Below are 72,089 nucleotides of genomic sequence, written 5' to 3' on the forward strand. Positions count from 1 at the left end.
GTTATAGCAGAAGCATCACCCGGATCAACAAACCAAGCACAAGATCAATGCACAAGGCATGATGTTTTTTTAATGAAGTTCGGCCAACTTGCCTACATCCTCAGGGTATGACTATGAGCACTCCTCCCAAACCATTTCTATCAATATATGATTACAACGGTGGTGCCTTCTATTTAAAGGCTCGGGATTAGGAATCTGACTATAGCTCTATTCCTAGCCCTACCCAATTACAACTCAAGTCTATCTATAACCAACCATGTATATATATTCGGCATATCCCAACAAACTCCACCTTGGGTGAATATGCACGCCAACTTGAAGTTGTCATGTGCGAAACTCCATGTACCCAGGCTTGAATCATCCATCTCCACTGCTCACCTCAAATAGCCTAACTAGAATTCCTCGCCGCAACGAATTCCAAAATTTTGTACCTCCCACCTCCATGACTTCACCTTTCAACTTGTATTGATGAGCTCCATCTTTTCACCTACCATAACAATCTTGTCATCCTGCATCACCTTCAAGGTCTTCTTATCTGGCACCGCTTGATACAACCAACATTCTTCATGCAGAATTCCAAGCGAGATTAGATTCCTCCTAAGTCCCAGCACATGCACACACCCTCAAATAGCACTTTTTATCCATCATACATCTTCAACTTGATGTTGCCAACTCCCACAACATGGTAACTCATATCATCTCCCAAGTGAGCAAAACCAAAGTCACCTTTAGAGTATGAAAATAGCCACTCTTTTTTAATGTGTAACCATGTTAGCCAACATGATTTTTTTTATTTTAGCCTTTTTAATTAATATTTTGATAACAACACGTGGGAAAATGAAATTCCAGGAAGTAGCCCCTTTAGTCACACCAAAGTGAATGGTGTGACTCCCCAACTTAGTCACACCAAATTCATTGGCGTGACCAAGGTGGCCACGCTGGCGACAGCCCCGACGCCTTTACACATGGGGCCGATGTGGCAGCCCTGAGACGCATCATAAGGGTTGGCGCAACCGCCTATCATGCCAACCCCTTTGGCGTGACTCAGTTGCATACAGAGGGCCGCACCGGCCCTTCTCTCCCGCACCTCTTCTTCCTCCTCCAACCGCACGTGAGCAGAGGTGACAGTCTGCAGTGGTGTCGACAACCCCTTCCCCCATGTCTCCACCAATCAGGCCCGATTCGAAGGGGATTTCGTGGGAACATGTCCTAGGAAGGTAGCTCCTCCATTCCCTCCAAGTTTTTTTTGGCTTTTTGGCTTGCATTGTTAGTTCAAGTTTGTTGATGATGATCTATGAAATTTGTACATTTCAGGTTAGACCGGAGGTCAAATATCGTGCTATTGATGATGTATGATTAGGCTTAATGTATATGAGAAAAGCATGTTCTTATATACATATATACAAGTAATTGTAACACCTTGATTTTCAGAATTTACAACTTTTTTAAAAAATTCAAGATTATTGAATAGCTTCACCAGTAGAATATGTTAAAACCTATTTTCTTAATCAATCAACCAAGATAAGTTATTACTTTTTGTGCATTGCATGCTGAGTTTTGTTAGGAGCCAGGTAAATGCATTAGAGTTCTTTTTGTCTTTCTTTCTCATTGGTGTTTTGAGTGAAAATGAATTCAAAAAGGTTTATGTAAAATTCAATAGTGAATAAATAAGGATCTTAACGGTTGAAATTCAAAATTCTTGAATTCATCATCTATTAAATCCTTGGTCATACCTGATTATTCTCTAGTTCAATTCAAATCTTATCCAAATCCTTGTTTAAAGTTAATATTTTCTTTTCCTCAAATCCTATCTAAATCTAAATTCAATTCAAATCCTATTCAAATTTCTCTAAAAGTTTATTTTTCTAAAACCCTAGATATGTCTAAAGTGAAATTGAGCCCAATCCTATCCATGCCCAAGCTCTTGGTCGACACACAAGTCTTCTAGAAGCCCCAAACACAAAGGATCCACAAAATCTGCAAATTTTTGCAGAGTCCTGTATAGGCTCATCTTCCTATGAAGTTTCGGAGTTCAAAACAGCCTCACATAAAAATCTTGACAATACCAAAGTTGTAGGTCTCGTCGAGAGCTTCGATTTGAACCTATGTAAGTCCCCTTTTGGATAATGGAGCTAAGAGTTATGGCCCCCGAAATCAGTGCTACGCAGATAAGTCTGAGTACAAACAGTTTATTTTGTGATGCATTTTTGAAAATCAATATGGCCCTTTTAGAAGTTCCAATGAATTCAAAAGTTGTAGATTGTTTTGAGTACTATAATTTAGAGTCTAGAAACATCTAATTTGGAGTCCGTATGATGGAGATATCATCATCGGAATAGAGAGCTGAGAAAAAGAAAATCCTAACTGACTCGAACTCGAACCCAATTCGTGTCCGGCTTGGACTCCACCTCAACCAGCCGCCCCTAGCCCCATAAATAGGAGTTGCACGCCCTCTCCTACCCCTATTCTATGACCCTAAGCCCTAGACACCGCTGCTACCCTATCCATGCGCTGCCGTTCATCGGAGTCGCTGCCACCGCTCGTGATGCGTTACGTCATCGTCTCCGCGAATCCTCCTTCCCTGACCATCGAAGCAAGGTGAGGACCCCTTCTTCTCCTTCATTACCCCTAGTCTACCATCATACTAAGTCCCTAGCCAAGCCCTAGCCCCGAGCAAAACCCGATCTATACCATCACGGTCATCGCCATTGCGAACAGCTGCGTCGTAGCCAATTGGCATCGACTTTCCTGACCAACTAGTGCACCGTTCACCGTGCCCTTTCACAACCGCATGACCCATGATGTTCCCCACGCCCTCACCAACCAAGTCGGCCAGTAGAGCAGCCAAACCACCAGAATCAAGGTCGACATGTCCACTGTCCAGTTTCTGGACGCGTTCTGCATGCACACCAGATTTGTATTCGCGTTCTCCGTCAATCCAAAAGCCGTATCGATGCACCAAACACGTCACGGCATGTCCCATCAAGTCTTCTACGTGACCCTAGGAGCCCATCCCTGTTTGTGCAGCGACACGACCGAAACATGATTGCCAACCACAGCATGTTGCAACTGTCACCCACCTCATCTCTGCTGATTGTTCTTCCTCTTAGGGGATGATCTACCCAAACCCGTGCTATAGCATTGTGTTCCTGGGAAATATGAACATCTCTATTTAGATGGTTCCTCAAAACTCATAGACAATCTACAGGAACGCGAGCATCTTCGTTGCTGCGTCTGTCGCGATCACCACCAAACCTAGCAGCAGTCATCGCTATTTTGCCGCTACCTCGGATGACCCCTTCTAAAACCAACAATATTGCTGAGTTACACTTTCTGCGTTCTAAGCCATACTTCCCTCGTTTCACTAAAATGCCATCGAAGCCTGACATCGATGTCAGTGGCTATGCGCCTTATCGCCATCTCCGATAAACCCAAACCACCGCCGCTACACAAAGTCACCAGTAATATCCTTAACCTAGAAGCGCAACCTCTGCCCATTTGATCTATCATGGGTGGTCAAGACTAGATCTCAGTGTATCCCTTCTTTAATCCAAGACGGTACTTGCATAGCATACCAAGTCAGCACCACATCATTCTGCTTAGCCTAGTCAAGAAATCTGGTCTGCCCTACACTTCTTGAATCTTGCGCAATGATGTTGTCAAGCCTGATGCATTGATTGTACAATAAAGCCTTTTCCCAATGGAAGATAGTTCCAGTAAATCAGCATTTACTTTTTAGTCTAATCCTTCTCCCGAAAGCTGCTCTCTTTTCATCTTAACTCCAATTTAGAAGATTCTTGCGTCTAAATGTTTCTAAAATCATACCTATCCAACCATAGTGTTTTAAAGTTTTTTTTAATGATGTTTGGTATGTTGTTATTAGTGTTTTCCTTTGTGTTGTTTTTCTCGGTAGTTCTCGCGATTAGTCAATAACATTCCGGAGAAGTTCAAGGGACTTCAAGACCAAGATTTTGACAAGCTAATTGATGGACAATTGTGAGGAACCGTCCAAACAATATTCTAATTAATCATCAGGAGGATCATTATTTATAATCCAACCTCAACGATTAACCAGAATCCTGTTCTGTTAGTCCCGACACATGTTTTGTGCCTGAGGATCGGAACATATGTCTCCAACACAGTACACCACAACATAGCTTAATAAAGAGCAAGTAATAAGCATTTATATTACAAAAATTAAGCATGCAACCGATTCCAATAATTTATAACAAAAGCGAGCTAGGAGGAGACAAAAACTCTCAACTCCTAACTACCCAGAGATCTACACAGTGGGAAGAATAATCTAGACAACAAAAGAGAGTGGAGCCACATGCCCTTAGGCTCCACTCCAAAAGCTCGAGCTTCGGAGTAGGATGCACTACTCCTGCCCGCCACCCTGATTGGCAGGCACAAAGTAGCCGAACACTGCCCCTTCCTCAGTAGCCGAAGTACCTGCATCAACTTAAGGGCAGCACCCTGAGTACGAAGGTACTCGCAAGACTTACACAATATGGGTTTATAATATCCTGACTCCAAGGATTATGCATTGAGCTGTTAGCAAGAATATAAACATGTAAACCTATACAGTTGGTGTAGAAGAATGCAATTGGCGTAGGTTCTACCCATTTGTTCCTGACATCGACTCCCTATGCAGGCAAACCTATACATAAGAATAATTTATCAATATTTAGACTTCATTCATTTCAACTGACAGGCTTCAATATGATAGATGCTTGCCTTGCTGTTCAGGTGGCTGTCCAAAGTTTCCCTCGCTCTCCTGCATCATCAGCTCGATGTTCTCTAAAAAGAATAACGTGTGCAATGCCATGAGTATGAATAAAGTGCAACCATGCATGCCATAAGAATCAACGCAATACTAAATGATCTAAACAAAAATCAGAAAATAACAACCATCCGGATTATCCAAACTGGTTTGGAGTATCCGGGCTCGGACCCTTTGGGTGACCCTCCGGGAGAGGCGCTCTGTTACTACTTTTTATTTGTTTGACTGGCCCGGAGTATCCGGGCCATCCTCCGGGAAAGACTTTCGGTTAGCTTTATTTTAATTTGACTCGGAACCTCCAGGTTGGTCCGAACTATCCGGGATATGCTGGACACTCTGAGTGAGGTTCCGAATGGAGCTCTCGGCTATGCGATCACATAACTACCCGGAGTCTCCGGGCTTGACCGGATAATCCGGGCTATACAGACTTGGTTTCTTCACGATTTTTCCACTTGGGTGTTTTGACTCATTTTACAAATCTGTACTACACAAACGTGTACATGCCCTATCCAAAGGATCCTAACCAAACTCGCACCCTAAACCCTAACCAATTTTGAACACAATTTATCAGACAAAATCTGCTGAACCCGGAGTATCCGGGTGAGTCCAGAGTATCCGAGCTATACAGAAAAGTTTTTCTCGAGTGGATTTTTGGTCGATTCGAGTTGTGATCTTTTCCAAGCCTAAAGGGAACATGTTAGGGATAGTCTAAGGATACTAGAACTTATTCATCAACTACCAACACTACTCTGGAGCTCAGATTCGACCAAAACTCCATTTTTGCTCCAAAAAGTTCAAGAATACCAAGAACTTCAAGAACTTCTCGATTCCTCCATGAAAATGAAAATGGATTGGATGGATGAGTAGCTTATGAGCTAGAGAATGCAATGGTACCACATGCATACCTTGAATCCTCCACTTGAGCTCGGATTTTGGAGGAAAAGAGAGAGAGAGTGCTTGAGCTTGAGTGAGAGGGGAAGGGGGGAGGAGCTGCTGCTGCAACAGCTGGAGAAAAATGTGGGGGGTGAGTAGAGGAGAGAGAGAGGCAAGTGGGCTGCTGCCCACTTGAGAGGGAGTGGGGCCACATGTGGAGCCCACATGTTAGAGAGAATAGGTATTTTCAATGCATTTTTCATTATTTTCTCCCCCAACTTTCTCTCTTATTCTAATGATTATTAATGAAGTGCATTAGCGCTCCGGATTACCATTACGCCAATTTTAAGCATAATGCTTAAGAAGCATAATTTTGCTTAAATGCGTGATTAAGAAATTGGGACCTGACAACAATGCTTCTTAGTGACCTCCTGGCGGCACACCACCGGCGTGTGTTAAGTGTCTAGCTAACACAGCAACATGGATATCATGACTCGTGGCTAAAAGTTGGACAACCTCTGCAGAGTGTAAAACTGTTATAACAGTCGTGCCCTCGGTTATGGGAGACTTGGACCCTCACTTGGTTAGATGGTTATGGTATGGAACAGGGGTACGAGATGGTTATGGTTTGTGGGACGGTTAACCTTGGATGATTTGTTATCGGGTTGTTGGGGTATATTCACTTAACAACTGCTTAATGCTTTTGAATTACAATATTGTTTTCTTTGCTCATATTTACGCAAATATACCATGTGTTAGCCTATTCTTATTGTAAGCCTACATCTCATTATCTTTCCCACACTTGTTGAGCACGTCATGTGCTCACACTTGCTATTTTCCTTATGCCATGCGACATGTGTGATGCTGCTCAGTGAGTGAAGATGTTGAAGACTATCAAGACGAGGTTGTGACGTTCTAGGCACGTATCCCCCGGTTAGTTGACTGCAGTGTTGTTGGGCACTAGTGCTTCTGTTCCACTATAGATTTCTTCATAGAAGACAATATATGTTAATTGATGTAAGAGTTTAACGTTTATTCTATAAAAGTATTATTTTTGTTACTTCACTTGTGACGTGTTTATGTGTGTTGAACATCCAAGGCACACATAAGCCGCATCTGGTTTTGTCCATTAAAACTGGATGTGACAGAGGTGGTATCAGAGCCATACTAACCATAGGACGCAAGCCTAGATAGAATGGTCGTGTCATAAGGTCATATTTTAAAAGCCTATTTTGAAAAACCCCATCCCCGTGCTATTCCAACCCTTTAGTTTCTCTCTCTACTTACCTACTCCAATCTATTGAGAAAAATGAATTTCCAACACTCCTCCTTTCAAACTATTAGTTGTTGAACCATCCCGGTTACTCTCTTCGAGAAGGATGCACTTGAAGATCTCTCTTGGCGCTCCTACCTTGTCTGAAGATTTATATGATAAAGATGAAGATCTATCACAACAAGGAAGATTCATCTACCACAACACTGAAGGCATGAAGATCTACCTCTATGCTACTTCTAATTTTAGTTCTTTGAGTTATAGGAGGATTTTCCCTAATCTTCGGAAACGTTAGAGTGATATTAGTAGTGTGTGCTTGTGTTGTGTGCCTTGTCTGATTTGTATTTTCTGTTTGAGTGCTGGTATGCGTTGTGGGATGCTTTAGCATATGGTAACAATGGTATTCCTTATATATCTCTATAGTTAATAGTATAGCTGGGTTTTCTCCTTCTAGTCCCTTATCTTCTTGCCCCAACCTTCTGCCTCAATCCTGATCAGATGGTGAACACAAAGAAAGATCAGCTTGGTAAAGGTACCAACAACAATAACAATAATATCCAGTAGATGCTACCTCAATTCAACAAGGAACAATTTTCGGAGGCGCAGACTCAGATCCTTCAAGGCATCACTCAGAATATAGAAAGTCTACTATAGATCATCGAAGCTCTGTGTGCAGAAGATGAGCGTGGAAAGCAAGGCAACCACAAAAAGAGGAAGAAAGCCTTTGAAGACCATCAAGCAAACAATAGTTCTCGGCTACGTTCCACTCCTGAACAAGCACTTTGTTTTGTCAACCAGGAAGTTTCATAGGTCAAGAGAAAAATTGTAGAGTACCCGTATAAGGAAGGTGTGTTTTTGCTGTGAAGAAAAAAAACTCTATGTCAATCAATGTCCCCTGAGGATCCTTGTACCTGACGATAAGAAGGTGTGTGTCCACTGTGGAGAACCTACGTGCTGGGTCAAAAGATGTCCCATGAAGCACCCCGTATAGAACTGGAACAACCCCAAATCTCATATGAAGATCTCAGATCAACATTCAGATTGTCACGACTTTCAAGTTGTAACTCAAGATAGCCAAGACGACGAGATCCCATCAAGATCATGGAAGCTCAGTAGACAAAAAAAAGAGTGATATATTCCATGTCAAAGGCTACATGTTTGTCAACTTCTCAAGAATTGGAAATGTAAGTCAGAGAAGTCCGCTCCTTTTTAAGGGGGTAGTCTTCCTAGCTAATCTCTTGGTTTTGGAACTTAAAGACAGATATTAGAAACGGCTTGTCAGCAAAGGTAATGCTGTAATAAAGTGTGCTAAAGGAAGGATAGTACCCAAAAGCTGCACTCTGGCCACAGAAGAGATTGCTAAGAACAAGTACTCTTTCCTCGGAATTAGGATATGCCTTACTAAATATTCAAGGATAAGAAGGTCCGCTAAGGTCAATCAACAGACGAGAAGATCATTAGAAAATAAGGGAAATTTATCAGGAGTGCTAAAGCTATGGAATTTCTCAGGAATCAAAAAGCACTAAGATGTATCATGATCTCAAGGATTGTTATTGGTATTATGGAAACAAGAGTGGTGTAGCAAAGTATATGGTCCTATGTGACACATGTCAAAAAAGTTAGAATAGTACATCAGAGACAACTACAACCGTTGAAGATACCAGGAATAGAATATTCGAGAAAATCCAACATACTCAGGGTAATCAATCAAGATTTATCGAGACAGTTGCGAAAGCCATCAAAAGCAAAGTGAGCAAAGTATGTCAGGGCAATGAGGTTAACACTGAGAAGAAAAATTAATTTGGAAAGCGAGAAGAAAACTTGAAGATCAAGATCCCTTATCTCGTTTTCGATCTGCCGAATCTCGAGGGTCAGATTCCTTTAAGGGGGTAGATTTGTAACACCCTGATTTTTAGAATTTACAACTTTTTAAAATTTTTCAAGATTATTGAATAGCTTCGCCAATAGAATAGGTTTAAAACCCATTTTCTCAATCAAAATAGGTTATTATTTTTTATGAATTGCATTCTAAGTTTTGTTAGGAGCCAGGTAAATACATTAGAGTTCTTTTTCTCTTTCTTTCTCTTTGGTGTTTCGAGTGAAAATGGATTCAAAAATGTTTTTGTAAAACTTAATAGTGAATAAGTTAAGCATCTTAACGATTGGAATTCAAAATTCTTGAATTCATCATCTATTCAATCCTTGGTCATACTTGATCATTCTCTAGTTCAATTCAAATCTTATCAAAATCCTTGTTTAAAGTCAATATTTTCTTTTCCTCAAATCCTATCCAAATATAATTCAAATTTAAACCCAATTCAAATTTCTCTGCAAAAGGTTCTTTTTCTAAAACCCTAGATATGTCTAAAGTGCCATTGGGCCCAATCATATTCATGCCCAAGCTCTTGGTCGGCACACAAGTCTTCTAGAAGCCCCAAACACAAAGGATTCACAAAATCTGTAAATTTTTTAGGAGTCCTAGACAACCTCATATTCCCATGAAGTTTCGGAGTTCAAAACGGCCTCAAATGCAAATCTTGACAATACCAAAGTTGTAGTTCTCGTCGAGAGCTTCGATTTAAACCTATAGAAGTACCCTTTTGGATAATAGAGCTAGGAGTTATGACCCCCGAAATTAGTGCTACGCAGATAAGTCTGAGTTCAAACAGTTTATCTTGTGATGTATTTTTGAAAATCAATATGGTATTTTTAGAAGTTCCAATGAATACCAAAGTTGTATATCTTTTCGATTCCTACAATTTAGAGTCTAGAAATGTCGAATTTGGTGTCCGAACAATGGAGATACAATCCTTAGAATAGAGAGTTGCAAAATAGAAAATACTAACCGACTCGAACTCGAACCCGATTCGTGTCTGGCTTAGACTCCACCTCAACCAGCCGCCCCTATCCCTATAAATAGGAGTTACACACCCTCTCTTACCCCTATTCCACACCCCCAATCCCTAGACGCTACTGCTACCTTGTCCATGTGCTGCCATTCGCCAGAGCCGCCGTCGCTACCGCTCGTGATGCGTACATCGTCATTTCCGCGAATCATCCTTCCACGACCATCGAAGCAAGGTGAGAACCCCTTCTTCTCCTTCGTTGCCCCTATTTTACCATCATACTAAGTCCCTAGCCAAGCCTTAGCCTCGGCCAAAGCCCAATCACACCGCCACGGTCGTCGCCGTTGCGGATAGCTGCAGCATAGCCGATTGGCATCGACGTTCCTGGCTAACTAGTGCACCGTTTACCATGCCAACTAGTGCATTGACATTCGTTGCTGCATCTGTTTGCGGTCACCACCAAACCTAGTAGCAGTCATCGTTGTTTTGCGGCTACCTCAGATGACCCCTTCCAAAACCAACCATACTGCTGAGTTAGTCTTTCCACGTTCTACGCCATGCTTCCCTCATTTCACTGAAATGACATCTTAGCCCGACATCGATGTCAGTGGCTACGCGCCCGATCACCATCTCCGACGAAACCCGAACCACCGCCGCTACACAGAGTCACCTGTAGTATCCTTAACCTAGAAGCGCAACCTCTGGCCATTTGATGCATCATGGGTGTTCGAGATTAGATCTTAGCGTATCACTTCTTTCATCCAAGACGGTACTTGCATAGCATGCCAAGTCAGGACCATATCATTCTTCTTAGCCTTGTCAGCGAAGTCTGGTCTGCCCTACACTTCTTGAATCTTGCACAATAATATTGTCAAGCTTGACACAGTGATTGTGCAATAAAGCCTTTTCCCTTAGGAAGATAGTTCCAGTAAATCAGTATTTCCTTTTCAGTCTAATCCATCTCCCAAAATCTGTTCTCTTTTCATCTTAACTCATATTTAAGTGATTCTTGCGTATAAATATTTCTAAAATAATACCTATCCAACCATAATATTTTTAAAGTGTTATAATGATGTTTGGTATGGTGTTCTTAGTGTTTTCCTTTGTGTTATTTGTCGATAGTTCTCGCGATTAGTCGATAACATTCTAGAGCAGTTCGATGGACTTTAAGACCAAGATTTTGAGAACACTAAGCAGCATTGGGTAAAAGGCAAGTGTCCTTGATCATCTTGAACCTATATTTTAAATATTTTATTTTACAAAATTGCATGCAATGTCTGTTAACTTGATGGGTAGTCACCTATGTTAGGGTTTACCTAGTTCTTCCTTTACATTCCTTGAAGTCTAAGTGGTAGTTAATATGAGTCTCTTGGGTAGAATTGCTTAGCTATGCCTTTGGGATGTTGGGAAGTGTCATATACATGTTTAGTGGATATATGCAATGGTGATGATGAACTTGTTTTAGTAACATGGAACCCTAGGGCTTGGGCAAGGGATTGGTTTGATAATGGTGGTTCATGTGGTGGGCTTGTGAATATGTTCCAAGAAACTTGTTGGTTATTTCCCTGTTGGTTTGATAATGGTGGTTCATGTGGTGGGCTTGTGGATATGTTCCAAGAAAAGGTGTTAGGTTTTGTTGGTTATTTCCCTATTGGATGTCTTTGCCCAAGTGTCGCATATAAGGACCGGTTCGATGAGCGACAACCCAAGAAATACCGTTCAAACACAAGACTGATATGGGTAAGGCTTAGCATATCAATTAGACACCTGGCTGGCATTCGTTGGGGTAACAGGACCTAATTGATGGACAATACTTCATAGTGATCCCTAAGTTCCGCGATCATGTTTCCCCAAATTGTCCTGATTATCGTACGTGTTTTTTTATTTTATGTCTAGTTTGCAATTATATTACTAGCTAGTAGATATAATCATGATGGTTAGATCTATTAGTCGAGATTAGCACGATAGTTAAGGTGCGAGATTAGAGCTAGGTTTTCAGGCCACACACTGATCATTCTCTACTTGTATTCGACGAACATCTGCGTAGTTAGATTATTCTTAATCTAGAGCCTATTAGGAGATAACAAGAGGGGAATAAGGGATTTAAATTTGCTGATTGTACAATTTGCATTAGTGTCTTTTATGCTTGAACTATAACAATTTGCTACCAAGATCTACCTATATGTAATGTAGAATAAGATTAATCTGTTAATAATTAGATAGAATTCCCTATAACAGTTTGCTTGCTGATCCTTGTGGATACGATAACCTTAGAATACTCCGGGTGAAATGCTAGAATTGACCCGTGCACTTGCGGTATTTATATTGTGAGTGTAACTAGCGTTAACACATGCCAATCTTGTGTAGAAGATCATCCTCTGAAACATCCTCATCGATCAAAACCTTTAAGTGTGCCTTCTCATTAAGATCTTCCTTGGATGGCTTCACACCACGCCTCCTCTTGTGTCCATCCTCAATTGCAGTTGCGCACATTCCAAAATCTGAGGACAAAGAGATACAAGAGCTAGTTCTTGTCAGCATGGCTCAAGAATCGGTTAGGGTTAGCAAAAGAAGGTCAATACGTGATCCTTAGTGGGCTCTGATACCAATTGAACAACCGAACAAGGTGACTAGAGGAGGGGGTTGAATATGAGGCTCAATCGATTTTCACAAAACAGATGGTCTTTCCTAATTTTCACCCAACGCACCTCTCTCCTAAGTGACCAATATCACATACTCACAACAGAGTTACTGATCTTAGGAATCAATTTACGAAAGCCTTAAGATTATGCGGAAGCAATACAAAAGACAAAGGTAAAAAGCAGCAGCAAACTACTGATAGAGAACTACTGAAGGAAAGCTGTAAACTACTAACAGAGTACTACTGAATCAAGAGTAGAGATGTACTGAACTGGTTCAGTAGTGCTATGAATATCTTAATAGTTGCTCTCAAAAAGATATAAATCTTCAGTAGAAGATATCACAAATAGCAGAGATACTGAAAGAACACTTGCGATCTACTAAATGAAGAGTTCAGACCTGAATTAAATTCAGTAATGCCATGGATGTCTTCACTAGTTGATATCAGAGTTCAGTCAGTAACTCAGATTCGTGTTTAGTAAGTCAGAGTAGACAACAGAACAAAACTACTAAACACAATCAGATAGACTACTAAACAGAGTCTGAAACCTGAACGCAGACTACTCAACAAAGTATGTAGCCTAAAAACTGAGAGTTGAAACCAACCCGATCCTCTTCGAAAATTGGTTTCGTGCCATTGAAAGATGCACATTTTAGAAATTTACCATCGAACTGTAATGGTTCACTTTAATACCACCGAAGTTCCCTCCGTTTAGATTTTTACCACTCTATCCACTTCTGACCATAGTGAACCTATTGCACTAGAAATCAAGCCAAGAGCTCAAGAAATCATCATGAATTACATGGTTTTTGAAAAACTCTAGGTGAGGAATGAACAAGTGCAAAATCTCCAAATTTGGGGTGCTCATGAGATGGATCGATTCAAGATCATTCAAGGGACTTTCTCACATGTCCTAGCACCTTAGAGACTCACAAGAACTCATCCAAAATCGCAGCTCAAAGGGGAAAACGAAAATCACCAAAAAGAAGGAAAAAACATGGATCTTCATCCAACACATAGAGAGGAGATGGGAGATGGGGAGGAGCATGAAATTACTTCAACAAATCTCATATCATTGATAAGGAAGTTGAATACATAGGGACTTTGGTAGGATACCGCCATAATTCTTCCTCTCATGTGAAGAACAAGAAAGATTAGATCTAAACATATATCTCTTCCTCTCCTTTCCTCTCTAAGCACTCCCTAGCATTAAACCAAACCCTAGATGTAAACAAATGACCTCTCTAAAGAACAAGAGGTTGCAGCCACCACCAGCCTCCCTCTCTATATATAGACATTTTGACATCCCCAAAATATCCTCCACTCATAACACACCCTCACCTGCCACTAGGGGCAAAATTGTTCAACCTTTTCTCCTTTCATCGGACGCTCCCAACATCTTCACCATTTTGCTTCGCCTTGACGCAAGTTTTGTGATGATGCCACATGCACCTCCATCCTTCCATGGTTTTAAGGCTTCACCGCGAAACCGCCTTGCACGCCTGACAAAGCGTACCTCACCACCACTTGCTTACACCTCAAGTAAGCCTTCCGATGTCGACACGTGTCATCTCATCCCGCGATCCTGACTGTCGGCAAGCCTCTCCCAGTCCCGCTCCTTAGGCCCCTTTGTCCCTTGCACTGGCATTTCGCTCGTCTTGACTTCGTCAACACGCCATCTTCATCAACATCCATGCGCTTCTTGCTCTCTCCACGTATACGGTGTGGATCATACTTGACTTCACCCAACATCCTGGCCATCCAGCCCTAAGCCTCCCGCGTAGTCCATGTCCCCTCGTTGTTGACCGCCAAGTTGACTCCATTGACCTACATATCATGAGACAAGAAACCACATGTCCTTCTCCTCCAATAATTTCATCACCTTCACCAACTCCGGTTAATCACAAATCATAATCATGCATTGCAAAACATAGACATGCTCATGCAATTCACAATCCCGCAATTTCAAACTCCAAATCCAAACCAGCTACTGAGCACAACACAACAGAATATTGAACAACATAGTAAGTTACTAAACATAGCAAAAGTTGATTACTCATCATAGGTACTAAACCATGGCACACTACTGAACATATCGGATAATGAATACTAAGCAGTTGCCACATGGTTCATCACAAGGAAAGTGTTAACTAGAAAGATCTAATCAACGTTAACTAGATAGCAAAGTCCGTTCCCATTGAGTCGCACACATAATCGCGCAGAGAAAGGGACGATGTAGCGAACATGGCCATTTTAGGGTATGTATGTGATTTTGGTGATTAATAACAATATAGTCAATGGGACTAACATGTTTATCAAGTATATGCTTTAGTAGGTCTCATGGATGCAACATATGAATAAGCTACTGAAGCCGGGACAAAAATTGGATTGAATTGGACAAGTTCCAAGAAAAATGTACAAGCCAGATGATCTGGCGATAGATGAATTGTACACGCCGGAGTGTTTATCTCCAAGCGTTTGTACACATCGGATAATCCGGTGATGGAAGAAGTTTGCACGACGAAGCATTCTAGAAGTTGAAGTTCAAGGTTTTACACGTCGGATGGTCTGGCGTACATATCGGAGGCTTCACCAGAGCAATGTTTAGAGGGATTTACTTTGATTCAGTGGAAGAATGAGGTATACACGTTGAATGGTCCGGTGCATGTATCAGAGTATTCACTAGAGGATTCAGTAATTGCAACTCCTAGTTTTGGCATGGTTGTACACGGTGGATGTTCTGGCGCATTGAAGATCTACATGCCGAACAAATGCATAATGAAGAGAAGTGGCTCGGTTAGCTCAAGTCTACACACTGGATGGTCCGATGATGGAGTTCAAGGTAACACCGAAACATCTAGTGTTCACAATGAGATTGGAGGTCCAACGGCTAGTTGTTGCTGCTGTACACACCGGATGTTCCAGTGATTGTACTACTGTTAACACTCGAACATCCGGTGTTCAGAGTTTTTTTTAGCCTTTGGAGCAACAACTAGTTCGCAGGGTTGAGATTATAAATACCCCCCTCACTCGGTCATTTGAGTGTGCTGCAGTCTAGAGAAACTCACATACACTTGAGAAGATACCCAAGCCACCAAAGTACTAAAAGTAATCATCCAAGGCAATTAGCACATGATTTGGGAGTGATTAGTGCTATTAGGCCTAGAGAGAGAGTTATTGCTAGGTGTTGCTGTCTAGAGAGGGGATCAAGGAATGATCCTACGTTGTACCAAGTGGTATGTTGACACCTTGGAGTCTTGGTGACTCATCAGCACCGCGAGCCTTGGTGGCTCAAGCTTGTTGACCTTCGATTTCGTGTGGAGCGACGACAAGAAGCTTGTACGAGGACACGGATACTTTTGCCTTGGTGGCTCAAACTTCAAAGTGAAAAGACGGCAAGTGATCGGAAGAGAGGCTTGTGGAGAGTCTTGCTTTAGTGGCTCAACCTACTTGAGACCTAATTGGTTCAAGGGTCGTGATCAGGTGCCATTCGGGAGCAATAGGCTAAGTGACTGCTTCAACGTGGACTAGATGTGACGCTTATAATATTGATACCACAGGATAAAAATCATTTATACCGAGTTTACTCTCTCTACCTTCTTTACATTTTCGCATTTACATACTTGTTTTACGTGTTTAACTTTCTAAGTAGTTTGCTAGGATTAGTTATAGGTTGCAAAACTTTTAAATGATAAAGTAGACATACTAGATAAATCTATAGCACATTTAGATAGAATTTAATATAAATTTATCTTGTAAAGTTTCAAAAACCGATTACTTTTATATGTCATAATTTATTCCCTCTTAAAACATCACCGATCAATGAACTACCTCATAATAGTAGAGGGAACCTGGGGAGTGATCCACCAGCATGCATGGGTTTCCTTTCGTCGTTCCAGTTCACCAGGCCAGGCCACCATTCGGCTAGTTGATGCATCCATGTCCTCGCCTGAGAAGATTAATTTCCACCGTCGATGAGAGAGTTGTGCCAGGTACATGTCATCTCCTTCAGATCCAATTTCACCATGCATGAGCTCCTCCACATCGACTCTCAGTTCACCGCCACATTAGCAAATTGGCCGCACTGTATGTTTCGACTACATGCAAAATAAAAGGGGAAAAAAGGAAACCATACATGTCAATGCATGCCACCTGTGCATATACTGCTCAATTCACTGAAGCTGCATTCCGAACAAGCCATGTCAAGTGCTCAACACCTCAGGCAAAAATATACTGCTACTGGTGCTACAAAGTCACCCCCAAGGCCTTGCCATATCTTTTTTTTTTTTGGCCTCGACCCCATGACATAAGAGAGTACCAGTTGAGTCCTCTCCATTATCACATAAAACTGTTCATCTCTGCATTAAAAGAAAACTGTTCCATTTGAGTTTGGATCTAGAATTGCACTCTTGCACTATATTTGTTCCATGACAGGTGGGTGATCTTGAAAATTGACCGCCTTCATAAGCTTGTACCTGTATGTATCATCACTCACCAGGTGTGTCAAGGGCCTTATGATCTCTGGTAGGCGGCCCTCGACTACGGAGTTCGTAATCTCCGGCCGTGATCTTCCGATGCGGGGGGTTATTCCCCTCACTGCCGATCGGGCTTGAGAGCGAGAGGTAGGAGAGCAGGTAATTGATCTTGCCTTCCCTCAATCTTTCGGTTTACAGGAAATATATAGCCATCGGCCCTAACCAACGGAGGAAACAAACTCCTCAATTCAAGGAACTAATCAAAGATAGCAAATAATATCTTAACAACTAAAAATAGAAATAGCTTTCCAACTTCAGCCACTTGCGCTGATCGCCTCCTCCTCAGTTGCATGCACCGAGCCCGCGACCATCGCGCGTTCTGCGTCCCTGCGTGCGCCCGCACGTTCTGCTGCCCGGCGCACATCTCTGGCTCGGCGTCTCCTGGTGTAGGTCTTCCCCCACATGACATCTCCCCCCCCCCCTCGAGACTCAGCTCGTCCTCGAGCTGAAAGGCAGGGTACTTGGCACGGAGAACATCGATGTCCTCCCAAGTTGCCGAAGCCGGAGACTCGCCCTTCCACTGAACAAGGGCCTGGCGCACGCCTCGCGCCAAACGAAATCGAACAGCACGTTCCGGCTCCGGGGCGATGGCACCGTGATGGAGAGGAGGCAGCGCCGGTGGTGCACATGGTGGCGGCCCGTGGAACATCTTGAGCAGGCCAATGTGGAACACGTCATGGAGACGAGCGCCGGCCGGTAGCTCCAGGCGGACGGCCACGTCGTTGATGAGCTCGGTGACGCGGTACGGCCCATAGAAGCGGGGCTTCAGCTTGCCCGTGCCGGACTGGGGGAGCGACGCGGCGGGCCGCTGGCGCAGGCGGAGGAGCGCCCAGTCGCCCACCTGGTATGCAACGTGGCGGTGGTGCTTGTCATAGTGCAGCTTCTGGACCGCCTGAGCTTGCTCGAGCCGGTAGCGGATGTCGGAGAGGAACTCAGCCCGCTCCTCCATGCTCTTGGCGACGGCGGCGACCCGCGTGTCCCCCGGTTCGTAGGAGCGGATGGAGGGTGGATCCCTGCCATAGACGACCCGGAACGGGGTGTCCCGAAGGGAGGACTGGTACGCCGTGTTGAAGATGAACTCCGCCCATGGGAGCCAGCGCAGCCATTGCCGTGGGCGGTCCCCTGTAAAGCAACGCAAGTACATAATAATCACCCGGTTAGCCGCCTCGGACTGCCCATCCGACTGCGGGTGGAATGCCGTCGTCATGTGCAGCTTGGTGCCCATCAGCCGCATGAGTTCGCGCCAAAACGTCGAGGTGAAGATGGGGTCGCGGTCCGATACCATGGACTGCGGAACGCCATGTAGACGAACGATCTCGGCGAAAAAGGCTTGAGCGACGGACTCGGCGGAGAACGGGTGCGCCAGCGGGATGAAGTGGCAGTATTTGCTGAACCTGTCCACCACCGTCAGGATGACGGACTTGCCGCGCACTCGTGGCAGCGCCTCGACGAAATCTAGAGCGATGTCGGTCCAGACGCCCTGGGGCACCGGCAGGGGCAGCAGGAGGCCGGCCGGGCTCAAGTGCTCGGACTTGTAACGTTGGCACACTACGCAGGAGCGTACCCAGTCCTGGACGAGCTGCTTCATGTTGGGGATGTGGAAGTCGCGCCGGAGGCGGTGCAGGGTACGCTGGACACCCTCGTGCCCGTCCCCATGTGTAGCCTCGATGATCTCCCGAGCTAAGGGCGATGCCGGGGGAATGTACAGCCGGCTGTTGTACTGCAGCAGGTCGTCGGCGAGCGCCCAGGGGCCCGTGCGCGTGCCGGCGGTGACCTCGTCGCGGAGGGCAGTGAGCGCCGGGTCCTGGCGCTGCGCGTCAAGCAGCCTGCCGATGAAGTCAAAGCGAGGCGCAGACAGTGCCAAGATGGCGCCCTCCTCCGTGTCGCGCCGTGACAGGGCGTCCGCAACAGCGTTCGCAGCGCCCGGCTTGTATTCCACGGCGAAGTCGAACCCCAGCAGCTTGCCCACCCAATGATGCTGAGGGATGGTGGCGAGGCGCTGGTCCAGCAGGTACTTGAGGGAGTAGTGGTCGGTCTTGACGATGAAGCGCCGGCCCCAGAGGTACGGCCGCCAGTGACGGACGGCGTGCACCAGGCCGATCAGCTCCCTTTCGTATGCAGCGAGGGCACGATGACGCGGCGCGACGGGCCGGCTGAAGAACGCCACGGGGTGGCCGTCCTGGACGAGCACAGCGCCGAACCCGTGGGTGGACGCGTCGCACTCGACGGTGAACGGCTTGGCGAAGTCCGGCATGGCGAGGACGGGCGCCGATGTCACTGCTGCCTTAAGAGCGTCGAAGGCAGCGGCGGTGTCCTCTGTCCAGGAGAACCCGTCTTTCTTGGTGAGGGCCGTCAGCGGGGCGGCGATGGTGCCATAGTTGTGGACGAACTTCCGGTAGTAACCGGCGAGGCCGAGGAAGCTGCGCACCGCCCGTGCCGAACGGGGAACCGGCCACTCGTGGATAGCCTGAACCTTGGCCGGATCCATGGCGACGCCCGCCTCGGATATGACGTGGCCGAGGTAGGACACTGAGGGGGAGCCGAAGGTGCACTTGCTGCGCTTGACGAAGAGCCGGTGCTGACGGAGCACGGAGAGCACGGTACGCAGGTGCCGAAGGTGGTCGGTCCAAGTCGCACTGTAAATCAAAATGTCATCAAAGAAGACAAGCACGAAGCATCGCAGAAACGGTCGGAGCACGTCGTTCATCAGCGCCTGGAACGTTGCCGGGGCGTTGCACAGCCCAAACGGCATGACGAGGAACTCGTAGAGGCCGTCGTGTGTACGGAAGGCGGTCTTGTGGACGTCCTCGGGCCGCATCCGCACTTGGTGATACCCCGACCGCAGATCGAGTTTGGTGAAGAAGCGGGCGTCGTGGAGCTCGTCGAGGAGCTCGTCGACGACGGGAATCGGGAACGCGTCCTTGACGGTGAGGGCGTTGAGGGCGCGGTAATCGACGCAGAAACGCCACGATCCGTCGGCCTTCTTGACGAGCAGGACCGGCGAGGAGAAGGGCGAGTCGCTGCGGCGGACGACGCCCTGCTCGATCATTGCGGCGCACTGGCGTTCCAGCTCGTCCTTGTGCGCCGCTGGGTAGCGGTACGGACGGACCGCCACGGGAGCGGAGCCAGGCTTGAGGACGATGGCGTGGTCGCGGCCACGTGGCGGTGGGAGGCCCGTCGGTTCACCGAAGACGTCCTCATATGCGACCAGGAGCTCATCCAGGAGCGTCCCACTGGCCGCGGCGAGGGTGCGCAGTTGCGCTGTCGCGGTTGAGGCCACGCCCGTCCAGGCGAAGCGTTGCCCGTCTCGCTGGAACGCCATCGACCGGGAGGCGAAATCCCACACGATGGGACCCAACGTGCCGAGCCACCGAGTGCCAAGCACCACATCGAAACCTGCGAGGGGCATCACAAAGAGATCGGTGTGGAATGTGGAGCCGTTGATGGTGAACGCCGCGTCCCGGATGACACCAGGGCAGGCCACGCGTTCGCCGTTGGCGACGATGGCCGTCATGCGCGGGCTGGACTGGATCGGGAGGCCGGCGCGCCTCGCCGCCTCCTCACCGATGAAGCTGTGCGTCGAGCCTCCATCCAGCAAGGCGAGGAGGGATGCGTCACCGACGGTCACCTGGAGCTGGATCGTGTCCGCGATGGGCACGCCGGCGACGGCATGCAGGGAGAACACGGGCGCCTCCGTATCCCCGGCGGCGGCCGCCGCGTCACCCCCAACCGCGACGTCGTCGATCTCCACCCCGTCGACGAAGAAGAGGCGACGGCAGAACCTGTTGTGGCCACGGGTGAATTTCTCGTCGCAATTGAAGCACAGACCTTGGCGGCGGCGTTCGGCCATCTCTTCCGGCGTCAGGCGCCGTTGGTGGGCCGCGTCGCGACCCTGTGGGGCGGCCGCTGGTGGGGCAGGCAGCGCCAACTGCTACGCGGGCGCGGGTAGCGCGAGCCGTGGCGCAGGCGCAGGTAGCAGCCCACGCGGCGGGGCTCGTGGTGGAGGTGGCGCCGGCCGATCGCGCTCCATCAACTCCACCTGGCCTGCCAGGCTCATGGCGGCGGCGAGCGTCTCCGGATGATGGATGCGGACGGCGTGGCTGAGAGGCGGCAGAAGACCGCCGGTGAAGAGCTGGACGCGCTGGGACTCGTCGAGCCGACCCGCGCGCGGCAGGAGCGCCTGGAAGCGGTTGGAGTATTCCTCCACTGTTCCCGTGCGCCGGCACTCGGAGAGTTCGAAGAGCGGGGCCGAACGCAGGGGTGGGCCGAAACGCAGGTTCACGAGTTCCTTGAAGCGCCCCCACGTCGGGGCTCCCTCATCCTCGAGCAGCTGGGTGTACCAAGTCTGCGCGACGTCGTCCAGGTGGTAGGACGCCATGCCCACGCGCTCTTCGGCCATGGTACGGTGGTGACGGAAGTACGCCTCGAATTTGTTGAGGAAGAGCAGCGGATCCGTGGTGCCGTCGTAGCGGGGAAAATCCCACTTCTTGGGCCGGGGGGGCAGGTCGAGGTCGCGCGGCCCATCAGGGTGGCGAGTCTCGCTGCCGTCGGCTGTCGAGGCCTTGGCCTTCATGGTCGCCATATCGGCCTTCAGGGAGGTGAGGTCGGCGGACATGTGCCTGATCTCCTGCAAGAGGTCGGCGATGGTGGGCTCGGCCATGTCGGCGGCTGGGTTGGCTGCGGAGGCGGGTGGTGGGGCTGGGGATGGCGGCGCTGGTGGTGGGCTAGGGGCGGCGGCTGGTGTGGAAGATGAAGGTGCGGCGGCTGCTGGGGCTGAGGATCGAGTGGATCGTGATACCAGGTTGTCAAGGGCCTTATGATCTCTGGTAGGCGGCCCTCGACTACGGAGTTCGTAATCTCCGGCCGTGATCTTCCGATGCGGGGGGTTATTCCCCTCACTGCCGATCGGGCTTGAGAGCGAGAGGTAGGAGAGCAGGTAATTGATCTTGCCTTCCCTCAATCTTTCGGTTTACAGGAAATATATAGCCATCGGCCCTAACCAACGGAGGAAACAAACTCCTCAATTCAAGGAACTAATCAAAGATAGCAAATAATATCTTAACAACTAAAAATAGAAATAGCTTTCCAACTTCAGCCACTTGCGCTGATCGCCTCCTCCTCAGTTTCATGCACCGAGCCCGCGACCATCGCGCGTTCTGCGTCCCTGCGTGCGCCCGCACGTTCTGCTGCCCGGCGCACATCTCTGGCTCGGCGTCTCCTGGTGTAGGTCTTCCCCCACATGACAAGGTGGGGCTAACTTGACTTCTGGAGATTTGATCAGCTAGCTACAGACAACAGATGACCATGCTAGCTCTAGTGCACAGTGCCGAGATCAAAGTACAGAAACAACCAAAACCTTATATACACTTTCAAAATCGCAAAATTCCTGTTATTTTGCCACAACGTTTACTTTATTCCCAACATGTGCCCATCTGCCCTCGCCCCTGGGCGTCACTGCTTAGCACCTCCTTCTGATTCTTCTGAGTGTTAAGTAATAACTGGCATCCATCGTCAGCCACAGCCACTACGCCTGATTTCACGACAATGCGGGTTTGCACCCAACCATTGAAAATGACAAGGAAGGTCAAGGTCTGACGATATTGAAATGAAATGAGACATTTTAGCAAGGTTCAACTGGCCAGGCATCAAAGGCAATACAGGATACTCGTCCACCTGATTGCACAACTTGGAGATTAGTCAACTATTCTTACAATTGACTACAAGCATGACAGCTTTATTTACCCAACAGACACACTTGTAATATGAAACAGGTAAATCACTCGTAAAACAGATTGTAACAAGAACAAATCCAGCTTAGCATTGTGTGAGCTTTACACTGAAGTAGCATCCGCAAAGAAAAATGTGTAAGAATTAGCTTACTCTCGATAACAAAAAGTACTAAGAATTGGTGCCATGTCACTTACCGTTGATACATTGTGTACCAGTAAGTTTCCTCCCAGAAGACAATTCCCAAGTATACATCAGACCTTCAGATGTTCCAGCAAATCCATAGTTACCAGAGGCATGGACAGCAGTAGCTCTGAAAAAGATAGGTGTATATCAACTGAGAAACTGAAGATCATTCATGATATGCCGTTGAACATAAAGTTCTAGAAAGAGTATTGTCGTGGTGGAATGATCCCTGAGATCTAAGATTTAATAGGGTAATGGTTCAACAACATTGGGTTATTCTTGTTTTCAACCTTTTCTCTTTCTTGATGAGGGGCTTTAAATTAGCAACTAGTCAATAACTTTATCCACTAGTTTCCTCAAATAAAACTATAGATGTAACTTGGTTACAAGAATCACATGCTATATTACTACGTTGACGATAACCCCAGCACGACAAGTTCCATTTTCAGATTCCTTGAAGATGGAACCGTGATCAATCAAGGATTGCCAGCAGGTACAATTAAGTCACAGGCCAGTACATAATGATTGTGAAGAATCAGGCTGTCCATCATGGACTAGTGCCTGGTCAGATGGTCGGGACATGCTCTGCTTGAACAAGGCGACCTCCTAATGATGCAAGTTGTTGAAGAGGATTAGCTGGTGGGATCAGAAGACCTACTGAAACCCAAACTCATTGCCATTTCTACATTGAACTTGACATTCTTGCACTTTGCCAAGTGGGTTTCCTTTACCTGCTGTAGTTCTATCACCAACAGGCCACGCTGCAATGGTGTTTACTCTTTTTGACCCATCATTAGAATACTTGCCTTTGCCTGATGACTCAAAAGCAACAAATTTGTCAACAAATTCAGCAGCATCAGAATTGCAACTAATCATACTCTTTGCAAGAGGATCATCAAATTTTCTACATTTATCATTTACATCATAGAACCTATTTTCCTTCTGATTAACAGCTGGGACTTCAGTATGATGTTGTTCATCCCTCATGAGCAACAAAGATGATTCTGTCTCGCTTGGAGTTGGCACAATCAAAGTTGAACACACAGGAAACTTACTCCACTTTCCAGTATCATTATGTTCATGTTCATCAGAATGAACTGGAGCCTGAAAGACATTTGGTAAACACTCTCCAATACTAGAAACTACTGGACCATGCCTAGCAGAAGCTTGTGCACAGACATCAACCAATCCATTGTCAATGTTCTTGTTGTATGGCAAATCCATGGAAACTGATGAGCCATCTTTCATACAATTTGTAGGGTCCTTAAATTGCTGCTCAACTTGCATTTGTGCAACATCGCTGTTACACTGATTGTAGTTTGCCGGGTAGGAACTATCTTCCCCACCGAACTCTTCCTCTAGACAAGCAAGGAGTGAATCAGACAAAATATACTGGCCTTTTTCATGATCGTATATCACATCAGGTGTTATTGTGCTATTGTGTACACCAACCTGACACTCAAAATGTTCAGCATAACCTGCAATTTTGCCATCTAGCACCTTTGAGTTCTCAGACTCATGATCGTGAACACCCGTGGGTTTGGATGTATTAGCACCCCAAATCTGTGCATCATCCTCAAAACTATCTGCAACAACATCTTTCATCTCATCTAATTTAAACACTGACTCGTCATTTGTGAAGTCATCATGAGCAGAGCCATGTTTAACCATGTCACAAAGAGATCCCCCATGGACATACATTTCAGAACTATTTCTATTTGTACCTCCAACAATAGTTGTAGGGACACTTACACCTGTTCAAGAGAAGAAATTGTTCAGGACCATAACTCTCTTACACAGAGGAATAAAATCATCTGTCAAATGTTGTAAAACTGCAAAATTTGCTTTCTGTAGGCTGCTTGATTGGCTATAGCAAGTTTCCCTTTCCAGGGACACCATTTTATTATGATGATAGTCAAATTTTTCATGAAAAATATAATTCGAGAAGAACTAAAAATAGTTACCTTGGCAACCATGATCAGAGGGATTGTGAGCTGAGGCTATTCTCACCGAAGCAGTAAATTTGTTGTTCTTTTTTTGCTTGGACTTCTTCTTTTTGTTACTTTTCTTGAGAAGGGGAATAGCTTGGGGAAGCAAAATAGACATCATAGACTTTGCTACTTCCTTCTCAGCTGATCCTAGATCAGAGTTTTCGGAGATTAAATAAGAATAACCAGAAGAGAAACCAACTTGTAGAGATGAACTTGGGGGAGGCTCTCCCAAATTATCATCAACCAAAGTGTGTTTTGAATTGTCAGGGATTTCTTCCAGCAATGGAAGCAGGCATCTTGACTCAGAGACATCTTGCAACCGTGCTTTACTTGCAGGACCTCCCTTGAACATTGCAAAACAATAATTATTATCAAATAATGGTCTTTCAACTTAGAAGTAGCAGTGTAGAACTAAAATTCAAAAGTCGCACAGGTGAGGGTGGTTGACCAGCAAATAAAACATTATTGAGTTTTAAAAACTTGCATGATAATCAATGTTCTTTAACATCCTGACTGTGGTGTAGATTCATTTGTTAAATAGTGATAAAAGGACATTTTGTGCACAACCATGGCATTAGCAAACAGAAATATGCACGCAATAAGAAGGTGCACGTTCTCACGGTTTAGGAACTTCTAAGGTGCAAGTTCTCACCTAAGAATGTTGAAGTATATTGCCCACCTTTCCTCAAAAGCTTAAGCTTTTGGGTGAGTTGGTGCATGTAACTCAATAAAGGGTATAACAGCTATCATCCAAAAAATTGTACGTATTCATTAATGAAAGAAAAATGCCAGATGTGCATTCAGTTAAAAAAAGCTATGCAACTCATGAAGGAAATAAAGCAAAGCAACACTATACAATTGGTGGTTTATACAACAAAAAAAAACTATGGATTCTTACAGCACGATATTTGTTGGATATGTGTCGAATAATTGTACGGAGTTGGTTACGTGTAGGACTTAGAGTTGTATTAGCGATACATGGTGGAATCCTAGTAGGACTCCTGTCTCCAGGCCTCCTCATAAATATGAGAGGAGGGTCGCTGTTTGTAACCATGACGGCATAGCGACAGGTTCGCAGGGGGCAGCAAGTCTGCGGGAACCCCGGGAAGCGGCCGGTGTTGCTAGTTGGGGAGGAGCGCCCGTAGTCATGCCCCGGGGATGTAGGCTTCGGCTGAACCTCGTTAACAAATATTGTGCCTCTGGTGTCGTCTGTGATCGTGCGCATCATCTCGGTAGATCCATCCGTTGCTTTCGCTGATGGTTTATTTCCTAACAAGTGGTACCAGAGCCATGGTTGGATTGGATCTAGAGACGGTGCGTGAAAGATCACGTGGAGGTACGAGGATTATTCATCTACAAGGCATCGTGCAACGCACGGATGGTGCGGACGGATATGACACAAGGTAGAGCATGGCGGCGTCGGTGCACGCAGGAGGCACGTGTGGCCGTGGCGGTACGGAATCATCGAGGAGTCGATGGGGCGCGAAGTGGTTTGCAGAAGGGCTCGATTGGTGGCACTGAGCAGAGGAGATTTGCGATGTGAGCCGGGCGGTCGCACGATCTGCGGTGTCGAGGACAACGGGCGCGGAGTCTGCGGATCATCGGGTGCCACATCATGAGACCATGGTTGGTGTGGCTGCGTGGCACGAGCATCACACAGAGGTTGATGGGCTCGGGCGTGAGGTGGACGAGCCAGACACGGCAGCAGAGTTCTACTCGGACGGACGCGTGGAGTCCTGTTCGGTCTTTGCCTTTGCCTTGGTCAATATGTGCGTCACGAAGGCAGACCAGCGGAGGCGAGGCGTGCGTGTGCAGAACAAAGGCTCGGGAGGCCAAGCAGCCTGGGGCGCAGCTGGACCAGCACGAGCGTGGTGCGGACGACCCAGGGAGTGGGCGCGGCCGGTAGGCGTGCCTGGGCCGTAGCGGGTGCGCGGCCAGGCGGCTCGGTGGGCTAGCACAGCACATGGCGTGGCAAGCGGCTCTGGGGGCGTGCAGCACAGCCGGACACACATGATGTCCATGCGAGAGGTCCACTGGAGGTTGCATGTTTTTGAATAAAAAAATTAGATTCAAGGCATGGCTCGGGTGGTGCATGGCTCGGGTGGTTTGGTGATGTTCGATCTTGTGGGCACGTGGAGCTGTGGAGGTCAACGGCTTGCAGACAGTTTGGCGCATGGGACATGTGCGTGAAGCACGGGAAGTCACACGGGCTGCTGGTGCAGAGGCCTTGTGGGCACTCGACAGTGGGCCAAGGTGGCAGGCGGGGTCAAGTGCAGCCAGGCGGGGCACTGTGCAGAGGCTAGTGCAGCTCTGGACGTGGACCGGTGGGTTCAAGGAGGATGTATCAACGACGATATGCGGGTTTAGTGACGAATCTAGGGAGGCAATTCGCAACGAGGGCGAATAATCTGGTATTCGGTGAGGTGAGACTGAGGTTTCGGTCAGGCATCGAATGGATTTTCGTACAGGTGACAAGACGTGTCGCGTAGACGTGCATGAGGTCCGCATATGTTGGAGTGCGATAGGATGTCGCAAACACGAGGTGCGTAGGTGTTGGAGCGTGACAGGAGGTCATAAAGACGCTGATGAATATTGCAACAGGCGAAGGAGGAGAGGCAATCGACTGGTTGGCCAAACTTTAGGCTGGTGTTGTGGTGCTCGGTGATGAGCATGGGCTGTCGATGGTGTTTGGTTGTGGTGCACAAAGCGACTGATAAGAGTTCAACAGTGGTGTCCAGACAGTTTGCGGGCACATGGCAAACGGTCCAGGAAAGGCTGGCGGACAGTTCACTTGGAGGGTGAACATACCGTGGTGCAGGACGGACAGGCTGGTGGCGACAGGCCAGTCATACCGCGGGTAGCAGAAATGATGAGACTGGCAACAACAACATAGAAGCGTGAGGGCCGGTGGTGGTTGGCCGGTGGTGGTTATTTTTGTGGCGTGGCAATACATGGCATGAGCTCAGGATGCAGGATGGCATTGGAGAGGGCTTGCGTGTTTCCAAATCAGCAAGGGCATGGATCGATTCGAGTTGTACGCGTACGGATTTCTGAAGTGTGGATCGATGGGTGTGAAGAAGCTTCAAGGGCTGAATTGGAAAGAAGTATAGATTGTGGAGATCTTTACTTGCAACTGGAGTAATCTGGTTGGTCTGGGACTGCAGGAGGCTACGGTGTAAGACGTCAGATAATCGTAACCTAAACAGTCAGGGAGCAGTTTTCTTCATGAAGTCTGGTGATTCTGGTTGTATCTACTTATGTGACGACGCGGGCTACCATGTTGTTGGAGTAGGTGCTATCAAAATCAAGATCTATAATGAAATTGTGTGCTTCGGGGAGTCAGGCATGTGTCAAGGCTAAAGAGGAATCTGATTTCGCTCAAGGAGACTGTGTTGATAGAAGAGAAAGGTGCTCAGTTGCAGGTGGAGTCATGGAGTCTGAAGTTGCAGGGATAGCAGAGTCTCTGGAAGGCGGTGAGTCTGAGTAAAACTCATCGGGCAGCTCTCGTTGAGCGGCAAAGGTGACAACTAAAGTCCGGTGTACATGGAGGTTCACGCATGACGGCTTCAAGATGGCAAATTATTCGCCAAGGTGGAGTTTGTTGGATATGTGTCGAATAATTGTACGGAGTTGGTTACGTGTAAGACTTAGAGTTGTATTAGCGATACATGGTGGAATCCTAGTAGGACTCTAGTGGAATCCTAGTAGGACTCCTGTCTCCAGGCCTCCTCATAAATATGAGAGGAGGGTCGCTGTTTGTAACCATGACGGCATAGCGACAGGTTCGCAGGGGGCAGCAAGTCTGCGGGAACCCCGGGAAGCGGCCAGTGTTGCTAGTTGGGGAGGAGCACCCGTAGTCATGCCCCGGGGATGTAGGCTTCGGCTAAACCTCGTTAACAAATATCGTGCCTCTGGTGTTGTCTGTGATCGTGCGCATCATCTCGGTAGATCCATCCGTTGCTTTCGCTGATGGTTTATTTTCTAACAATATTGATTACCGAAGCTATAAAGAAGTACCTAAAAGTTGTCTCACTCGATGATTTTTTCAACACATACACATGAAATAAAGTCTGTTAGAGCAGAAAAGATTCAAATACACAGATGGCAACTTCGTTCATTGATATCAAATCACCCATATGAAGTTCTGATATGAAATGAAGTCTGTTAGAGCACGAATACATTATATGGCAATTACCAACAGGCCAAAGGAAGTTGTGATAGTTGACTGACAAAAATATTGTGTGATACATAAGTAATCAAACACCAACCACACTTCAAGGGGAAGGGGGATTTATGAAAGAAGAGCTCAGCTTACTTCATTTGCACTTGCTTGAGCAGATTCACTGCAGTTATCAACAGAAGCAAAATTGTCCTGGTAGTGGACCCTCTTAGACGCACCTTCCATCTGGCTTGGCTTCATACTTCTTTTAGCAGTTCCACCTGTCTTGTCCAAGCAACCAGGCAGATCTTCAGCATCAGAAACATCAGCTGCATCTTTATTTGTTGGTGGTGAAGCAGCATCAGTAGTGACTGGACAATGCAAGTTTAGTACAACTGCTCCAGTTTAATCTATTACTAGCCATTGATGCCCGCGCTTCGCTGCGGGTGAGTGTACTGGTATAGCAGCAAAATATAATATTCTAATTTTGTTTGTATCATGTCACAGAAAAGCATAAAGCTATAGTATGATAGGACATCGTCGCAGATGCTATTGTAAAGGCTGACATAAGCTGGCACTCTAAGGCCATAGTAAAAAGGTGGGAAGGTTGAATCTAGACCATAGAAAACATATCAAATGAAGCAACTAAAGGAGAGTAATGTGACTATGCTCGGAGGCCGCCGGGAGTATTTAATTTCATATGAATTTCGGAGAAATTTTACTAGAACAAAATCCCGTGGAAAATGTTCCTATGCATCTATTTCGAACAAATGATCGGATTATCGGATTTTCTATGAAATCACTATGAAATAGTTATGTCAACATACATTTTGGAGGAAACCAAATACGAGGTCTGAACTTATCGCGTGGAAATTTCTTCTACACAGGCCAAAGTTTCCAGCAGCTTGCAGAAATTGATGCCCTCACTGTGATTTCTCATGGGCCTCTAAATCCCATAGATATCCAGTTAACAAGGTCCACTTGTATGGTAGCATGAAACATCCCGTTCTCTCTTTCCTCAGATGTTATTTTTATTTCTGCGGTCCAAGTTGTTCCACAATTTGATGGGGAACATCAACTTAGAGTGATGTTTGTTGGTTTAGTTTCTTTTTTTGTAAAAGTGCCAGGTTTAGGTCTTGAAACACAATAGATATCACAACAGATTACATTATAGGTAGAAAGAACATGCACTACAATACGGATACATCCCCTGTATGCGAGGGTATACATAAAGTGAAGTAGCCTTCACTTCCCTTGGGCGTAAGGGAGAGCTGGCTAGAACTACTTCTAGACTTTTTAATTCGGACCGGAGCGGCTTCATTCCTTGAGGTGTCTCAGTGGCTGATTAGATCATTCTTCTGAGGTCAAAGGGTCTTCTAAGGGGATGAGAGGGAAAGCATCATCTTTTGGCGGTGGATGAGTGAGAGGGAGAATTTCTTCTTCCTCGGTGGACTCCGTGTCAGAAGTTCCATGGGAGACTTCTGTAAGCGGGGGTGCTGGAGGGGCGTCCAAGAACTTCCTTTTGCCTTTTTCCATCGTTGCAACTGGGATTCCATCTAGTATCAGGCACTCTGTGTTCTCCAAGGCAAGGGTCCTTCTCTTGGCCCTAGTGACAAGGTAGGCATCTTTTAGCTGCTGAGTGTGGCGGTCTTGTGCCTCTTGCAAGGCTTCAATTGTGGTGGCCTCACGGCTCTAGGCTTCAGTGGCTTGGGCTTTAGCCTCCGCAAGTTGCACGCCGAGTTTCCTGATGTACGTCTCAGCTTTTTTTGCCCTATGGATGCACTTTCTCAGCTTGGTTGCCTGTTTGTCGTATTGCTCGTCTAGGGTAAGCAAGTACCCAGACATGAACACCACAGCCAGGTCATCTTCTCGTAATTCGGGTCCTTCCAGGGTCTTCATTCGGGCCATCCACTGGCGGTTCCTTAGCAAGGGTGGAAAGAACCTCATGGGTGTACTGCAGATGACCTTCTCGTATATCTGGCATAGGTACCTCAAAGCCTTGCGGGCGATAGCCTGGTAGGTGTCCTTGAATCGGAACCCTGTCGTGGACACCCTCCACGGCTTTATGTCAGGGAAATCCTTACTTGCTCTAACATGGATGATCACTTCGCACCGTTTTGTGCCATACTCTTCGTACTCTCTGCCCACGTATTATGGGTGGTCCAGAATACCAAGTCTTACCATAGCGGCGTACAGGAGCTTGGGAAAACCTTCCTTGTTCAAGCAGTAACTGGTGGTCCATCCTTCTTCTACCATCTGTGAGAAAAAGGATGGGTAAACAAGATTTCAATAGAGAGGAGAGGGTAAGAGTTTTTGGAGGCTCTCACCGGCTGCTCACCTTGCCTAGGGTGTGGCCGGAGAGGGAGATCGCCCTGGCGGCCGATTTTTTGTAAGAGAGGTAAGGGAGAGAAACTGGAGGGCTGAGGCTCGATGGAAAGGTAGTGGAGTTGGGTGAGCTTTTGGATGGCTGGCGAGCTCCCTGGCGTTGCATTTTATAGGCAGGAGGAGGGAGCAGGGGCCTCGCATATGGGTCGTCGCTGCTGTGGCGCATGCGGTGACCGGCGGTCTGCTTGAGTAAAGGAGGGTGGTGGAGCATATTGACATGGGTGGTGGTGAGGTGACGGTGTGGCAGCGGTGGTCGGATGCGGAAACGGCATGCTCCGTGCTTCACGATCACACATGAGTATGTGTAAGATGACGTGCACAGGCGAGAGGAGGTAGAAGATAAGGAGAGGGAGGTGGAGCTAGGATTGGCTGGAGCGAGCTGGGCTAGTCTAAGAGAGAAGAAGTTTGAACATTTTTTTGAAATTAGGTTTTAGATTTGGGTGACTGTTGGAAAGAAAACATTGTACTTGTTTTTAAATTAATGAGAATACAATAAACCATGTACAATCTCATACAAAAAGTAAGTAAACTACTTTAATTTTTTTTTTTTTTGCAAATTATGCACATACAATACCTAACTGATGCCCGCGCTTTGTTGCGAGGGCACCAGTTGGTTAAGTTAGATTTATTTGCCATCTCAAGTAAAAGGGCATGGTTAAACAATATTTACCTCATACAAAAATTAATGTGAACAAGTTGTTTATAAACGATTATAATGGAAATTTATCTAAGTTTTTAGTTTTATGTTGCAAATACAGCATTATGAGTTAAATATCAACTACCTCACACATAAATGGACAAGGTGTTTATTTATTTCTAACCTCATGTTAGTCGTTGCACCTATAGAAAACATAAAGAAATTAGCTGATACATCTGCAGATATCAGGTCAATAAGTGTACCCACTCACTATATATGAGGTTATCAGTAGCAGTCTTGGTGCACATCCATTAGATGCACAGATACAGCATGAAGATGTCGATTGTGTACCTAGCTAAAAGGCCATTGGTTGATATCCTAGATGACCCTTGTTACACGGAGACAACATTGACTGGTATAACATGGGCCGATAGACCTAGGGTTCACAGCGATCGAAGCACTTTCCCCTTCCTCTTCCCAGTTCACCCTACACTCTCTTTCCCCTGACTACATCCCCCAGATGTTGACGATTAAACCAGTGGTGATCATGGGTGCTACGGGCACGGGTAAGACAAAGCTATCAATTGATGTATGCAAGCTGATTAGTGGTGAAGTGGTGAATGCTGACAAGATGCAAATCTATCCTGGGCTTGACATCGCAACCAACAAGGTCCATCTGAAGGATGGATGTGGTATTCCTCATCACCTTATTGGGGCTATTTTAGCAATTACCGATGATTTTTCTGTATCTTTCTTCCGATCTATTGCAACCATTACTACAAAGTCTATTGTAAGGCGTGGTCATGTACCGGTTCTGGTAGGTGGCTCAAACTCACTGATCCATGGATTCCTTGTTGTAAGACCCGCGTTGCCGGGATCTCCTGTGCCTCCTGTATCAGTCCCTGGATTACGTAGCTGATACGCACAGTACAACAGTTGTAGTATCACAGTCAAACTTCGTACAATACATTAACGTACAGTGTACTTTAAGTTACAAACCATATTGTCTCTTACAAATATGGCCTAGCGGCCTTCATGAAAAGCACAGCGGAAAAAGGACCCAAGCCACAAGCAGCGAGGGTGCGAACACGACGCTTAGACTACTCTTCGTCTCCGGCTTCGCCCCCGGCAAAGCCGGCATTATCTTCTTCATCTGAATGACAGCAAGAGTGAGTACAAAAGGTACTCAACAAGCCCTATACTACTTTCAAGAGTTTCATAGATGCATAATGAAGTATTTCAAGGATAAGGCTTTACGGAATAGTTTTAGCGTAAAGCAATCTATGCAGGTATTAGTTGTATCATCAATGATTATCTTTAAAACTGTTTTAATAGTTCAAAACCAGTAACAAGCTTTATCTGGGGGTTTTCGGTCCTGGGAGGGGCTATACCTCACTCCGCAGTCCCTTTTATCACAACTGGTGTACCTCTAGTACCACACAGCTTCTGGCGGAATCGAGCCAGGAACATTAACATACGGACATCTAGTCCACACACTCACTCATCAAGACACACGCACCCTGAGTCTAGTCAACGCGATTGCTGCTTTCGCATGTCCATGACCGTGGACATGGCTATTCGAATAGTTTTACACTCTGCAGAGGTTGTACAACTTTACCCATGCGATATGCTCAGCCTCCCACTGTTGCATGCAGGGGAGCGAATCATACCGAGACCCTCCATAACACCTTTCCTGCCGGGCTTTTCCACGAGACACGCCCAAGTACCAGAGCTGCATGCTTCCGAAGGCCAGCATCCCTTTTTAAGCCTTGGCCGGTACTAGAAACCCCCAAGCATGCGGGACAGGATAGTACTTGCCTGCTCGTTGCTCTCAGCCTCCTGGTATGATGTCCGACCCAGTCCAGTGAAAGGAAAGTCAAGTCCTGTCCATACAGGACGCATGGTTGTACGTAGTGGCTAGGCTAGACGGGCCGCAATGACTCGGTCCTTAAGCGGCCGGGGTGGGCATCTCCCAGCACGAGTATTCCTACAATACCACATGCCCCCAAGAGCATCCCCTCCCACAGAGGACTACTCTACCTGCCCCCGCCAAAACAGTTTTCACCAGTTTTCACACATCTCCCACCATATCCCACACACTATCAAGGATCTCACATCTGTCACAGAATTCATATCCATCAAGATTCATGGCATATGACTTTAATACTGGATAATGGTAATTTGTCACCTCCGAGGAGATGCAGTTTAAAAGCAACGCCTCTGAGGAGACGTATTCAATCCTAAGCATGCTAGATGTCAAGACATTTTCCATCGTTAATATAGATAACAATAGGTAATCCTAGGGTGATATGTATTCTGGGTGAAGTTAGTTATGGCATGGCAAGTGTTGATAGGATTAACTACTACAACATTTGCAAAAGCGTAATACATAGCACATGCAGTAGTATTCCCAGTTTTAGTTGAGCATGTAGATTATCGGTAAACATAGGTTCAATATGATCAAGGAAAATAGGACTTGCCTTCTCCGGAGTTCTCCTCTTGATTTTGGTCAAAGTCAGGATCCTCCTCAGCCCGAATAATCCCAGCACAGATCTCGCAAAACAAATGTCCTTGTTCTTGCTCTTGCTCCTCTGTAATTCACAACTACTATCAATACGGCTAAACTAAAGAAAAACCGATCAACACCCATTGAAAAGCCAAACAAGTCTTAACGAACACCACGAGGTGACCAATGAGTAGATCTTGATTTTTGATGAATTTCGGCGAAAGAATCGCCGAAATCGGAGCCAGAACGGAGAAGTTACGGTTCTGAGAATATTTAAATCGAAAAAATATGAAAATACACTATTCATGGGTGGGGCCCACCGAACAGTGAAAGGGGCCCATATGAACAGTGACCAGGTGGGGCCCACTTGGGCTCCACCTGGGCCTGGATGGGTCGGGCCTGGATCTACAGTAATGGGCTTGCACTGTGTGGCCTACAGAGTATTTGGGCTGGCTGCTAAATGGGCTACTGGAGCTGGGCCGGCCTGCTGAGGCCTGGCCCACTGGCGGTTGGCTGCTTGGGCCGAGCTAGCGATGCACGGGCCGAGACGGCCGTTGGGCCGAGCCGAGGCCGGTCTGGCCAAGCCAGGCCACGGCCCGTTGGCCAGTTTGGTGGGCACGCGGGCGTGCGCACGTGCCTACGCGAGCGGACGGTGGAGAGGGAGAAGTTTGGCCGACGGCGAGCAATCTTGCGGCGGTGCGCACCAGAGAGCTCACCGGAAAAGTGTTTCGGCCAAAGCTTCACGACGACGAAGGCACGCCGGCCAACCTTGAGAACTGACGGACTCGGCAGGGGGCACCTCGACGGCAGCCGGTGGCCGAAACGATGCCAGTTCATCGCCGGAGGGGGAACAAGACGCGGAGAGAAATGGGCGGCACCTCCCCTGTACGGGAAAGGGGCCAACCTACAAGAAAAAGAGGCATGGAGCCTCTTTAACACACGGCACGATGGCCGGTGACCACACTACTCATACGCACGCGCCGGCGGCGACCAGACGCGGTGGCGGAACCACAAACGCGTCGGCGTAAGGCTATCAGCCAAATTGGCGCATGGGGTGGCCTACTTAGCTAGCCTAGGGACTCTAGGGAGGCTAGGGGGCTCACCAGTGAGGTCGGACGGCGGCAAGCGGCGGCTGCGGTCGGCGGTGGGGACGACGAATGACGGCGGCTCGGGCTTCGCGCGAAGGCAGCTCCCGTCGAGCTTTCCGGGCCAACGGATGGTGGCACACGGGCAGCGTCGGCTTAAGGTCCTCCTCGGCAGCTCGTCGGCGATGGCGTATGGTCGACGGCGAGCAGTGGCGAGGCGAGAAACGGGGCAGCGGTGGCGGATGTGGTGAAAGGGATAAGGAGGGAGCGCTGGCCTGCTATTTATAGCTGGGAGGGGAGGCGGCACTAAGGCGAGGGCGAGGGACATGTGAGCGGGCGCGGGTGTCCACCGCGGGTCGACGGCGAGCAGTGGCATGCAGCGAGGCACGCGACGCGGTGGCGGTGGCCTGTGGTCGGTCGACGCGCGGCAGGCTACCGCCAGCACGCGTACTGCGGCGCCAGCGCAGTGGCCGGGGCAGGGGCAGAGAGAAGGGAGAGGCATGGGCTCGGGGCGGAGCTGTCCCGCGAAGAGCGGCGGCCGGCGACGTGGCCTGCAGCGTTGGCGGGGAGAGAAGGGAGAGAGGAGAGGGAAGAGGGGCGTGCGGCGATGGTCGACGCGCGGCAGCGGGGTCGGCATCAGAGAAGGCGGCATGGCCAGAGGCGCCTTCGGCTGGGCGCGCGCGAAGCTGGGCCGTGAGACGGCCCAGGTGCGCGGGAGGGGAGGAGGGCGGTCGGGTGGGCCGCGGGCGCCGGCATGGGCCGCACCCAAAAGAAAGAGGGAAAGAGGCCGGTTTAGGCTGTGGAAAGAAAGAAAAGAGAACCGGCCCACTGAGAATTTGGAGGAGAAAAAGAAAGAGAGAAAAAGAGAAAGAGAATCAAACATATCTTTGGAATAATTCAATTTGGAAATTTGAATTTGGAACTTGACTTTGGATTAAGATCAACTTCAATTATTTATTTGGAGTTGATTTAATCTGGATCTCTGAGCTTGGAGATAATTTGATTTAAGCTGATCAGAGTCTAAGAGTAGGTTTGAATTGAGAGACATTTAATTCAAACCTCCACACAAAGAATCATAAAATCCAATAATGCATGACAGTCAACCTAATGCAGTGATCATGCTAGAATTTGCACTGGTAAACTTTGGAACAACTAGTCAACTCAATACCTCCAACATGTATGAAGGTGTATGCACTGGCATACATACACATCCCTGTACATGTACTAGCTTACTTAATTATCCTTAAAAAGTTTTAATTTGGAGCTAATTCTGTAATTATACAACATGCTAAACACAGGGTGTTACACTTGTTGACCATTTTGATCCCTCCCTTGTTGATCCTTTTGCAAATGCGAGGTATCGGCCAACTTTAAGGTTCCAAAGCTGCCTCCTGTGGCTCCATGCTCATGAGTTAGTTCTTAAGGAATATCTCAACCACCGTGTTGACGATATGGTTGATGCTGGTTTGGTGGAGGAACTCAAAGAATTCTTTGATTCTATGGCCATTCGCAAGCTTGCCGAGCACACTAGGCTAGCTAGGGCAATCGGTGTGTTGGAACTAAGTGAATATTTTGCCGGACGCAAGAGACTTTGTGTTTCCATAGATGAGATGAAAGCCAATACGCATGCCCTTGCAAAAGCACAGACTGCAAAGATTCAACATATTGTTGATGTTTGGGGTTGGCCTGTTTGCTCCCTTGATGCCACAGAAACCATACGTGCGCATCTCACTGGATCAAACGATACTGTGAAGGCCATAGCATGGGAACGCGATGTGAGTGGTCCTGCACTTACTACTATAAATGAGTTTTTGGATAGTTGATGCCTAGGTTGGCTGCTCTTGTGAGTTGCTTAGAATTATTAATACACATAGATTAGGTTGCATTTCAGTATCTATAATGTCATTGTATTGCTCGTAGTATGCATGGCTATTTTCAGCACCTCTTTTCAGACTTGTATAAGTATATGCTATGAAAACCTTCTACTTACCACGACTGTATCCTATGTATTACTCCCAGTGTGCTTGATATAGTTTTATGTACCTTAACATCATGCCTGCTATTATTCACTAGAGATTGAAGTCTCTTTCAAATCGTAATCATCAGTTCATATGCCAAAGTTATAACTGGACACTCAGTTTTGGGTGTGGGAATGTGAGGTGGGTGAGTGTCAATGATGGGTGGGCTGGATTTATTCTGATTTGTTGCTGAAACTTGATAATAGATTATGTTTAATAGATGCATCAACTCACCCAGTGTAATTGACTATGATATTTATGATGTTTCAATTCTACTCCTTACAAATGAAATAGGTTCATGATGTTGTTCTGGGCAATGGTGGTGCATACCTAAGGTGGAACTAAAATAATTTTGCCATTTAATTGCTCCTCCATTTATGTAATCTTGGTCTCAAGTAAAGAGCGAATGTGTTCTATTGATATTGAAACTAGGTATCAGGATGAATTGTTGATATTATCATAATTGTATGGCAAAAAAAACACTGGAGTCATGCGTGCTAAAGTAGCATCCTATCTATGGACAAAATAATTTGGGATTTTATAACTCTATTAAATATGGGGAGTATAGTCTCTAAGCAATAGTATATTGCACAGGTTGTACGGGTCGAACAAGTTTCCTTAACACTATACGATTAAGTGCAATTTGATATGTGACCCGGAGTGCCTTCGGTAAAACGAGCATAACTTTTGCATACGGGCTCTGATTTCGATTTTTTTTCTACGGCCATCTACAGAAAAAGTTACATCCTTTTCCCCACCACTTCATCAAGTTCGGAGAATTTTTTGAGGCCAAAAATGCCTTGGAAGATTGAGTTCTCACCCCCAGAAGTTTCTGCATAGTTTTCGGAACACGCGCATGTGTCCGTAGCCGCCACCCCTTACATCAAACTTGAGCAAAATTGTACACTAATTCCTATTCTAGTGCTGCTGAGTTGAGAAAAAAATAAGAGACAAATAAAAGGAAAATAAAAAAATATTTGTGAACAGCTCAAGGTCAGAAAAAAATGTCGATTTTTCTTTTGTTTTTTTGTTGTTGTGTTTTTGTGTCCACTGTGTTCCGTAAATGGCATTAAAAATATGAAGTGATGATACATGAAACTATCAGGAGAGACAAGTAAAATTCATATTCAGTAAGATAAATTGAACTGGCATTGTTCATTAAATGCCATCTCGTACCACACATACAACAGCATGAAATGATGATAAATGAAACTATCAGGCTAAACATTAGGAAACAGGAGCAAAGTGGTACAATAATAGGCATACTTGATCTTACACACATCCAAAGTACATAGGGAGATAATTATACAAACTTGCTGGTTCAAAGGCATACATATTCGACATTACTAAATACTACATTACAATACAGTAGTTGGTAGCTTCAATAATAGTACATGGCATGTGGTAGCTGGTAGTAGTATATGGGGGAGGAGATTATTAGAATACTACAAGGCCTCAGAGGCACTTCCCTCATATGTTCTAACACAAGTTGCCTTGAGTGATTGGATTCCTGCAATATATTTAATTGAAGCATTGCATTAAAAAGTAAATAACGAATGGCATTCAATTGAATGGAATATAGCAACTATGCGTACCATTCAATCACTAATTGGATTTCCATTAGGGGTGTTCTCCTGCATGATATTGAATAATTCTCGAGCAAGCTGTTCATGTCGTGTCTCTGGTGGCTTTGCTCCTGTGTACATGACTGGTTCAACATATATGCTTGCTGGATGTGTTGTTGGAGCACAGGGTACTAAGGGAAGGATGTCACCATAGCTTGCACAAATGGAACTCAGACGATTCAAAAGTCTCTTGTGGGTATTGAATAGCCCGTCCTTCTCTATACGCATCATGCCATATTTGATATGAAGAATTTGGGACCAACTTATATAATGGTGCAACTGACCATACGTTTGTATGAATGAAGCATAATTCACATCATTAACATGGATATTCATCTGGGATATGAAATGGCCAATTGCTATTTCACAAACATTTTCTTGTGCTTCAAAATCATTTATGCAAGGGATGCCTTGGAAAGTCTCAACTTCTACGATGCCATTGGTGCCCTTTTTAGGAGGAATTTCAACTGTGAGCCAAGCTACCCTTTTTATCTTATCTAGCTTCACCACCCCTTCGGTACGAATAGTTGCACCTATCTTGCTAACGATTTATCTTAGGATGCTCTTGCGTGAGATGTCAACTACAATTGGATCCTACCAAAAAAAACAAATAAGAATAGTTGGAACAGGCATTTATAGATACACAAATTCAAGAAAATAATCACTAACAAGAATGGATACCATGGCAGGGACAATATCGAACAACACGATAATGAAGACATATATGAGCTACTATCATTCTTGATTAAAACTACAGGAATACCTTGGCCAGGGAGTCATCTGCCTGTGAAGTCTCGAAAGCGTGTGAGGCTTGTTCGTCGAGAACATTTTTCCCTTGTCCATGTTACTTCTATTTAATCAAGAATAAATTACAACAATGAATTAGTGTTCTTTTATCCCGTATGACAACAATGAATCACAAGATCTTTGGAAGGTTGAATTACCTAGTGTTGGTCAGTGCTCGAGTGCAAGTAGCAAGCTGGCTATGCATGGCCTGAAAGTTAGTGTATAAATAGGCAGGCACACTCATCATGCCTATATTGAGATGTCGTTAGATCCATTTACACACAACAGGATGATGCGACCTCACACTTACACGCAGCAAGCCTAAATTATGGTGTGACTTCACATTTACAGACAGCAGGACTACTGAGCAGACCATTTACATAGAAGAGGACATTTCAGAATAGAGGAGGACTCCACGTCACCGCTTTTCTCAGTATCTGTGACCCATGAGATAGACGACAAGGATGATGCGACCTCAACTTACACGCAGCATACCTAAATTATGGTGTGACTTCACATTTACAGACAGCAGGACTACTGAGCAGACCATTTACACAGAGGAGGACATTTTAGAACAGAGGAAGACTCCACGTCACCGCTTTTCTCAGTATCTGTGACCCATGAGATAGACGACAAGGACGATGCGACCTCACACTTACACGCAGCATGCCTAAATTATGGTGTGACTTCACATTTACAGACAGCAGGACTACTGAGCAGACCATTTACACAGAAGAGGACATTTTAGAACAGAGGAGGACTCCATGTCACCGCTTTTCTCAGTATCTGTGACCCATGAGATAGACGATAAGGACGATGTGACCTCACACTTACACGCAGCATGCCTAAATTATGATGTGACTTCACATTTACAGACAGTAGGATTATTGAGCACACCATTTACACAGAGGAGGACATTTTAGAACAGAGGAGGACTCCGCGTCACCGCTTTTCTCAGTATCTGTGACCCATGAGATAGACGACAAGGACGATGCGACCTCACACTTACACGCAGCATGCCTAAATTATGGTGTGACTTCACATATAGACAGCAGGACTACTAAGCAGACCATTTACACAGAAGAAGATATTTTAGAACAGAGGAGGACTCCACGTCACCACTTTTCTCAGTATCTGTGACCCATGAAATAGACGACAAGTTCGATGCTACCTCACACTTACACGCAGCATGCCTAAATTATGGTGTGACTTCACATTTACAGACAGCAGGACTACTGAGTAGACGATTTACACAGAGAAGGACATTTTAGAACAGAGGAGGACTCCACGTCACCGCTTTTCTCAGTATCTGTGACCCATGAGATAGACGACAAGGATGATGCGACCTCACACTTACACGCAGCATGCCTAAATTATGGTGTGACTTCACATTTACAGACAGCAGGACTACTGAGCAGACCATTTACAGACAGCAAGACTACCTTCACATTTAATGAACAATGCCAGTTCGTTTTATCTTACTGAATATGAATTTTACTTATCTCGCCAGATAGTTTCATGTATCATCACTTCATGTTTTTAATGCCATTTACGGAACACAGTGGACACAAAAACACAATAACAAAAAAAAAAAGAAAAATCGACATTTTTTCTGACCTTGAGCTATTCACAGATATTTTTTATTTTCCTTTTATTTGTCTCTTATTTTTTTCTCAACTCAGCAGCATTAGAATAGGAATTAGTGTATAATTTTGCTCAAATTTGATGTAAGGGGTGGCGGCTACGAACACATGCGCGTGTTCCGAAAATTGTGCAGAAATTTTCGGGGATGAGAACTCAATCTTCCAAGGCATTTTTGGCCTCGAAAAAATTTCCAAACCTGGCGAAGTGGGGGGAAACGGATGTAACTTTTTCTGTAGATGTCCGTAGAAAAAAAAACGTCGAAATCGGAGCCCGTATGCAAAAGTTATGCCCGTTTTACCGAAGGCACTCCAGATCACCTATCAAATTGCACTTTATGGGTGCCATAATTATTTATTTACTATACTTATATGTCGTTTTCCTCCATTACTACTGATCATGCTCTGCCAAGCCTGCCTAAGCACCTCAGCCAAGCCTGCAAATGTGTTGCTGTGATCAATGCGAAATAAGTGAATTGATTGATGTGAACAATTGTGATAGACCTAGATCATGCAATTCTGCCATATGGAAACACTATTATCCAAGCTCTACACTTACATAGTTGATGACGACCAAACATCAAATAGCCATTCAAACCAACGAACAAGGGCATACAAACTATATCTTCTAAGTTCAGAGCCTTGCGTTACTGATAGCAAGGCATAAAGATCTTATCTACTACACTGACAAAGTGGCCTCGTAATTACAAAGACCACAAAGGAAGGCTTACTCGTCACTGTAAATTGGGAATATTATAAGTCATTTAGTTGTACAAGCTTAATCAGTAACACAGTATGATAAACAATAAGCTACATTGCCTTTTCTTTTTTTGCAGAGAACAATTCCTTGCGAGCAGCCCTTGATCTTTTACCCAGAAGACTTTTGCATTATAAAAATAAATCAATAAACTGCCCACACAATAGTCTACTTCATTATAAAAATACATTATTAGTCTCCACGCCTCTTCAAATATGGGGAGCTATATTACAAGAATTTATTCTAATGATTTGTACATTGTTACTTATGTAATTAGAGGAGCATAGCATGTAGCCATGACAAACATAACATAGAGGACAAAGGTACATACCCAGGCTCGTCATGAGCACTAGAAAGAACCTCCTTTCCCTTGGTTGATGAGTTTTTTTCCAGTGGTAACTGTGTGAGTTTCATGAGGTGGTGTGGAGCCCCCTTCTGGATCTATGGGGGCTTCAGTTAAGCTAAAAGCACTATTTTCAGTTTCTTTACCATAGGTAGTGCTTGATGTCCCAATTGCAGACTTAACGCTAAGGTCCTTTGGAGGTTCACGACCAGTGGCATCAGCCCCACTGTGTTGGTCCCCAGCAACCGTTGGAGCCACAAACACCTTCCTAGCATAAAAACATAGCTACCCAGTTCTAAAGGTTTGCTCACTGATAACCACTTGAAACACATACCTCCTGCCAACAAGACTGCGGAGGGGCGCAGGCAGTAAGATCTGATTGGATGAGCTTTCTTCCACAAGTTCAGCGGCAGTCTGCCGCACAACCTGCTCAGCTACACCTCCGAACAGAAATATTTTTGCGCGACCAGTGCTATCCTCAATCATCACATTTAGCTTGTAGCTGTGTTGTGAATATAAGGCACGTTAGGAATAATTTACAAGTTGAGAAATTTGAAGGGGATGCCATGTCAAATAGGAGGTACCTGGGAATCATCATTGGCTTCGTTTCATCACAGTTGGTACATTCAAAGCCTTCAAGAGTTGCTTTCAGTCCGCTTTTGCAAGTACTGCATCCTTTGTACCACCAACCATTTGAAACATCAATTTCCTTTATCTTTGCATCACAAGTAAAACATACATCCTAGTACACAATGGAGACTAAATTTCAGTACTATGACATAACAGTTGCACATGGAACATATCTGAGAAACAGAAAATATATCAGTGTCATGAGGATCCAAGGAGAGGAGCTCTGATACAGTCTTCCTATTACAAATTACCTTGTCAATATCACCTGCCGCTGCATCACTATCCCCTGGTAGGAACAGAACTTCAGAACCTCTTCCTTGTAGGCTAAGGACAAAATAAAGTACACCTTCAACCACACTTGCATGCAGAATTTAACCAAGGAAAATAAATGATATATACAGCAGGTTACCTAGCACGGAAAGCATTAACTTTAGGAATATCAATGTTCATATACCATTTTGTTGCAGCACCACTCCCACAGGTTGTAGCACCTATTTTGGCATTCAGGTAAGCGCATTACAACAATAGCTGGACATAGGATTTATTATTGATGGCCAGCATGGGATAAACTAACACTCACCTAAGTATTGCCTCACTTTCATCCCAGCAAAAATGATTACAAATGGTTCATCTTTACCGATGGTTTCAATTAGGAACTCATCCTCAAATGATGTTGCATGTTCACCCCCACAAAGTTATTGATAAAAGCCGATCGCTGCAATATTATGTACCCTAAGTATACAATAATTTCAAAAATGTTATAAATTAGTAGGAAGCAAACCTTAAATCACGTAGTTCTACTGATCGCCTAACAGAAGGGTCATTTAGACCGCTAAATTGCACCACTGGATGGATAACTGTAAGCTGTCCAATAACATCTGTTCAATATTCCATAACCGTGTCATCATGTTATACTATACGACTTCGATAAATAGACAATCAAAGCATGAAACGAAAATTATGGATGGTGCGTACCTACTAAACCATGGTCGTTCCTTGCTCTGCAATCTAAGTCCTCAAAGTCCACAAAATTAAAAATATAGAGTGGAAGATTGTTGGATAACTCAGTAGGTACCTCCTCCACAACAGTCCATGGTGTAAAAAAGATTGTGTGTGTGTTGGGCACAGCATTGAACTTCTTTGCTTGCCTACTAACTTGGAATTTTTAATCATATAAGATCGTCCTTCCACCAAAGTTTTAGCAAATTTGTTAAGGTCCTTCTGCCCAATTCAAGCTGTAATGTCTACACCCTGATGTACAGAAATTCAAAGTTCGCAACTATTAAGCAAAAATAACACATGTGTCAAATAGTATACCTCTTCATCAACCAAAGCAAGTTCCATAGCAGTAAAATCTTTCCCCTTAGAAGTCCCAGATAGCTGCCACATCCTAGCAACTCTAACCTTGATGCACCAATTGTGCCTTGTTGGATTAATCTGTGATAGTAAGTTGTACTCCATCTGTTGTCGGTTCAACCAGGGAGGGAAGAAAATAAAAGGATGTCAAATGGAGCATTATATTTTGCAGTAGATAACAAATTATAGGTTGAAAGCGTGTATACAACATGTAGTATTGACATTTGACCCAAAAAATTACCAAAGGGATTGAAGAATTTCTTTAAAAACAATGTTTTGGGTCACATTAGAGTTAGGGTCTGCATCATCATCAATTAGAACCCTGAGCCCATTTCTAGATGTCACACGTGATATAGCAACATAGAGTTGTCCATGAGAAAAAACTGGACGTGGCAAGTAGAGGCCAACATTCTGCAAAGTTTGTCCTTGGCTCTTATTTATGGTCATTGCATAACACAATCGAACTGGAAATTGTCGTCTACTAAGCACAAATGGCCATTTAGTGCTTGACACATGCAAGGCAATTCGAGGAAGAAGTACTTTGTCACCAACATGCGATCCAGTTATTATTTGAGCCTCCAATACCCGATCTCCTAACTGTGTTATTATAAGACATGTACCATTGCAAAGGCCAGCACTCTGATTTAAATTGCGTAGTAGCACTACAGGCGAACCAACCTTGAGCATAAGCTTATGAGGAGGGATACCTTTGAACTGTAGAGAGTTTAGGAACTCAACTGGGTAAAGTAAGTCCAAATTACCGTGTTCCTTTGAGGATTCAACCAAAGTATCTGAACTGAGGTATACCTTTTCATGTCCTGGGATTAAAGAAAGAACGTAGCTATTAATTTCATCAATGGTATCATTTTTTGGAGCAATGATAGCCCTTTCCCTTAGATAGGTTGGGTCGGCATATGATGTCTCTAAGTTGGGGTAAGTAGATCTTATAATATTATCAACAGCAAGGTCTAATTTTGGAACTAAGATGTCGCGTGGTATCACAATCAACTCAGAGTCCCCATCATCAGTGTAAGTAGTCCCTTTTGCAGTCCCATCCCCAATACTCAACACCCAGTCACTAAAGTCTTTCACCTGTTCAATTGATAAACCACTATCTGCCATCCCAAGTAAGCGCATGTTGATTGTAAGCTTTAGAATCTTAACATGACTCCATAGGTAAGAGTTAGTTATACATGCATCCACTGTGTCTACTCTAGTGCCACTCTCAACCACAGGTAGTACTTGGCAGAAATCTCCACCAAGTAACACTGTCTTCCCACCAAACACCTGGTGATACCTTGAATAGTCCATTTGACCAAGGATGTCATGCATACTATGATCTAATGATTCAAAACAATGCCGGTGAGTCATTGGGGCCTCATCTCATATAATCAAAGAACTCTGTACTATTAAATCAGCAAGAAAAGTCCCCCTTTTAATATCGCACACTGATGACTCATCAATAACTATAGGAATTTTAAATCGAGAATGTGTAGTACGGCCTCCAGGGAGCAAGAGGGAAGCAACCCCTGATGACGCTACAGTAAGGACGATAAGCTTTTCTGATCGCAAGCGTGAAATAATTGTATTCCAAAGAAATGTTTTCCCAGTACCACCGTACCCGTATACAAAAAAAAGCATTGACCTGTTTTTTCGTAAACTGAGTGTATGATGGCATCATATATATGTCTCTGTTCAAAGTTTAGTTGGTTGATGAGGGTACCATGCATATGTAAAACCTTTGCAGAGTCGTAAGCCAGCTCCTCAGCTAACAATCTATTTTTCACCTTGTTACAAAGATTTGGATCAGGCTTTGGTAAACCATAATCAGTCATTGAAGCACCATTCCTAACAAACAAATTATCGAGCTCTACCAAAGCATGATTTCTAAGATGTTCTGCAGGAACTTTATAGCAAGGCAATTGTACCATCTTTTTAATTCTGTGTTGTATATCATCGGTGAAATAAGTATAGAACTCAGTGAACAAAGAGGCTGCATCACAAACAGAGCAAAAAAGAATTATAGTAACAAGTAACTGTCGCATTTGAGCAGTTGATCCCCACACCGATGCTTCCTTAAGAGCCTCACGCCACTCATTATTGTCACCAAGAAGACCAATAGCCTGACATGCATCCTTAAATGTTGGGTACAGAATACCACTAATTGTTTGAAGGTCCTCAGAAGACGTAGCACCCTTGGCAACATTCAGAAGCATACGAAGGTAGTAAAGCTCACCACAACTAGGATTGATATATATAGCTCTCCCAATTTTTTTAGGTCCCTTACGTGAATGCCATACCTTATCCTTTTTATTCCAAAGCCACTTTATTGGGAATTCTATGTATGTTAACTCTCAAGCAGTTGGGAACATCCTATTAGCAGAAAACCACTCAGTCAATGTTGTCTACGTGTAACGAGGGTAATCTACGATATCAACCAATGGCCTTTTAGCTAGGTACACAACGCTATTCATCAAAGGGAGATGCACAGCTAACCTCTCCACCGCTGGCGTCCTATAGTGGATATCAAATTCGAACATATGCCAGATAGCCTCATGTGAAGATAAATAACGACAATCAATGTACTCCCGAACCTCATCGACATCTTCATGCTGTATCTGTGCATCTAATGGATGGGCACCAAGACTGCTATTGATAACCTCACCATGTGAATCTCTATGAGGAACGTCGGCTCCAAAGGATTCAATGATGGCTCTAGCGTGATCTGGGCCTTTCGTAATATACTTAAATAGGTACTTGATGAGGTGTGTTTTATTGCACCACTCCACATTTATATGGGCTCTAAACCGTTTTAACAATGCTAAATTGTATGGGACAACCCATCCATTGTCAAGTTTAACCCCATATCGCTCGATAAAATGCCCAGCCTCAATACGACGCCTATACTGCACAAAGCCATCCTCACCAACAATTGTGTTTGGTTCATAACCCTTAGGGAAGAATTTTGAGCACTTATTGTTTTTCATGCATGGGCATTTTTGGTTCTGCTCTCCACAAGGGCCATGCACCATAAATTCATCAACAAGGCTATAACCCAAAGGATCAGATAATTTATCCGGTACCTCCGCACATATTATTGAGTCAATAAAGGAGGGGCAGGGGTCTTTGGTATTACCTTCAAGCCAAACTAAAATATGAACGTGAGGCAGACCACACTTTTGAAATTTGACGGTATAGAGTACTGAAACAAAATAGCAATAACAATATTAAGAAATCACCCACATAAACCTAATGCCCTACTTTCTTGTATTGGTGCATGTTTTTTGCAGAGTGGACAACTACTAAATGCTTCATAATGACTATTTTTCCAAATAAGAACGACATATGGCAAAAACTTGATAATCATACCTGCTTGTGCCTTCCCAAAATAAGCACCTTTCTTCAACTCATAAACAAGCTCCTCGACCTTTAATTTGAAGACTCGACTAACTAGGTCAGCTCTAGTGTCAGGTCTTTGCCCTGGAACAAATGTAAGAGCATCAGCTATTTCCTGCCACTTTGGATTACAGGTAAAAGTAATAAATAGGTCCGGAGGTCCATAGAATCGACAAATCGCCATTGCATCTTAATAGTTCTGTACCATGTACCTTTTACTTCCTGTAAAGCTAGCGGGTAAAATAACTTTTTTCCCAATGTTATTCCCATCAACATCACCCTTGTGCAGTGCATCTGCAATGCCCTTGTACACCTCGGATCTTAAGTTTTTATTGTTTTTTTGTTATGAATCTAAGCCTGTTCTCCTCTACTGATGCAAAAGCGTCAACAACATATTGCTGGAATAGTCGGTCGCCACGTATTAGTGTTGTTGCCTCGCATCTACGTTGTTGTAACCGGAAAGCATAGTATTCGAGCATGGTAACCTCATCTCTAACTCCAAACCGCAAGGTTCCTGATCGATTGTATTTAATCCCTAACTTGAATCCTTGCTCCCCATAAGGGAACAAAATTGGGTATTGTAAGGCCATATAATTCGCATGAAGGCTGCTAATTCTTCTAAGCCCACCACCTTTATCTTGAATAATTATGTCAGGACTCTTCTTCTCCTCCGAGAAATCCCCTACTATTAAAGCAGCTATCTCCGATCATGTCGGTGCACTATACTGAGGTGCAGACTTGGACCTATCATGCAATAGCCTAAGGCGCAAAGTTTGGCATTGGCTCTGTCCCAATAGGTCCCTAGCCACCCTAAATAATTTTACCAACTCATTTGATTCGTCAAACATCCTTAGCAAGACCTCAACAATTTTTTTATCAACTCCGTTATCATTATCACAATCCCTGTCTCTCTCAAAAATTGATATTTGATTCTGGACCTCATTTTCAGTATAAAAAATATAGAGTTGTGCATACACTGGGGGCTTACCCTCATCTGGTAGCAAAGATCCAATTCGATGATAGACCTGGCCATTAATTTTAAATACATATGGCCCAGGACCCTTGTTTATACCGGTGTCAATTTTAGCACCGAGTGATGTAAAAGCAAACATCGAAGTATATGATCGAATAGACTTAATGAAGTATTTAGATAAAACATCACCGTTTGGATTCAACAACCCAGCCAGAAATGGAGGAGGATCTTTTTGAAATGGCAACCTGACCTTACCTCCCCTACAACAAAGATGAAAACGAATACAACTGCCTTCACCTGAATATGATCTTTTCACACGTTCTTGGTACCAAAATTGTGCACCACAGTACTGGCATTCATGTGCAGGAGGGCTGTAGTATGAAGTCTCGGGTGAAAGGTATACTGCAGAGGAAACAAACCACTAGATAACTTACAAATTTATTTAGTCAGAACATTGGCATGCATCTATCTACTAATCTCAACACATCTGATGTTACCTGGTTTTTTTGGTTGGACAGCACAATTTCCTACATAAGGAATCAACACTCACATGTTAATGAATAAGTATTGTAATCTCTGGGCATCCATAATTATAAATTGAGCACAAAGAGGTACACAATTCACCTTTCTTCTTTGCCTGTCTTATGGATCTCTGAAGTTCCTACCTCTCACGTGTCGTTCCCCCATCTACAGCTAGAGATGGAAACAAAAAAAATAAAGCCAGTATAACCAGACGAAGCAACTGAAAACGATACTCTTAGGAAACGAGAATAAAAATGTGAAATAAAATATTTTTTCTATATATGCATACACTTTATTTTCAGGTATTTAACATAATTAATATGCTGCATGAGCATAGCGCGGCATAAGTATAGAGTATCCATGGGTATTCCACAGAAAATACTCCAACTTAAAAAAAATTAAATAATACAATGAAAAGAGCAGGAAGGTAGGTAAGGACACCTAGCTCTGCAGCTGCTCCTTTGCCATGCTGCCTCTTCCTTGTCCAACTAGAGGAAGGTGCCCCCTCCATGCGACATTCCTGTACCTATGGATATCAGACTACAAAAATTACCTCTAAAAAGTAATCTCAAGGAGAGACGATGAAAGAAAAATGTGGCAAAAGAAAACGCCAGAAGGACTCCAAGGAAAATAAAAAAAACAAAAATAGCAAACAAGACTTTAAATTAATATAGTGGTCACAGTAAGCCATGCATGTAAGTGGCTTCTGCCTGCAGATCACTACAAATCATGTCCACAAAATATGTCTTTTCGGCCCATAACCATTTATTAAGTCCATAGTCTCATGGGACTTATTCTTATATTAAAATCAATCATTCCTACAAAACCACAACAGAGGCATATCCTATCGATATGAGGAGTAACTTCTTATCATATCATCAGTTGGTCTTAGTAAATTTTATTGGACGGTGAAAATTTTGCTAGCGTAAACAATAATTGTATATCATGGTACGGCGAGAAGCGCACCGTCTAGCAGGACTGTGTGAACCTCACAACTAAGTAACTCTGGTAGCTTAAGTATGCACTATATCAAGCATACAAGGCACGAACTGGATGAAAGGTGCGATGGAATAAAGGTAGCATCATGCTTATATAGCCAAGAGAAGCACCATGCTGTGCATGTATCGCTAGGACAATATTATAAAAGATAAATAGTCAGTAAGTGACGTGATATGAAGCAGCACTGGATGTAGCAATTTAATGTGACATGACAGAACACTGGATACATCAATTGATAGAAAATGTGGGATGGGATGTTTCACACTGCCTGTAAATTGTATGAATCTTTAATACCGATAACACTAAAATGATTGGTTGAATGGACAAAGCTATAAACTGAATCTGTCATAGGGCCATTAATTATTACTAATAGAACTGATTAACCAGTAGTAGTATGTACTATTAGTTTGTGATTTTCTCTTATATCTTGAAGGACTGTGATGAATATTATAGGATATTTAGAGGAAAAAATAGAACAAACACATGTATGGAACACAAACTAATCCAAATTGCCATAGTGTCAGGCTAAATTACACTATTCTAAAATTGCTGCTTGTCAAAATCGAAGCCATAATTACCGTCTACTAATATTTACATCTGTCCTAGATTTCTTATGTGTGTTTTCATACAAGGAAAGGAATTAGTATTAACGCAAATTACATCGAGATCCGCAATTGTCTGTAATGACTAACAAACATCTAGGAGAAAAAAAACTCGCCTTTAGCTTTCACGAGTTGCGAGGTAGCCTTTAGCTTTCACAAGTTGCGAGGTAGTAAAAAAATGGCACCTTTTGGGAGAGATGAGGTGCATCCAGTGTAAATTGTTTGGCCGCATCTCACGTAGTAAATTGATGAACGACTCAATTTACTAAGTCAATTTACTGTCTGCATGCCTCTCACGTAGCTTGTAAATTGATGGGACACACATTCAATTTACACATTCAATTGATGGGATGTTTCATGTAGCTTGTAAATTGTAAAGGTGAGCATTCATATCAATCTATAGCATCTTCAGAACAACAGCATGTTAGGAAGAACGCTATAAATTATGAACAGACTGAAATTAACGTGAGGTGAACTAATGCTGCCTTGTCAAACGCTATGTCATCAACTCGTGAAAGATAAAAAATTGTTGAGGCCGCGAAATCGGCTGCACCGCACACATCACATCAGACAGCTCGAAAAATAAGACAGATATAGCCACACCGAAAGGCTGCAAAATCGGCGCGACCAAATACTTCTAATAAGCTCACGAAGCAATCTCTGAACAGATGCATTTTTTAAACCAAAAAAGCTGCGTAAGGCAATAGCAAAATTAAAACATTAGAACTGGCTACAGTAAACACATTAATGCGTGTCAAGGAAGTAGTAATCAAGCAATGTTTCCTATTGATCAACAGAATTGTTGTTTCCTACTGGAACAAAGTATCTAGATTCTAAATGGTGTACGTGCCAGGGCCATGGAGATTTAGTCCTTGATTGCCTGAATCAAAGTGTTGATGATTATGTATGCCTACCCCTGCTTTTTTGTCCTTTCTCCATTGACCAAAAAGCAACTGCTCATATACTAGGGATGTTAGAGAAATCAAATATTTCATTTTCCGAATGTATGAGAAAATAAATACACCAGGGTTACAAACTTACAATCAGATGAACCTCAATTAACCATATGTAGATAATTTGTTTATTGCTTGTCAAGTCACCCTAAAAATAGGCAGAATAATTTAGGGATGACCATTTTGAACCAATGTGAAATGCGAAGCAATAGAGGTGTCAAAAGTCAGGACATGCCTCGGCACCATCAATCTTCTCTGCCAGTTTCTGGAAGTTTTTCCAAGCGATATGGGGGGTCTGCCGCGTGGCCGAGTCTCCTTCGGTTGATGTGACCTGCAAATTGAGCTCATCAGGGCATCATCTATTTCCATACGCAGCCAAGCCAAGTTGGTGCGGAAGGCTCCTCATCACACAGGCCCCCTGGAACCCTGTTGAATCTCCATGGTGTGGGATATCCCGGAGAAATGGCGGACGGTTTGGTAAGGGTACCGATCTTTGCCCTTGGATGAGTGAGTGAAGATGCATCAAAAATTAGTGGAGCATGGGGTAAAATTACAAAATAAAATTAGATCATTGACTAAAGCATGTGCCATATAAGATGTCCCGAAATTCTAAAAAAGAAAAATAAAAGCACGCCCCAATCGCAGTCGCAGCTGGAATTGACGGCAAAGTACGATTTAATCAGTTCCATTTGCGCATTTGTAGCCTAGCCCCTGTCCAGATCCCCAATCCAACACCCAAGGATAATCAGAGCATCGAACGCAAGTAGTAATTACGTGATGGTCTGAGGTAGTAATCCCCGACAAGAAAATCCGCGAAACGGAACAGCGAGGCGAGCGACCAACAAGTCAGGCGAGACGAAAGGGGATTTGGAGGAGAAGGCGAAACCCTAGGGCCTAATTGGCCGTCTTACCCTGGAGCAGCTCCAGTACATGCGCTCCCAGTCGCCGCCGCGGTAGAGTGCCCTCGCCGACACAATCTCGATCACGCGGTCACCGTCCGTGTCTTCCGTCGCTGCCATCCTGCTCGATGCCGGAGTGGAGGGTTGGGGAAGTTTCGATTCGATTTGCTCTCTCCGTCTGTCGTAGGCCTGGCAACGGGGCGGGTCGGGGCCGGGTGCAGCCAGAACATACCCGACCCGAAACCCGAATAAAAAAACCTGACCCGAACCCGAATCACATGTCGGGTGCAAAAATGAACCCGACCCCGAACCCCGCGGGACCCGAAACCCGACGAGAACGTGACGCGGGCCGAACGTGCGGGGTGCGGGCCTGTAAGGCTGCAACGTAAATGGGCTGTCGGCTGCCTCCACGGACGTGACACCTGACGGGCCACATACTGCTTCGGGCCCCTGTGAAAGCCCCGCGGGTGATCATTTATCCCCGAACCCGACCCGAACCCATTTTGGGGACCCGACCCGTGACCCCCACGGATCCAATTTCTCCCCTGCCCCCACTGGGTCTAAAACCCGCGGGGCCCCGACTCGACCCGACCCGTTGCCAGGCCTAGTCGGTCGTACACACACACTCTTCTCTCTCTCCCTCACACACATTTTCGGTGTTTCCGCAGGCGCACCAAAACAAACAAAACTAAGGGAGTATTTGGTCAGTCAGTTTTAAACTAGTATTAGGTCTCGTTTGTTTCAGTTTTTACAATTCAAATTTAAAACAAATATAATTTTTTATAATCCGTTTGTTGTATTATGAGAAGCTGATTTCTTTCAGCTTTTTATAGATGGTAAAAATCTATTTACTAAAAGTTTTTTAAATCTACTATCTAAAAGTTTTTTATAATCAAACTTTTTACAATTTACAATCTACAAGTTGCTTTTCAGAATCGATGCATGGCCATTTAGTTTTCCTGATGCTGATAGCTGCACTATGAGTTTTGTTGGTTGGTGGGGGTTGTAGACTTCTAAAGGAGTCACAAAATCTAATTCAACAACATTTTCTTTTGAATTCCCATGAAATTTGGGCTTGAATGTGATAGTGGGTTCCTTTTCAGTATACAGGATTTTATGTTTGTTCCTTTGTTTACTTGAGGATCTTTTATGTGCCGTTAACTTTAGAACACTAGAACATATTGATGTCTTGAGAAGCACGGTTCAAGTTTACCAATCTTTGCTAGTTTGTTGTGTAACCTTGTACAAATTGAGCCTGCTCATTGCTGGTCTTAGAAGTTTCAGAATTCAGACTAATCCACTGTTGAAAATCTGAAATCAACCAATAATTATGCTTATTATTGTCCCAATTTTGTGGCTAGTAAAGTGTTGAAAGACTAAAAGCAGCCAATAATACAAAAACAGATTGACTAGTGACACAATAGAGGCTCTTATCTGTCTGCAAGACTGGATACGAGCAAAAGGTATATTTATCCTTCCCCACACTACCCACACCAAAAGTTACAAATTCTTTTATGCTAAATAAATTATTTTTTGTTTAACTTCATATTGTATCCCTTTCAAATGTTTCGGACTCTACACGTGATGACATAGCTGGTAATTGGATCGGAAATGATGATGATGATGAAGAAATTTAACTGCAAACTTTAGGTATGTTCTTTTAAACATATAGTTTTCTGTTGTTATTTGTTCCAAAACTCTGTCCAGCTTTTATATATATATATATGCCTTTTCTTCTTCAATGTTTATTCAAAACAAACATTTGAACAAATTGGGGTCATCTTTCTTTGACTTTTGATTCTTTTTTAACAGATGTCCTAAATGAATGCTATGAACATTCAATGGAAACAAAGCACCTGGAACGGGAGGGGGATGAATAAAAGGCAGAGCAGAGCTGTTGCATAAGCTTAGTACAAGAGGGTGATTCTAGTTCAAACTTCAGTAGAGCAGCACTGTTTTCTTTTCATTTCTTTTGTTTTGGAGGGAAAGAAGCAGTAGTGTTTTATTTGAAGAAAAATGGGAATAAAAAAATTTGTACATTATGTATGTGTTTTTCTGGTTTACATACTACGATGTCAGAGCCGGATAATTCTGACTTAGCTCATCATCTTAGTTTCTGGAATTGAATCAATTGGTCTGGTTCAAACAATCAAAGCTCTGTCAAAATTGTTTTCACCAATCCAGTAACTAAGGGCCTTTGTTTTTTATTATGATTCCAGGATTCTAGATTTTAATTCCACAATCTAGAATCTGGATTATTAAAATCTAGATTGTGTAATCTAAAACAAACAGTACCCGATTATTAAAATCTCTCCCCTCTCCCTCCTACAGACTACCTCTCTCTCCCTTTTTATTTGCCTAATTTTATTTGTTGATCCATATTCAAGGATGGAATTATTCATAAGGTTTTGTGCTGTGTGCCCAAACTTATCGCTGTCATGACAAATTGGCCACATGATTCTGAACCTTAAGTTATCAATTTGCCTTTTTTTCTTGAACAGGAAGAGTCCCAACTTGCTCTCTTCAGGACAAGGATTTGGAAAGAGGCAATATAGTTCTACGCAGAAATTTTAAAGCTGAGAAAGTTTCTCTTGGACTGTACCATTGGATGAGTGAGCTGGTAATTTCTGATGTGTTATTCTGCAGTTCTAGCACCTGAAGTTTGCATACGCTATATGTGCCGATTTGTTCTTCTTATTACTCTGTAGTCCTTCCATGGTTTTCCATAATGAAGAACCTAAACCTTCCATTGTAGAGGATGCTGGTCTATTATTCAGATACTACATTTTGTTTGTTAAAATCTGCAATAATATGAGGGCGCTCTTTTGTTTTCCAGGTCTGCAAGGAATTCCCAGATGTTAGGTATATGTAAGGGAAGCTGGTTTGATTGATGTTGGAAAAGGCTTGCGAGATGAACAGGTAAAATTCAAGTGCAATATTTTTTCCCTATCAGTAGTTTATCTAGGGTGCTTCACTTTCACGTGATGCGGTGGCAGTCTACCTTTGTTTTTCGTTATGCTTCTCATCCATGGAGCAAAAAAAGAAAATTATCAGGATGGTAAGCTCCCTTTGTTTTTTCCTTGAGCAGGATATGGAACTGATTCCGATTGTATAATTATTTATCCAATAAGCATGTTAAAGAGTAAAGACTTAATAGGGTATAGATCCATGATCCACATGTATACGAATATACATTGCTTTCTGTGATGCCGTGTTGGAATATGTGGTATCTTCTGTGATCAATACAAAGTAAACTTGGATTGTGAAGTTTTATTCTCTGGAACCTCTGAAACATTGCAGCTGTGTTTTTTGCATCAATTCAAGGGCTCCATCACAATATCAGATTATTTGGCACTGAGGTTGGGCTTTGTCACAGTGAGTACTCCAATTTGTTTCTATTATTTCAGTGTTTTCCTCGTTCAGATGCTTATGATGTGCCGCTGTTCCCTGCATTATGGTTTGCTTGCCTAAATTTTTCTTATCAGTATCACAAGCTACCACATTCATATGACTTCCACGAATACATGGTACGGAGCATGGAAGATGATTACAATGGGACTATTGCTATCAGGTAAAAACAGAACTTGGTCTCCGGATTATCTACTTTTCTTCTGATGAATCAACAGTTAAACAAATTATCTCATGCATATCTTGATTCAAACATCAATGTACGTATTCAATATGATGACTGTGCTGAGTAAAGTATTTTGAATTTTTCCAATGCACATATCGTATGACCATGTGAAGCTCCATATTGGTCCAGAATTTAACATAGTTCTTGGTCTGTTGGAAACTTGGAATTAGCAATGCCAGCTGAAACTATCTAAACATTCAGCATTCTAAAACTTGGTTATAGCATGTCATCATCTATCCATTTACTTTTTGCAACGTTTTGTTCTGTGGTTCGTTCTGGCCAAAGTATGGCTGTTATTAAGGAATAAAAAAGAGCACCTCTCTTCAAACATTCAATCATTCCACTTATAAAGTGTAACATCTCAAAATTTCAGAAACCAAAAACCAAATTCAAAGTCAAAGTCAAAAACAAAGATCACAAAATTTCAACTAAAACTTCAAAACTTTTTCCTTTTTCCCTTGTCCCTGGGTGCTCTCAGCCCAGTCCTTCTGCAGCCCATCTCTCTCTCACTCTCTCTTCCTTTCTCTCCCGCCGGCCCACTCTCTCCCTCCGGCCCATGTCTTTTGCACCAGCCCGCCTCCCTCTCTCTTCTCCTTTCTTCTTCCTCCCGCCCCACGCACGCCTGAGCTATGCCACCGGCCCCGCCGCCGAGCCACGACGCACCACCCTTCATAACCTACGCCTTGGTCCTACCGTGCCGACCGTGAGTCACCATCCACACCGACCCCACCTCCCTGCTCCTCTCACCACGGTCACCACGCACGGCAACCCATGCCCAGCAATCTCGCCGACATGGGCATGCGCGTGTGGACGTAGACACCACGTCGTCCCACGTGCCACTATTGGCACTCGTTATTGTATCATTTTAAAGCTTAATTCTCTCAATCTACGGCTTGATCTGAAATATAATTATGCATTATTGAAGCTAACCTGATTATTTTGGAGTATGTTGTGGTTTAGAAGTGTTTTGCAGAATATCGTAAAAAAGCCACAATTTACTCAGAAAAAAGATCAATTTGGAGAAGCACTAATTTATTAGAGAAAATGCCGAGGCTGCTGAGCCAGGCGGGCCCAGCCGCCCATGGGATTTGAAGGCGCTTGAGGCCCATAAAGCCCAATTGAAGCCTAGTTCAGGCCCAGTGAGCCCTCTGTCACCTCGAAGCTTTCCCATGATGGAATTTTTGTCCACCTCATCGTCCTCCTAAGTCATCTCATTGTCCTACAAAAGTTAGTGATGTATACTCTAACATATGGAGAATTGGAGATAGAAAATGAACATGTGTAGTAGCCCTACTGAGAGGTAACATACTGTCATACTACCTCCTCGTTTTTGTCTGCAGTAGTACATTCTTTATCCTCCACCTCACTGCAAGAAATCTGACTATCGATGACGACAAGTTATTATCATGGTATAATGATATTTTTGTCATAGAATAATAATAGTGACATATTTTTCGCGCCATGCGCTTCGTCACAAACTCTGCACCATAGAATGTATTTAGTGACAAAGTCCACAAAATCATCATAGAACGTCTTATATTTTATGACGATTATACCGTCATCATAGAAGAGAGACTATTCGGTGACATTTTTATTTGTCATGCAATTTGAGATTAAATGTCATTATTGACTCATGTTTCATCATTATTGGGTCTAACATGCATTGATTAATTGTGACGAAATATTAATCATCATGCAATATATGGTCCCTATGACAAAATAATTCATCATGTAGTTCCCTCTGTATCGTCACACATCCCATGAGAGCATTAGCAATATAGCAATACCTTACACAACAATCTGAACATTTGAACCATCTCATTACATCAAGTCAAAAAAATCGTTCACAAAATCATAGACAACACAAGTCAAGTTGTCTTCAGCACATGTGCAAAATATAAGCATGTCTAAATCTTGTTATGCATGCAGTCATCATAGACTTCAAAAGGTACCTTGTATCATATTCTACTAAAAACATGATTAATCTGAACTATGCATTCATCAAAAACTTCAAAAGCTACCTTGTACCATGTACTACTAGAAAGAAGATTAACCTGAACCTATGTTTGACGACTAGCTCATGAGGCGCAGAAGAATCTCATCAGTTCTCTGTGTGCTTGCCTATGAGAAGTGCCACCTGGTCTTCATGTTTTTTGTTTGACTCCTTTACTTCATCAACTTGCTTCTTCAATCCCTCAATTTATTCCTATTGAGAACCAACAATTGGAACTAATTTTTTTATGTGCTTGCCAGTTGGTAGAGTAGTCAGTTCATATGCAATGGTTAAGAAATTGAACTGTCACTTATTGGGTAATAAGAATTGTAAGCATCAGGAATAACTAGTTACTGGATTAGCAAAAATGGTTGAATATCATCCAAGGTCCTTGGCCCACCAAGATTTAGTAAGAGTACTCTAATGTTTCCTTCAACAACATCAGAAGATATACCCTTGGCATCATCAAAAGTAGTACAAACATTTGCAAAGCTAGACCTAGTAGGAAGATTTTGTTGTTATTTAAGTACTGGACTTCTATTAACCAAATGAGTGTATTCACTTTAATTGTAAGGGTTTACCATTTCCATGTAGGTTCTGCTCATGTTTGGTAGAGTAAAACTTGTAAACAAAGGTGTTTTACTGTATGACCTATCAACAGTAGCAACTACCAATCAGTGTTACAAACATGATATATGCTTTGATGCCAACAGAAAAATCAACCAATTTAAAAACAAAGGTTGTGAAGCCCATTTCCAGTGGGAATATCGTCAAACATAGCTTGACCACATCTGAAAGTTATGGGAAGGTAGTGTGGATAAATGATCAACAACAATATCATCAAATATATGTCATTTCATTTTATATTCTAAAATGTGTGTTGTTTTAACAGATGTTTAGGACTGAAAAACTACCATTGAAAGCCAAATAAACAAGCATAAGAATGTAATAATCTTATGGAATTGCTAGTTCAAGGTGCTCCGGACAATTAATTTTTCTATATATCAACCAATTTAAAAACAAAGGCTGTGAAGCCCATTTCCAGTGGGAATATCATATAACGTAGCTTGATCACACTTCTGAAAGTTGTGGGAAGATAGTGATATCCCCTAGCGAAATACCACCTGGGTCAACACGTCTGATATCCCACTAACCAAACACGGTACTCTCTAGTTATCCTGCATCTTAGTTCCTTACTCCATTCATTAAACAGACTGCAACTTCATATCCACATGCTAAACAAAGAGTTGTACAAGGGCTGGTGAAACCGTTGGTTCCTTAAGCCAATCCTCAGGTAGCCGATCCGAGTTCGAGCCCTGGCGGCTACCAAGGAGGCGCTCTCTCAGCCCTCTGTTGCTGTGAGAGTGTGGGCCTCCATAAAGAAAAAAAAAGTGGTGAGTGGATAAATGAAGAACAACAATATCATCGAATATACGTTGTTTCACTTAATATTCTAAAATGTGTGCTGTTCTGACAGATGTTCAGGACTGAAAAACTACCACAGAAAGCCAAATAAACAAGCATAAACAAATGAAATAATCCTTTGGAATTGCTAGTTTCAGGTGCTCTAGGCAAATAATTTTTCCAGGGGCTTGATGGCCCTGTCCCCCATTGATCAATCATCAAAGAAAGAAAGGTAACCCATCCACACGTGGAGAGTTGGATGAGGGAGAAGAGAACCAACCAGCAGTGGAAGGAATGGGCAGGATGTGCATAGGGAGATTTGTTGCAGCTCGCAGCTACCGTTTCCTACGCTGCGACCCTACCCATGGTAACAATAGGGTTCACCCTCACCGACGATCCAAGTGTGATCCCTCCCAAATCTCGATACCCAAGCTAAGATATGGCCTACAGACACAATGAAGAAGAAGAGACGAACCAGAGCAAAGGGAGAGAGAGAGAGGTGGTGGTTACTGATGGTGATGTTGCCTTTGGGGGACTGGAGCATCTTGTCCATGCCCTTGGGACCGAGCGAGGTGCAGAGGATGCGCGTGACAGCCTTGCCCACGGCGATGTTGGCCTTCTGTGCATCAAGCCCACATAGGCGCAACTTCTTCTCCTGCTCCCTAAGGATGATGAAGGGGAGGCTAAACTCATCGAAGGTGAGCGCCATTGCCGACGCTTGCTTTCGAAGGGCCCGAATTGGGTGGAAGGGGGAGGAGAGGGAGGCGGCGGCGTGGCTGGAGTGCGGAGCATAGTGGTGGTGCTGTGTTTCTAGACGGGATGGCGCAGGGCGAGGGTTTCCTTTTCCTTGCTGGTTCCTTGCTTGGGTTGGGCTGGGATAGATAGATGGGCTTTCAAGGTCAGCCCGAAGACTACAATATGTGTTTCGAGCATTTGGGCCTTCTAAAGTTGCATAAACTTTTTCAAGAAAATGAATGAATTAGAGAAAATAAAAAGTGAATATATATTATTACAACTCTGAAATAGAATTGAATGGGATCTTTCAAAATGAATTGGAAGCTGCAAGTTCCAAATTACAGAATAAAGATGGTGATTTGATTTGAACATAATATTTTGGAAAAAGGATGAATGTATTGATGTGGAAATAGAAACAAAGTGAATGCTGGTGAAACTAGAAGAAGCACTGCACTAAAGACATTTGTTGGAGAAAAGAAATTAGCAACGATCTGAGCCCCTAATCCAATCAATAGTGGTACTATGATGAAATTAATAGTGGAAGATATGAATGAGAAAGGGCGGATGGGGCTATTGTATTGTGATCAGAGAAGAGAAAGTAGTTAGTACTATTGGGACATCCTTTCTAAAACACCTTACGTGTATACTATTATTTTTGGGCCCAACATTTTGTGACAAAACAGATTTTGTCATTGAGGTGTACTAAGCACCGCCTAATATTTTTTGTGACAATGACATATAGTAACGTCACAAAACCGTGGACATTCGATGGTGATGGTACCAATTCGTCATAGACACACATGACGAAACTACCCCACCACAGACTCATGACGAAAGTTCTTGAATCGTCATTGAATAGCCCCCATTTTGTGACATTTTTAGGTTTTGTCGTGACCATTTTTGTCATTGATGCTCGAATTTCTTGTAGTGCCTCCAAATCGAACTCATCATGAATTGATGCTATCTTAATTATGCTCGGAACCTGAAATTTAAAAGTGACATATGAAGTTACCAAATTAGAGCCATGAAATGCATTTCATGAGCATTTGCTTGAATTATGTTCATTTGGTTGTGTTTGAATTCGAATTAAATCAAATAGAGAAAGTCACATGAAATGAAGAAAATTGAAGAAAATGAAAAAAAAATGAGGCACTCTTAAGGAACTCACATCTTCACCATAGAACTTGGGGATGAAACCAATTTTAGAAATTAGTTAATCATAAATGGTGATTTGTAGTATTTTTTCCAGATTTTTGAGAATTTCTTTGATCCTTAAAAATTGCTAGAATTTATAAAAGAAGTCTTATTTGGTAAATTTTATTTTAAAATATACCAAGATTTTTTGGGTGAATCCAATTAAAATAGATTGCATGTGAATTGTAGAATCAACACAAATATTCATAGAAGTTTTTGGAGCAGCATAGCAGCCCGGTTCAAACTGTGAGAAAGGGAGATTCAAAATTGAGGTCCTAAATTAAAAAGCAAGTTATAAATGTTGTCTTTTTTCATGAATTTCTGCAGACACCTGGTAGGTGATAAAATCATGAAATTTTGACCATATGTTCCTGACCATCTTTAGTATTATGTGTAAGTTTTATAGAATTTTTAGAGAACTCTTAGATTACCAGAAAAAATCGAGAATAAAAAGAAGAAATCAATTTTTTGTGCACAACAACCAACAGCAGCACATTAGCTAGCTTCTTCCAACCGTTGCCGCTCGGTCAAGGCCCGCACAGAAGCTTTTGGCCGCCGTCGCCTGGGCACCGTCCACGCCGGCCAATGTCGAGCCGCGCCGAGATGCAGAGCAGGCCGCCCCTCCATCCTAGCTCAACGAGCTGCCCATGCATTTCCTCTCCCAACACACAGCAGCAACGCAGAGCACTCCACAGCACAGCTAGCAGCCGCTGCACACCACCAAATCCGTCTTCTTCGTCTCCGGCGAGCTTCCTGATCCGCCCCGCGACGTCACGCTGCTTCTCTCTCTGGTCCACGAACAGGGTGAGCTTCACGGCATCGCTGTTGGAATTAAATCTTGTTGTTTACGATAATTCATGTTTAATTAATTAGACTTGGTTTTGTTAATCACGTCATGTGTTAGACGTACGTGTTGCAGATCGATGCTAGCACGATTGTCGTTGCAGATAAACAAACGGGCATTCGATACGCGTGCTGTAACCGAATTCCACATGTTGTGTTGGTACGACACGTTTCTTATCTCGATCGTACCTACCATACCAGCTGAAAACGCTGTATAAGTGCCCACTAATCAAAACATATAGGGCCCGAAAACGCATAACAGGCCCAAAGAAGTTAGTCTTCCCACCGAATTTTATCGAAGAGTCTCCCTCTGACCAAACAAAGGAAGAAGTGACGATTGCAACGTGGCATCAACAGTGGATACAGTTCAAAAAAACAAACATCGTGCGGGCCCGTGGTGCAGCGATGGCGCATTGTGTGCGAGCCGATGGCTTCGCGGTGGCAGCTAACTCGCGCAGGACGGTACGAGGGTGGCGGCTCTGTGCCAGCCACCGTGCGGAGTGGCTTCGCACCTTCACTCGCGAACGGGGTGCGGAAGGAGCCGACGGGGGCCGGTTTCTTGCCGGCCGTCGCGCACGGACGACGAGCGTCATTGGCTTCAAGCCAGCTGTCGTCGGGATAGGTGTGGAAGGCCACCCAAGGCCTCAGGCAGGGGCGCGGGATCGGCCAGCGACCTGCTCGGGAAGGAATCAGGCGGCTTCGTCGATCCGGCAGGATCGGGGGCGGCCCTGCGGGATGCGGAACGGTGACAGGAGGCGGAGCAACGGCCTCTGAATTGGAGCCACGCTGCGGTCTTTGGCGGCCGTTCAGGAGCCGTCGCAGTGGAGTAGTCGCTCGATACGGCCGGCAGAGGCCGTCGTGCGTTGTTGCTCGTCGACACCGTTTGTGGAGTCGGAGCGATGCACGCACGCGGCCTCACGGCGGTCAACGCTGTGACGCCTACCCGCTCATAGGGAGATGGCCTCTGCATCCTCATCGGTCCGTGGACCGACGGGGATCGGTGGTTTCATACAAACTTCAGAGCCTAAAATGTATTCTAGACTCCTATCATGCTAACATGGAATAAGTCGGGTGATTGGGATACTGGAGCTTTTCCCATGCTGATTACTGTAGATGTGTTCAGCATTTCAGAATAATGGTGACCAATGAAATTACGTTAAAGCTCAAGGTCCGTTTTGCAGTTAATCCATCAATTGGTTCCTCTCTGTGACACTACTTTCTTCATTACTTTTTTAATAGTTATTTACGCTATAAAATACAGTTTCAACAATTTTGATTAAATCAATTCATGCTGGTACATCTTGTGATCATTAGATTTTTTGTTAGAAGCAACACGAGAACAGCATGTCCAGCCTACGCTAAGCATTATAGGCTGAGAGAGGAACCAGATGAGCTTATCTCTGTATAGGTTGTATTGTGCGTTAATCCCATGTTTCAGGTTCAATCTTGTTTCATTCTTTAGTATTCATTTGTATGGTACATAAGCTGGTGTACCTCAGTTCACAATTGATTGATTTCATATACCTAAGCTGACCAAAACTTAGATTAACAATGCTCTTAATTTGTACAACACAATAGTCACGACACCTCAGTTGATGTTTCACTGAAAGATTATTAATTTCTATGCTGTGATTTTATTTGCCTAAATTTATTTGTTAATCCATGTGCAAGGATGGAATTATTCATAAGGTTGTGTGCTGTGTGCCCAAACTTATCACTGTCATGACAAATTGGCCACATGATTCTGAACCTTAAGTTATCAATTTGCCTTTTATTCTTGAACAGGAAGAGTCTCAACTTCCTCTCTTCAGGAGCAGCAACATAAGGAACATGTTTGCCAATTCACACCCCAAAATTCCTATTTTGGTTTGTGAGCATTTTAAAACAATAAAATAATATTTTTTCTGTAATTTGAAAGCTTTTCCAAAATTTTATATAGAGTTTAAAAAGAATTTGTTTTGTGTGATGAAAAATGTATTTATAAAATATTAGAACAGGTTAAGGAATTTGAAGGTTGGATAAATTCTTGTTTTATTTTTTCCACATTATCCAAAAATCATCCGTGGACAATCTCATCTCGCATCATTTTGATCCAACCCAACGTGCACTGGTTTTCTTTAATGTTTTTCTTTCTAGCCTGTGGCTCCAAACTAGCATCAAGCTATCAACCTTGCATCACGATGGATTGCTAGCATGAAGGCACACATGTGCGCTAAATCCGGCCCAAACCAACTCTCTTGCATGTGCATGTACCTGATCGTTTCATCAACTTCCAAATGATGTCATCATTTCGCCTGGCAGCCAAGGCTGGCCAACAAAGCTTGAGTTAGTGCTCAATCAAGATGTATTACATCCATTTATCTTCTTTCAATTCCTAGCAATTCATAGTGAAAACCGCCACTTAAATGGCCATAATGGCAATTGAAGCCGGCTACCGGTTACTCCTCATCGCCAGCCTCATCTTCTCACGTAGTTTCGGAGTTCAATACGGTCTCAAATGCAAATCTTGACAATACCAAAGTTTTAGGTCTCGTCGAGAGATTCGATTTGAAACTATGGAAGTCCCCTTTTGGATAATAGACCTAGGAGTTATGGCCCTCGAAATCAGTGCTGCGCAGATAAGTCTAAGTTCAAATAGTTTATTTTGTGATGCATTTTTGAAAATCAAGATGACATTTTCAGAAGTTCCAATGATACCAAAGTTGTAGCCTTTTCGAGTATTACAATTTAGAGTCCAGAAATATCCAATTTGGAGTTTGGATGATGGAGATATCATCCTCGGAATACAGACCTGCGAATTAGCGTCGCGCAATCAGATCACAACTTGGGCCTAGGCCATGGCTGGCTTGGATCCCACCTTAGCTCACCAGCACACCCTCCCCTACCCTTTTCCCACGTCTAAACACCTGTGAAAATGGGTTACCACCCGCCTCAAAAAATAGCTTTTGTAGTTGTAAGACCCGCGTTGCCGGGATCTCCTGTGCCTCCTGTATCAGTCCCTGGATTACGTAGCTGATACGCACAGTACAACAGTTGTAGTATCATAGTCAAATTTCGTACAATACATTAACGTACAGTGTACTTTAAGTTACAAACCATATTGTCCCTTACAAATATGGCCTAGCGGCCTTCATGAAAAGCACAGCGGAAAAGGACCCAAGCCACAAGCAGCGAGGGTGCGAACACGACACTTAGACTACTCTTCGTCTCCGGCTTTGCCCCCGGCAAAGTTGGCATTATCTTCTTCATCTGAATGACAACAAGAGTGAGTACAAAAGGTACTCAGCAAGCCCTATACTACTTTCAAGGGTTTGATAGATGCATAATGAAGTATTTCAAGGATAAGGCTTTACGGAATAGTTTTAGCGTAAAGCAATTTATGCAGGTATTCAGTTGTATCATCAATGATTAATTTTAAAACCGTTTTAATAGTTCAAAACCAGTAACAAGTTTTATCTGGGAGTTTTCGGTCCTGGGAGGGGCTATACCTCACTCCTCAGTCCCTTTTTATCACATCTGGTGCACACCTAGTACCACACAGCCTCTGGCGATATCGAGCCAGGAAACATCACCATACGGACATCTAGTCCACCCACTCACTCATCAAGACACACGCACCCTGAGTCTAGTCAACGCGATTGCTGCTTTCGCATGTCCATAACCGTGGACACGGCTATTCGAATAGTTTTACACTCTGCAGAGGTTGTACAACTTTACCCACGCGATATGCTCAGCCTCCCACTGTTGCATGCAGGGGAGCGAATCATAGCGAGACCCTCCATAACACCTTTCCTGCCGGGCTTTTCCACGAGACACGCCCAAGTACCAGAGCTGCATGCTTCCGAAGGCCAGCATCCCTTTTTAAGCCTTGGCCGGTACTAGAAACCTCCAAGCATGCGGGACAGGATAGTACTTGCCTGCTCGTTGCTCTCAGCCTCCTGGTATGATGTCCGACCCAGTCCAGTGAAAGGAAAGTCAAGTCCTGCCCATACAGGACGCATGGTTGTACGTAGTGGCTAGGCTAGACGGGCCGTAATGACTCGGTCCTTAAGCGGCCGGGGTGGGCATCTCCTAGCACGAGTATTCCCACAATACCACATGCCCCCAAGAGCATCCCCTCCCACAGAGGACTACTCTACCTGCCCCCGCCAAAACAGTTTTCACCAGTTTTCACACATCTCCCACCATATCCCACACACCATCAAGGATCTCACATCTATCACAGAATTCATATCCATCAAGATTCATGGCATGACTTTAATACTGGACAATGGTAATTTGTCACCTCCGAGGAGATGCAGTTTAAAAGCGACGCCTCTGAGGAGACGTATTCAATCCTAAGCATGCTAGATATCAAGACGTCTTCCATCGTCAATATATATAACAATAGGTAATCCTAGGGTGATATGTATTCTGGGTGAAGTTAGTTATGGCATGGCGAGTGTTGATAGGATTAACTACTACAAACAATTGCAAAAGCATAATACATAGCACATGCAGTAGTATTCCCAGTTTTAGTTGAGCATGTAGATTATTGGAAAACATAGGTTCAATATGATCAAGGAAAATAGGACTTGCCTTCTCCGGAGTTCTCCTCTTGATTTTGGTCAAAGTCAGGATCCTCTTCAGCCCGAATAATCCCAGCACAGATCTCGCAAAACAAATGTCCTTGTTCCTGCTCTTGCTCCTCTGTAATTCACAACTACGATCAACACGGCTAAACTAAGGAAGAACCGATTATCACCAATTTAAAATCCAAACAAGTCCTAACGAACACTACGAGGTGATCAATGAGTAGATCTTGATTTTCGATGAATTTCAGCGAAAGAATCGCCGAAATCGGAGCCAGAACGGAGAAGTTACGGTTCTGAGAATATTTAAATCTAGAAAATATGGAAATACACTATTTATGGGTGGGGCCCACTGAACAGTGAAAGGGGCCTGTATGAACAGTGACCAGGTGGGGCCCACTTGGGCTCCACCCGGGCCTGGATGGGCCGGGCCTGGGCCTAGGCCGGGCTCGGATCTACAGTAATGAGCCCGCACAGTGCGGCCTACAGAGTCATCGGGCCAGCGGCCTATGGCCTCTAGAACCTGGGCCGGCCCAGGGGGCATGGCCCATTTGCGGTACAGGCTGGCCTGGTCGACTGGCCGGCCGGTGGGCCAAGCGGGGGTGCGCGGTAGGGCAGCCCACGGCGCACGCGCGCAGCGTGCGGCGAAGTGGAGGGGATTTGGCGTCGGCGGTGAGGGCTACGACGGCGTGGCGCAGAGAAGCTCGCCGACGACGAGTCTCCGCTAGGGTTTCGCCGCGAGAGCTAGACGCCGGGGCACTACGCGGCACGACGAACTCAACTAACAGCACGGCGACGACGGTGAGCAGCGGCGGCGGTGTCAGATCAGTGCCGGAGGGGGAAGCGGCGGCACGGCAAAATTTGGCAGCACCTCCCCTACATGGGGAGGCGTTCTTCCTGCAAGAAAATGGGGCTCTGGGTCCCGAAGACCTTGGCACGATGGCCAGAGAACACACATACGACGCAGGCACGCGCCGGCGGCGACCAGACGCTGCGGCGGAGGAAAAATGCTCGGCGGCGCGCGACTAATAGCCTCTAAAGGGCTCAGAAACTCCCACTAACTAGCCTAGGGGGATCCTAGGGGGCAAGGGGCTCACCGGAACGGCAAGGACGATACGACGGCCGGCGGCGAGTTGCGAAGAGCGGTGGCGACGCTTGCTGGCTCCTCTTCGCGGACGGCTTGCGTCGGCTTCTGACGAACGGGAGGCGGCACGGGAACGGCGTCCGACCTCCGATACTCCTTGACAGCCCGTCGGCGGTGTCGACTAATCGGCGAACGACGGTGGTGTAGATTGAGACGGAGGCGGCGGTGATTTGGGCGGCGGTGTGGATGAGGTACGGTGGGGGGTGAAAAAGGGGGAAAGAAAAGGGGAGTCGGAGGCTCATATTTATAGCCGGAGGGGAGCGGGGCAGCGGCAATGGCGCGAGTACGCAGCGCATTGTGCTGGCCCGGTGAGTACGGCGGCGAGCAGCGTGGAGGGCAGCGAGGCGCGTGGCGTGGCAGCTTCGCGCTGCTTCGGTATGGGCGCGGGCGCAGAAGTCTCCGCGGCAGGGCATGGGCGAGTGGCGCTGTGAGAGGGAGGGGGAGAGAAGAGAGAGAGCGGTAGCTCAGGGGAGTGAAGGACGGCGGTGAGCGGCGTCCTCACTGGCGGCGGGAGAAATGAGAGAGGAGAGAGGAGACGCTTGGTCGAGCAGCTGGATGACGCGCGTCGCGGCGAACGGCTGAGAGGAAAGCGTACACGGGCGCGGACGCCTTCGTGCACGGGCGTGCCAGCGGCCGAGACGTGCGACGGGCTGGGCTGAAAGATGGCCCAGGCGTGGGGATAGGAAGGGCGGGGCGGCCGGATGGGCTGGGAGACGGTATGGGCCGCGCCAAGGAAAAGAAGAGAGGCCGGTGTGGGCTAAGGGAGAAGAAAGGAAAAGAAACCGGCCCATGGGGAAAATTAGAGAAGTAAAGAGAGAAGAGAAAAAGAAAGAGAGAAACAAACATAAAGTTTGAAATAATTCAATTTGGCAAATTTTGAATTTGGAATCCTGACTTGGATTAAGATCAACTCCAATTAGATTGAAGTTGATTCATTTTGGATATCTGGTTTAAAGGGGATTTGAAGCTGAAATTGATTTTTGAGCTGACCAGAATCTAAGAGTAGGTTTGAATTGAGAGACATTCACTTCAAACCTCCACACAAAGAATCATAAAATCCAATAATGCATGACAGTCAACCTAATGTAGTGATCTTGCTAGAATTTGCACTGGTAAACTTTGGAACAACTAGTCAACTCCATACCTCCAACACGTGTGAAGGTGTATGTACTGGCATACATACACATCCCTGTACTTGTACTAGCTTACTTAATTATCCTCAAAAAGTTTTAATTTGGAGCTAATTCTGTAATTATACAATATGCTAAACACAGGGTGTTACAGATCTACCCCACTTAAACGGAATCTCGACCCCGAGATTCAAAAAGTCCCTTAAATAAATCCGGGAACTCCTTCTTCAGTTCATCTTCACGTTCCCAAGTTGCCTCAGCTTCTGTATGATTACTCCATTGTACTCTACAGAACTTGACAGCTGTCCTCCTGGTTTGACGGGTTGTCACATCCAAGATTCGGATGGGTCTTTCCTTATATTGGAGATCTTGCTGTAGACCCTCAACTTCCATGGGAATCTGTTCTTCTGGTACTCTCAAGCATTTCCTTAACTGTGAAACATGAAATATGTCATGTATATCTGACATTTCTGCAGGAAGCGCCAACTTGTAAGCCACTGTACCAACCCTACTTAGTATCTTATAGGGTCCCACATACCGCGGTGCCAGTTTACCATGAACTTGGAACCTCCGAGTACCTCTTATTGGGGACACCTTGAGGTAGACGTAGTCTCCTACTTCGAAGGTCAGGTCCCTCCTTCGGTTGTCTGCATAACCTTTCTGTCTGTTTTGAGCCGTCTTAAGATTCTCCCTGACCTTGGCAACCTGTTCTTCAGCATCCTTGATTAATGCAGGTCCGAAGAGTGAACGCTCTCCTACTTCTGACCACAGAAGGGGTGTTCTGCACTTCCTCCCATATAATGCCTCAAAGGGTGACATCTTCAAACTGGCTTGATAACTGGTATTGTAGGAGAACTCTGCATATGACAGGCTTTTCTCCCAGTCCTTGCCATAGGTGATTACACAAGCCCTCAGAAGATCTTCCAAGATTTGGTTTACCCTTTCTGTCTGACCATCAGTCTGTGGGTGGTAGGCAGAACTAAAGTCCAATTTAGTTCCCAAGGCAGTATGCAGACTCTTCCAGAATCTTGATGTAAATTGGGGACCCCTATCAGAAACGATCCTGCTTGGTATCCCATGTAGCCTCAGAATATTATCAATATACAAATGTGCCAACTTGTCTCCACTATAGGTGGTCTTGACGGGTATAAAGTGGGCCACTTTAGTTAGACGATCCACAATAACCCATATAGAATCGTTACCCTTCTGAGTTCGGGGTAACCCGACTATGAAATCCATGCCGATTTCATCCCATTTCCATGTCGGAACCTGTAGTGGTTGCAGTAATCCTGCTGGCCTTTGGTGTTCTGCCTTGACCCTTTGACAGGTGTCACACCGAGCAACGAACCCTGCTATATCAAACTTCATCCCTGTCCACCAATACTTGACTCTCAAATCTGTGAACATCTTGGTGCATCCGGGATGAATGGAATAGGGAGAGTTGTGGGCTTCATCCATAATCAACTCCCTAAGATCATCTTTATCTGGCACACATATCCTATCTTTGTACCAAACAGTACCTTGTCGATCTATTCTGAAACCAGATGCTTTATTCAACCCAAGATTCTTCTTGACCTTCCGAATTTCACTATCTCCTATTTGAGCTTCACGAATCTTTTCCTCTAATGTTGGACGCACCACTAGAGTGTGGGCTTGCCCCTGTACTATATGTAGATCCAAATGCTGAATCTCCGCAAAAAGCTCCGGCCTCATCTCCCGCATTTGTAGGCCATGACTATAGACTTTCCTACTCAAGGCGTCAGCCACAACATTAGCCTTGCCTGGATGATATTGGATACTTAGATCGTAATCCTTTATCAACTCCAACCACCTTCGTTGCCTCAGATTCAACTCTGACTGAGTGAAAATGTACTTTAGGCTCTTGTGATCAGTATAGATCTCGCACTTATTCCCGAGAAGGTAATGCCTCCATATCTTAAGTGCATGTACTACTGCTACCAATTCCAAGTCATGAGTTGGGTAATTCTCTTCATGCGTCTTTAACTGTCTAGAGGCATAAGCCACCACCTTGCCGTCTTGCATCAGCACACAACCCAACCCTTGGCGGGAGGCATCACAATAGACCACAAAATCCCTCTGGATATCCGGCAACTTCAATACTGGGGCTGTAGTCAGCCTCATCTTGAGCTCTTGGAAACTTTCTTCATAGGCTTCATTCCACTCAAATGTGGCGTCTTTCTGGAGAAGCTTCGTCATTGGTTTGGCTATCTTCGAAAATCCCTCAATGAACTTGCGGTAATAACCTGCCATTCCTAGAAAGCTTCTAATTTCCGAGATATTGATTGGTTGAATCC

At 44.7% G+C, this 72,089-nt stretch overlaps 2 protein-coding genes and 2 pseudogenes across 2 annotated transcripts; 1 reads left to right on the forward strand and 3 right to left on the reverse strand.

The window, feature by feature from the left end:
- Positions 1–22,782: 22,782 nt before the first annotated feature.
- On the reverse strand, positions 22,783–24,260 carry LOC133901543 (uncharacterized). The gene is made up of 3 exons (XM_062342888.1): positions 23,523–24,260; positions 22,876–22,991; positions 22,783–22,787 (listed from the first exon to the last, which is right to left on the reverse strand). Exons 1-3 carry the CDS (start codon positions 24,149–24,151, stop codon positions 22,783–22,785), a joined length of 750 nt encoding a protein of 249 aa, XP_062198872.1. The 5' UTR covers positions 24,152–24,260.
- A 4,901-nt stretch (positions 24,261–29,161) lies between these two features.
- On the reverse strand, positions 29,162–53,246 carry LOC133901544 (uncharacterized; annotated as a pseudogene).
- On the forward strand, positions 32,557–37,450 carry LOC133902259 (adenylate isopentenyltransferase-like). Its single transcript, XM_062343875.1, has 2 exons — positions 32,557–32,889; positions 36,926–37,450. The coding sequence occupies exons 1-2, from the start codon at positions 32,557–32,559 to the stop codon at positions 37,448–37,450; spliced, it is 858 nt and encodes a 285-aa protein (XP_062199859.1).
- On the reverse strand, positions 42,803–44,887 carry LOC133902260 (replication protein A 70 kDa DNA-binding subunit C-like; annotated as a pseudogene).
- Positions 53,247–72,089: the final 18,843 nt, after the last annotated feature.

Source organism: Phragmites australis, chromosome 20 (assembly GCF_958298935.1).
Source record: "Phragmites australis chromosome 20, lpPhrAust1.1, whole genome shotgun sequence".
Taxonomy (NCBI): domain Eukaryota; kingdom Viridiplantae; phylum Streptophyta; class Magnoliopsida; order Poales; family Poaceae; genus Phragmites; species Phragmites australis.

Excerpts from the sequence above, each read along its gene's own strand:
- LOC133901543 (XM_062342888.1), bottom strand. The coding sequence starts at position 24,151 with ATGCAAGTTGAGCAGCAATTTAAGGACCCTACAAATTGTATGAAAGAT. Across the intron at positions 22,992-23,522 it reads GGCAATGAGTTTGGGTTTCA|AGCTACTGCTGTCCATGCCT; the intron begins GTAGGTCTTCTG and ends TATCTTTTTCAG.
- LOC133902259 (XM_062343875.1), top strand. The coding sequence starts at position 32,557 with ATGTTGACGATTAAACCAGTGGTGATCATGGGTGCTACGGGCACGGGT. Across the intron at positions 32,890-36,925 it reads CACTGATCCATGGATTCCTT|GGTGTTACACTTGTTGACCA; the intron begins GTTGTAAGACCC and ends TGCTAAACACAG.